This window comes from Camellia sinensis, chromosome 6 (assembly GCF_055761805.1).
Source record: "Camellia sinensis isolate YWXY chromosome 6, ASM5576180v1, whole genome shotgun sequence".
Lineage (NCBI taxonomy): Eukaryota > Viridiplantae > Streptophyta > Magnoliopsida > Ericales > Theaceae > Camellia > Camellia sinensis.
The window spans coordinates 180,140,507-180,211,858 of NC_138966.1; the positions used below are offsets into that span (position 1 = coordinate 180,140,507).

The 71,352-nt window shown below is 37.1% G+C and overlaps 2 protein-coding genes and 1 long non-coding RNA gene across 3 annotated transcripts; all 3 read left to right on the plus strand.

Annotated features, from left to right (window-relative positions):
* Window positions 1-30,362: 30,362 nt before the first annotated feature.
* On the plus strand, window positions 30,363-31,919 carry LOC145792479 (uncharacterized). Its single transcript, XR_014331874.1, has 2 exons — window positions 30,363-30,765; window positions 31,458-31,919. It is a non-coding gene; the product is annotated as an uncharacterized LOC145792479 (long non-coding RNA).
* Window positions 31,920-58,368: 26,449 nt separating this feature from the next.
* Window positions 58,369-58,812, plus strand: LOC145793869 (uncharacterized). The gene has a single exon (XM_082876756.1). It carries the CDS (start codon window positions 58,369-58,371, stop codon window positions 58,810-58,812), a length of 444 nt encoding a protein of 147 aa, XP_082732882.1.
* A 10,848-nt stretch (window positions 58,813-69,660) lies between these two features.
* On the plus strand, window positions 69,661-70,419 carry LOC114259406 (transcriptional regulator SUPERMAN). The gene has a single exon (XM_028199421.2). The coding sequence runs from the start codon at window positions 69,706-69,708 to the stop codon at window positions 70,417-70,419; it is 714 nt and encodes a 237-aa protein (XP_028055222.2). The 5' UTR covers window positions 69,661-69,705.
* Window positions 70,420-71,352: the final 933 nt, after the last annotated feature.

The window sequence follows — 71,352 nt, forward strand, 5'->3', positions numbered from 1 at the left end:
TTAGTCGCTAAAACACTTTAGTCGCAAAAAGTGACATATTCCCGACCAAACATGTTAGTCGCCAATTGTCACATTCCACGACCAAAAAGTTTGGTTGCCAATTATCACATTCCATAACCAAAAAGTTTGGTCGCCAATTGTCACATTCCATGACCAAAAAGTTTAGTCGCCAATTATCACATTCCACGACTAAAAAGTTTGGTCGCCAATTGTGACATTCCACGACCAAAAAATTTGGTCCCCAATTGTGACATTTGACGACCTCTTAGTTTGGTCGCCAATTGTCACATTCCACAACCAAAAACTTTAGTCGCCAAAAGGAATGTTTGCGCCAACATGCAACAAAATAAACTTGTAATTCATAATAATCTATTCAATCCATTCAATACAATCTGTAATTTACAATAATCAGTCAAACCAACAATTCACCCGAATCATGAACATTCAACAAAATATATAAATCATCAAATTCTGTACATGTTTAATTAAAGTCAGTAACTATTATAAGTTTTCATCCACAAGTAATTCCAAACTACATATTCCTTCAATTAAAAATTCTCTTGTAATCTATATAATCATCAAATTCACATCCATCTAGCATTAAAATTTATAACATAACAAGTACTTGTTATTATGTTATAAATTTTTATCTATGCGCATCAATCAAAAAATATAACTAGTAGTCTACCAAATATTTTCTATACACACCCATTTAAAAATATAACTAGTCTATCCAAAAATATAACTACTAGTCTACCAGAATATTTTCCATACACATCTATCTAAAAATATATAATCCTTCCAAAAATGCTTATAGTGCCAATTAGTCCTGTACAATTCAGCTTCGTACACGAGTTCATCTATCTGTACTAAAGAAAAAGAGAAATTATGTTAGATAATTTTTTTATGAAAATATTTGCACATCACATTATTGTAAAATTGGACAAAAAATGAAACATGTCCATGGAAAATAAAGGTAACATGAACAAATTAATTGACTATCATTACCATTTTGTAAATAAAACAACAGCATTCATATGTATATATCCAATAAACATTACAATTCTAATTATTGGTCTACAATTTGCCAATATTGATCTATGCTTCAACAATGGAAACTAAGTTAAAATTTGGAGCTATCTGTTTTCATAATTTAATTGTAGTTTTATATCCTTTATATTACTATATTTTGGTCCAAAGGTTTTTTTTCCCCCCCTTGTTTGCACAGTGCAGCTCTTTTTGCTTTCAATGAGATTTATTGAAGAGTCAATGAAAATGAATTTACTTAGTAGATTCTTTTTCACTACAGGTTTGAAAAGAGAATATTTTGTACTCCTTTCTTGCATATAGAGGGCCTTCATATGCATTGTTGGGTTCTTGGAGCTGTAACAACGAGGCTTTTTAATTTTGGATTCAAAATTCTTTGGTTGAGCTTTTACTTGGAGAAAGGTAAGTTTGAGAGTGGAGTGGAAGATACGAGGTTGGGATTATCACATTTTTTTGTCTAAATATATAACGGTGCGTCCTATCAACTTTCCGCTTTCTCTCACAAGTTTGTTTAATCTAGGCCGAAGTGACCGTTATGATATCGGGACTATTTCGAGGCTATTTCTAATTTTTGGCCCCAAACAGCCCATTTTTGCCTTTTTTCATCACATGTTTTTGTCTAAATATCTAACCGTGCATCCTATCGACGCGCCGCTTCCTCTCACAAATCTCTTTAATCTAGGCCGAGTTGACCGTTATGATCTCAGGGTTGTTTCGACGCTATTTCCAATTTTTTGTGCCAAACGGCCCGTTTTCGCCTATATTTTTGTCCTATCTCCGTTTTCGCCTATATGAGATGTCATGTGCCATACATAAGACATCTCATATACTGCAAAATGTTTAAAATGACCTTATTCTTCTCTCCCATTCTCTCTTTCACCTTCCCTATTTTCTTCTAGCCACGTCAGCAACTATGGGTGCTACCATGGGTAGAAGACAATTAGGAAAAAAGTAAATAAGGTTATTGTAAGCATTTCACAATGTTTGAAATGTCTATCAATTTTTCCTTTTTATTTAAGTAATGAATCTTTAACAAAAGGTTCACAATGATCCAAATTGATAGTTCAATGCAACAAAGTATAATGTTTTTTAGTTGAGGAGGGTAGAGTGAGATACTAAGTAATAGGTCAAGAAGGAAAAATGTAGTTTTTCCTATAATTAACTAGAAGAGACAAATCCACATTTCTCAAATATTCAGTAGGCTTGCAACATTAACAGAAGCATCACTTACATTGTTCTGAATTAGATTGTCAAGCTCTCTCCTTAAGCTTTGGTACATTTCTGTGAGGGCAGGTTTCATGAAGGACTTCAAGTATCCTCCTAACATTTTTAAGTGGCCATCCTGTAAAATCAAGAAAATGATACCACCAAATCATCATAAAAAATAATAAAACCACAACATGCATGAATGGCATGTGCATGTTTATTCTAGCAAGGGAGTGAGGAAAAGGGAGGACTCCAATAAGTAATCACATAAAGAAGAAGAAACTTACAAAGTACAAGAGCACCTGACCATCCTCCATTGTTTTCAATGAGAATGACTTTTCACTGTGTTGCCAATGCATATATGTCAGCACTCATATAGATTACATGAAGTAATAAAAATTATACACAGAAATCTTGCCAAATCATTCCATCAAGTTATGAAGACTATAGTTAAATCCTTATTTATCTTTCATTTACTAAATTAACAAAACAGATGCACACTTTCTTGCATAGTACAAAATGATTCCAGGAGATGAATCAAGTAGATCAGGCATCAGAAGCATTTCCATTTTAAGCCACATGATAGGGATGTCAAAAAAGAAAAATATGATCAGTACAAGAGTCATGGATGTCATGGCTTACCATAACAGAGCAAATTCCAGGATACAAGGCATAGCAAATAACAGCTCGAATGAGATGCTTATCATAACTCCATGCATTGCAGATGGCATTGTTGCTATCAAATGCACAGTTTAACTATCAATCAACCAGTGTGTTACAAAACCCAAGAACAGAATCGCTGCTGCATTTGATTGGCAGGAAATGTGGGTGTGAACAAAAATATAGAAAAAGAATAAAAAGCGATGAAAACTTCAAAATTCGAGCAATATAAGAAAAGGAAAGAACTTGCATTTCTAAGACAGCAGAGCTGCACTATGGTTGAGACCATATTACTTAGACCATAGTTTTACAGTTCAGGATTTTGTGATAAATCTTAGGCAAGTGAGAAGGTGCATTTCAGGAAGAAGTGTATAAGGTGACAGATGATATGGATGGGATGACTGATCTGTGTATTAGCATCAGGTTACTGAGGTTAGAGTCTGATCTGGGTCTGCTCTTCTGGTTGCTGAGGGTAATGACTGATCTGGGTTATGCTGGTAGTGTATGCTATGTGTATTGTTGTGGTATTGCTGATTGAATTGCCTTCCTATCTATGCTAATTCTACTACTGAGGTATTACTGAGGTCTTGCTGGTGGATTGGATCTCTTCTACTATTGCTTGAGCCTGCTTCTGCTTTGTTCCCCCAGGATTCCATTTCTAATCTTAGAGTCATCAGATGTTGTTTGGGTGGATGAAGGCTGTTATGTTGGCCTGAACTGCTGTAGTGTGGAGTGCTAAACTGTTGTGGTGTCTGTCTTGCTATGCTTGGTTTGAGTTGGTATTGGTGTAGATGGGCTACTGATAAAAGGAGTAATTAGTGGAGTATAATCAACAACCAAATGAAGTATAATCAACAACCCAAGAAATACATAGAGAGAGGATAGTAACTAATGCTTCGATTTTTCCATAATACAAACAGACAACAAAACTAAGAATTCAATTAACTAATGCTATCTACTTGTACTACGCTAAGTTGAGTAAAATGTTTTACATTCCCAATTCAAGTAACGTGAAACCTAATAAATTCAAAATTTTCCTTCTCTTTACTAGATTTTCTAGGAAACCAAATGGAGTATAATCAAAAACCCAAAAAGCAGATAGAGTTAAGAATCCAATTAAAAAATCCTGTTTACTTCTAGGTGGCTGCTAAGTTGGGTAGAAACTTTAAAAATCCCAATTCAAGTAATGAGAAACGCAATAAATTCACAATTCTTCATTTGAATTTTGATGTTTCGGCTCAACTAATACATTCAACTTGGCCACTGGTTATAATTGAAAAAGGTATCTGTTTAAAAGCTTAAAGAACTGATAGAAGTGTCTTACATGTAAAATAGTTCCAGACTTACATCCATGTAGAGGTAGTGCAATGGCAAAAGGCTTCAGTGCATCAGTATAATCAGCAGGTTGATGGTAGCTTCACTGAGGATGGCAGACTGTGAAGAACCCTGATGCCAATTCAATTCAAGATATCATAAAGTTAATCACTATAGGATAATGTGCGTAATAAGTGCAGAAAAATACAAGAGGCATCAGTGTATCAAGTACAGATAACTAGCAGTACAGAAAAATATATTTATAAACATAAGAATCAAAGTAAAGAATTAGTGAAGAATAGTAATCAATTTGAACTCTTTACTACTTCCACATTATATGGCATATTGGACAAGTTTGTTTATTCCTATCGGAAGAGTCAAGACAAAAGATGGTCACATTTCTTTCTTCCATTAGAATCCCCTTAGCCTTCTCGCATAACACCCTAACCTACAACAGAGAGAGAAAATGTCAATGGAGATCCCTTTTCCATTACACTAAAACAGAAAGGTATCCATTAAAAGGTGAATACTATAGCATAATAATAACAACAGTTTCATAACATGGATAAGGCAAAGTACAATACATAGATGTCTTGGGTAAGAGTCAAATCTAAGACCTCGGCTTAAATGTGAGCTACATATATAAAGGTTCCTTTTATAATAAATGGTTATTCATTCATCATAACAGAAGAATACTCGAGCTATCATGGTTCTTCATTCCCTATTTTTCAAAACAAAATAAAAATGAGAAAAAGAAAGACAAATAGAGAAAGAAAGACATAATGAACAAAAGATGGTTATGGTTTCATCTTGTCAAAGATTTCATGAGTGAAACTTCTGGAATCTCACTGCAACGTTATCGCAAAAGGCAGCATTTTGAGAAGCAGAGCATGCAATTACAGCCCTAACCTTTTGGTATTGGTAATGGAGTGCTTCCAAGACAAACATGAGTGAGCCACATAAACTAATTCGAAGTCATTTTCCAAACTTCTTAAGAGCTTGTTTCTAGACATCTTGCTCCATGAGATATATGGGATGGAGGTTAATTCCACTGGCTACTTTATGCTCTCAAATGAACATATAGGAGACAATTGCTTGTTCAGAATTGCACCTACACAATAACTAATCAAAATGCTACTAAAGAAAATCAAAAAATGGTGACAAGTAGTGCATTCTACCACAAAAGCCTAATGTGCTTGTGCAATATTTGTATAATTTTATTAGCCATGTTTAGGCAATAATGCCCATGATTATGAATACTTACTTATACCACATGTTCTGTCATGATTGAGTAAATCAAACCATCTCATACTGTCAGTATACTTCTGGTATAATGAATCTAAATCTGCCTCCCTGCTCTGATCATTAATCGATTCTCGTCCTATGATGGCTGAATCAGAGATGCACACTGATGGCAAAGACACATCCATTTCCACATAATCAGTGTATGAATTAGAACCACAATTGGATGATGAATCCTTAGTCATATCCACATCTTGAGTGTCTGAATTGAAACTACAATCAGAACACACATACTCCTCCAATCTTATATCTTCATCAACATGCACATTTGGTTCTCTTACAGTCTCTTCCACTAGAAGTGAATTGTCATGTACAGTTTTAATATTGTTCAATCTAATGAATGAGAATAGAGAGATGATACCAGTTATAAACCTGAAAATGCTCGAAGCTATGAAACAAGTGGTTTGAATAGGAAGAGAGACAATGGGTAGAAGCCATGTTTGTAGCAGTTTGATCCATAAGATGATCTGACAGAGAAAGAGCAAAAGAGGGTGGATGTAGAAGCTCAAATAATACCACTTCATAAATTCATCTAGGATGATGATAGATTCAATGATGAGCCAACAGGATGTGAGCAAATCCATCCTCAAAACTCAAACATCACTTGACTATCTCTTATCTTGGAGTTTTAGCATTCTACTTGCGTGGAATTGGCTTACTTTCTAGCACAACAATGTTATATACTTAGAAGAAAATACCTAAAAGAGTGTTCAAAATTTGAAAATTTGTGAATTAAATACTTTCTAAATATGACTTACATCATATCAAATTTAAATTTATACTATAAATTCAAATCTTGAGCACTTTACTGCTACTTTCCAACTATAATTGTGTTGGTTCATCAACATCAACTTTCTAACATCTCTCCTCTTTTCTCTCTCATACACATATTTTAGATCCAAATGAAAATCAATCAAGATCTAAGAGCCTAAATCAATTAAATTGAAACCATAAACAATAGTGCTAGTGATTTAAACGAACTTGAAATCCAAATTAGAACCCCATACCTGGTAGAAGAACCCTAGATTCAGATCCCAATCGATCAAATCCAAATTAAACATATCCAGATATAAGAGCCCTACATCAAACAGAGAGAAGGGCATATCAAAACTTAATAGTCTTCAAAATCGATTCTTCTTCGAACTCGAGAGCCTGCGACATATCGAAGAGGGACAATTTGAACTGGATGAGAAGAGGGAGAAAGCCGATTCAAGAGAGAGAGACAAAGAGAGGCGATTCCAGAGACCATAGAAAGAGAGAGAGATAGAGAGAGAGAAAGACAGAGACAAAGATCGCAAGAAAAAAGTGAGAAAGCTAAATAAGTATTTATAGGTAGATTGAGAGAGAGAGAAAGAGATTGTGTGTGTGAGAGAGAGAGATTCATACCGCTCTTGTTTCTCAGATCACCATGGCAACGGAGAGAGCTTGAAACAGAGAGAATGATATCAAGAGAGATAACATCGAAAGAACAACGCGTAAGAAAAGGGGCTAGGGCTTGCGTATAAGAAAAGGGCCTAGAGTGCAACGTATAGTGGTGACAGTGGAGAGGCCAGAATGGCGAACGACAATGTTGATGGTGAGGTGAGGTGAGGTGAGGTGGGGTGAGGTTTGGTGGTGAAGGAGAATCTGTATGAGAGAGAGAACAATTTGATTGGTTTAAATAGAGAATAGGTGGGGGAATTTAAAATTTTCACACCTTTGGTGACAAAATTGGTTTTTGGTCGGCAAATGCTATTATCTGCGACCAAAATATTTTAGTCGCTAAAAGTTTATCTTCTCTCTTCGACTTTTGCCGACCAAATTTTTTTTTTGGTCGCCAAATGAAAATTTTTGCGACTAAAATAGTAAATTGGTCGCTAAAAATCACTTTTTGGAAACAAAATATTTTTAGTCGATAATAATGTCAAGTTTTAGCTACGAAATTTTTTTTGGTCGGCAAATGTCAATTTTTTGCGACCAAAATATTTTTAGTAGGCAAAAGTGGTCGGCAATTGTGTATTTTCTTGTACTTAAGATTCCATCAATTCCATCAAAAGAAATACATAATAAGAAACAGAGCAAGATTCAATTTTCAAAGCACAAATCGAGTCAACCGCAGTAACAGTAAGTCCACAAGCAATTACAGATCTCTGACTGTGATAACCCTGGTTTGTGTTATGTTAATCAATCATGATTGTGTTTGTAGTTATGTGCTTAATTTGAATATGGGTGTTAATTGCATGATTATATGTGATTTTGGCTTTGTATCTATTCAGCGTAGGAAAATCTGTTAGAATATGTGCTTTGAACTGAAAATTGAAGGCCTTCTCGGCCACAGCACCCGAAATTGATTATGCCATTGTGATTAGCGTAATTTTTAGAGCCTATGGTGAAATTTAATTGAAAATTGATTCGAATCAAAATAATTAGATTCAGAACGGTTAATTAGAGTGCCATTACTTAAACTTAATCAATGTGATTAAGCAAGCCTATAAATAGGCCAATATACACTTAAGTCCCTCATTTTGTGAACTCAAAATCTGAAATGTGCTCTAGAGAGAGAGAGAGAGAGAGAGAGACGGCTTTAGAGAGAGAGATGGGCTCAAATTATGAATGTTGGCTCAAAGCTTGGGGATTGGAATCTAAACTCAAAGATCTAGCTAGAATTTGTGAAGATTGAAGCTCCTAGTTGAGTATTTGAGCATAAATTCATAAGTTAAAGTTTGTAATTTTGTGAATTCAAAGAGAATATGTAACCAAGAGCAAGAATTAAGTTATAATTGATGAATTTGGAGTCAATGAATGCATGCATGTTTAGAATTGCCATGAATTTGCACAAGTTAGCATGTAACATGTCAATTATGAAAGATTGGGCATTGAATCATACATGTAAGTATGGTTTTGTTGAGTTTCATGGTTATAAGCACCATTTGTACCATTTGTAATAGAAATGGAGTCAAGAATTGACATGCACGCATGATTGATGAAGATATGAAGTTTGAATGCATGAATTTAATGTATTGGAAGTAAGTTTGGTATAATTTGGGTTTGCATGTGATTGATTCATAAGATTTGAGCTTCATAATGTAGTAAATTGGTGTTTGTAGCATGTTAATAGTTGTATATGAGAATTATGGGTTATAGAATGCAAGCTATGTTAATTTGAATGCAAGTTTGAAACTCAAATTGGTTACTGGGAATTCCAGAATTCGACATGTCTGCTCGAGCGGGGAAAGCGCCGCTCTAGCGTGAAATGCTAGTTCCCAGAACTTTTGCAGACATGGGCGTCCGCTCGAGCGGGGAGATTCACACTCGAGTGGGGAGCCATGCAGTTTTACTCTCAGTTCGAGCGTCCGAAGTCACGCTCGAGCGTAAAAATGAAGTAACCAACACTTTTGCAGACCAAAGGGGTCCGCTCGAGCGGGGATCCCTGTTTCAGATATTTTGAAAAATGGTTTTGTGATTTGTTTTCCGTTCTCTTTAATTTCTAAGTACTCTTAAGCATGCATTGAGCATTGTGAATAAGTTAAAATGATAAGAAAGGAGCCTAAGAGGAATGTATGAATTAAGAACGGATTGAATAGTTTGTGACCCATATGTGTTATGTAATGTGTGGGGTCGAACTCAAGGGAAAATCCATCGGTGAAACACTGTGAGTAATATCTTAGTAAAGATATTTTCAAGTATGTTTGTCACGACCCAAACCCGGCCCTATGGGTTTAGCACCGTAACCGGCCAGTAATCCGAGATTACCGAAGGCCTGCAGAACGGTAATACAGTAAAACAGAGTACAGGGCCTGGCGGAAGCCAATACAGTAAATAAATAGTGTCCATTGAGCTGTGACAGTCTGTATGCAAAAAGGCTTTTCATACATTCACACATAATCAGTACAGAACAGTATGTACAATATTCGCATCCATTCAACTAGGGACTCAACCCTACAGAACAGTACAGAAAACATTCCGTCTGTGCAAAACAGTACGGTCTATACAAAACAGTAAAACAGTACAGAAGGGGGAAAAGCAGACAAAACACCCCCAAGCCATAGCATGGCAACTCGGAACCTCACAGTGAGGCACAAAGGCTGCCTTGACAAAACTGGAGTAACCCTGATGCCTCTAGCTGCGGTCTGGTGCCTGTACACCTACATATATATATGAGCAGTGAGCTAAAGCCCAGTGAATAACATAAAGCGTAAAGGGGTTTAGAATGAATGTCCTTACGGTATGAAAACAGTTCATTTCAATCAGTCATTCAGTTGTTCAGTACAGTAAACAGTCATATGTGGTACATCCATTAGCATAACAGTACCAGTAGGTCTTAAAAGACCGAACAGTAATGATGGCCATCAGTCAGTAAACAGTAGTGGTTCCACGAGGGAACCGACAGAGATCTCTGTGACAGTAACAGTAACAGTAAACCGTAGATACTAAGGATGCCACAGTACAGTTCAGAAATAAAGGACATACATTCATTCAGTAAATAATACCAGTTCAGTAAACAGTTCAGTTCAGTATTCAAAAGATATCAGTTGAACATATCTTTACACAGTTGTTACTCACAGAGTTCTGGGCTACAGTATGCTAGAGCGTGTCTCCCCAGTTGCCAACCCTACACAGTTCACAGGTTGAACACACACTAAGCTACACAGTTGGGAAATATCATAACTTAATCCCTAATTTGCCTTGGTGTGTTCTACAACGATATCCTCATCTAAATGCCTTAAACTAGGCCTAAGAATACCTAGGATGGGATGAGGATGCAAAAACGCACATTTAAAAGCATTTTCAGGAAAACAGAGTCCCGCTCGAGCGCAGGTTTCCCCCGCTCGAGCGTACAGGCAAACAAAGGTACTCGCTCGAGCGCAAACTTTCCCGCTCGAGCGTACTGTAAAGGTACTGGATGGGTGAAATCCCCGCTCGACGCCCGCTCGAGCTTGAGACATGACTCCGCTCGAGCGCCCAATCCTCCGCTCGAGCGGACTGTAAAACAGTGCAGAGAGATGCTGGATGCTCGGATTCCACGCTCGAGCGGCATTTCCCCCGCTCGAGCGGAAGTGCGAAATCTGGAAAACCCAGATTGCACCTCCAAGCTCAAACTCAAGTTTAAATGCATCAAAACCCGACCTCTTGGGCTAAATTTCCAGAAAACACATGTAAACTCATAGTTAAACATGATTCAAAACTCACTTTGAGAAATCAAAGCCCAAGGGTGTTTTTATTCAAACCCAATTTCAAACCAATTTCAAGAACAATATGAACATGCAACATGCATGAATTCAAACCAATTTCAAAGCTTCAATTTGATGCTCTAAGGAGCTAATTGTTTCCAAAACATGATGAAATCATGGACCTTTACAAAATTATGGACATGCATGTGAGGAAACATGAACTTACAACCTCAAAACTCAAGAATGGCAACATGCATGCAACAATCAAGCTTCAATTCAACATCTAACCCATGATTGGCTCTAAACTCCATCAATATGACATGAACCATGCAAGAATCCACTCAAAACATGAATAAGAAGACAATGGAGCTACCTTTAGTCTTGTATTTCAAGAAGGGAGCTCAAATATGCAATCACTTCAACAATTCTTCAATTACCAAGCAATTTACCAGCAAAATCAACAAGAACAATTCTCTCTCTCTCTAACTCTCCTCTCTTGGTCGGCAAAAGCAAGAAATGAGCTGGGAAAAATGTTTGATTCAAGCATACCAAGGCTCTAACATGTTATAATAAGGGCCCACTAACAATGGCAAAACGGTAATTAAGTCCAACTCTTCAATTAGCATATTTTAATCTAATTTAATCATACCTAATCAGTTTTCAGGTAAATACACCACAAAATCACATAAATTATGATGATCATTAAACATCAATCAGTTTCTAATTCGGCCGCCGATAAGGCCTTCAATTAGCAGTTTAAACATATAAGTATGAACAGATAATCATACAATCAAACAGATAGAATGCAATTTAACTAACATATACTCAATCAATTCGGTTTCCAGTTTCAGTCAGTCAGTTCAGTACTTTTAATCAGTTCAATTATCAGTCAGTTATCAGTCATTATCAGTCTCGTTTAACAGTAATCGGTGATCAATCGGTCATTAATCAGTAAACAGTATGAGGGTTGTTACAATGTTACTTTCCGAATGCTACTTCTGTATAAGCTTCATGGATTTGTTGATTTGAAATATGAATGAGTATTCTATATGCCTAATTTTGTATAAAGGCCGTTTGATACATTGATATATCTGAATTGGGCCTAAGGCCGTTCGCCGTTTGCCGTTGACATGTTTGATATACCTGAATTGGGCCAAAGGCCATTGGACATGAATGATTGGGCCAAAGGCCGTCGGACATGAATGATTGGGCCTAAGGCCATTTGACATGAATGATTGGGCCAAAAGCTGTTGGATATGAACGATTGGGCCAAAGGCCGTTAGACATGAATGCAAAGATAGGCCAAAGGCCGTTTGAATATGTCATTTGATATGTTGGAATACTGTGACGGCCAAAGGCCGTTTGAATGAAAGGGATCATGATCATGAATATGAAATACACATGGATATGAATATAAAGAGAATGGGCCCGAGGCCGTTTGATGTGTTCGAATTGGACCAAAAGCCGTTTTGAATAGAGAGTTGGTTGGACCAAAGGTCGTTTCGTATAGATGGACCCGAGGTCGTATTGTTTTATATAAGAACTGGACCTGAGGTCGTTTTGCATATGGACATGATGTGTTGGACCTAAGGTCGTTTTGCTTTGTTGAGATTTGTAAATCTGGTTTGAATGAGAATAGTGGTTCAAATATGTACATTATAAGTATGATTCATTTATGAACGAATCTCATTCATTAACCTTTTATTTTGATATTATTCACTGGGCGTTAGCTCACTCTCATTCATATGTATGTAGGTGAGCAAAGGGACGTTCAACCCCAGCCTTAGTGGAATTTAAGAGAGGAACCAGAGTTTTGTGAAGTCAGCCTAGGTGCCTCACGCAAGAGGCTGTGTTTATGATCTTTTGTATTTCTTTTGCTATTTCTATTGGTCGTGATAGACCATTTATGTGCATAAGCTTTTGGCATGGCTGACTATGTGTTTGAATGATCTTGGGTATACAAGATGTTAATTACTGATATGTAGTGTGAGTTATTATTAAGTATATGTGAAATGTTTTGACATGCCACTTAAGCATAGCTCATTGGACAAAATTTTTTAAGTTTGCTTCCGTTTTAGCCCCTTCACTCTGTTGCTATATGTTTGTTTTGGTTTGAGGCCGTAGGTAATTCCCTGATTACTGGTCGGTTATGACCTTAATCTACAGGGGCGAGTTCGGGTCATGACACTGACAAAACAAGAGAAATTGAAAACAAAAAAAACAGATCTAAGAAATGGATCATTAGAGTACTCACCACCAAAACGCAAGGCAACAATTTGCATCAAAGAAAACAAACCAAAATTAATACCATATTAGAGTATAGAAGTGAGAGAGAGAGAGAGAGAGAGAGAGAGAGAGAGAGTACATGGAGTGTCGACCTGAATGGTGCCCATGAGATCGGTATGTCAGAGGTTATGGTAGTTCTGGTGGAGCTGCATCTTGTCCAGATGCTTTTGCGACGCCATTGACATCTTTGAAGAGCTCGAAAACCAGGAAACCTTAGCTGATGATGAAGAGGAAGAAGATGAAGATTTTTGAAAACACTTTTGAAAAACACCCAAAGCACTTGGCCCATTCCTACAACTTTGGGTAATCTAAGCTGGTTCATGTTTTCTAAGCTATTTTTTGGACCAACTAGGCATCTGAGAGATCTGTTTGAAGTAGCAATTGAGTGCGACTTCGACAATGTAAGCGCGCTTGGTCAATTTCACGGTGATTTGGGTCTCGAGAGAGGATGAGAGGACTCTGATCGAGGGTGCAGATTGAGCGGTTAGGTTAGGGTTTGGCTTGTTTCGAGGGGTGTGGTAGAGAGAAGGTTAAGAGAGATCAGGAATCGAGACGAGGACTCAAATCTGATTCAGATCTCGACAATCTTTCGAATCCGGCGGAGACACCAGTGGAGGAGAAGAAGGATGAGCCCAGCTGGTGCGGTGGGTGTTTAGGAGAGAGAGAGAGAGATGCACCAGCAGTGAGGTAGGGGTAAAGGAGAATATGTGTGAGAGAGAGAACAATTTGATTTGTTTAAACAAAGAACAGGCGGGGACAAATATTAAATGGTTTCCCTTTAAAATTTTCACACCTTTGGCCACAAAAGTAGTTTTTGGTCGGCAAATGTTAATAATTGGTGACTAAAATTTTGTTGTAGCCAAAGCTTAATTAACGGAGACTAAAATATTAGTCGGCAAAAAATATTAATTTGGCGACTAACTTTTTTTTGGTCGAAAAAAATAAATATACGACGACTAATTTTTTTTTGGTCGCTAAAGAAAAGTTTTTGGCGACCAAAATTTTGTTGGCCAAAGATAAAAAATGATTTTTTATTTTCCACTCAGCGACTAAATAGTTTTAGTAGCTAAAACTCAATATTCGGCGACTAAAATATTTTTAGTCGCTAAAAATAAGTTTTTGGCGACAAGAATTTTGATCGCCAAAGATAAAAAATAATTTTTTATTTTGTATTCAGCAACTAAATAGTTTTAGTAGCCAAAACTCAATATACGATGACTAAAATATTTTTAGGCCTCGTTTGGGAACCTTCCTTTTTAGCCAAAAAGTTAAAAAGTTACTAAATTAGCCAAAAAGCCAACAACACATACCAAAAAGTCAAAGATTCTCTTTTCTCTCTACTTTTTGCACATCTTTTCATAAAAAGCCAAAAAATTACCCCAAATATACTAGTTTTTTTTAGCTCATATTTTAGCCAAATAGCCAAAAAGTTACTAAATTAGTCTGTTCCTAAACGAGACCTTAGTCGTTAAAAAAAAAGTTTTTTGGTGACCAAAATTTTGGTCGCCAAAAGATAAAAAATAATTTTTTATTTTTCATTCGGCGACCATATTGTTTTAGTAGCCAAAACTCAATATACGGCGACTAAAATATTTTTTGTCGCTAAAAATAAGTTTTTTGCGATCAAACTTTTGGTCGCCAATTCCACAACCAACTTATTTTTTATCTTTCGCGGCCAACTTGTTTTTTGGTTGCCAAAATGGGACATTCTGCGACCAAATTTGTAGTTGGTGGCCAAAATCATATCACTTTCTATAACCAACTCATTTTTTGGTCACCAAAATATGACCTTCTGCGACCAACTTATATATGGTCGCCAAAAATAATAATCATTTACAATTAATTAATATTTAATCGTCAAAAATAACTTTTAATTACTGATTTTTATAGGGAGCTTTTTTGATAAATCCATTTTCTAAGAGTTTTATTCCATCCAACCCATATTCTTTTTGACTATTCCATTAGGTCCAATTTGAGATAAGAAGACCAAAATACCTTTTTCGTCTACTTATGTTCCATTTAGTTCATATTATTTTCTTATGTTTCAATAAGTCATATGGGTGACATAATTACCAAAATACCCTTAATGTGAATGTTCACACCGTCAATATAAATGTTTATATCGTCAATGTGTAGGGGCCCGGCTCATGTCGATCCTCATGGGTGCCCGGAAAAATTCGAGTCGGACCGGGTCGGCCCACAAGCCAAAAAAATAGGCCCGACCCGGCCCGTTGATAATATGAATATTCACATTGACAAGTTAACATTCACATTGATAGGAGTGTAAAATTGGCCTGCGGCCCGTGGGCGGCCCGAAACCAGCCCGTCGCCCGAGGCGGGCTCGGGCCGGCCCGTTTACAATATGAATATTCACATTGACATATTAACATTAACATTAACATTGACAAGAGTGTAAAATTGGCCCATGACCCGTGGGCAGCCCGAAGCCCGGGCCTGGGACCGGGTCAGGGTGGGCCCGGCTCGGCCTGTTGACAATGTGAATATTCACATTGACAAGTTAACATTCACATTGATAGGAGTGTGAAATTAGCCCGCGGCCTGTGGCCAGTCCGAAACACGCCTGCGGCTCGTGGGCTGCCCTGGGCGGGCCCGACCCGTTGATAATGCAAATATTCACATTGACATGTTAACATTCACATTAATAAGAGTATAAAATTAGCCCGCGCCCCGTGGCTGCTTGAAACTAGCCCACGGCCAGTGGGCGGCCCGGGGTAGGCCCGACTCGGCCTGTTGACAATGTGAATATTCACATTGACATATTAACATTCACATTGATAAGAGTGTAAAATTGACTCGCGTCCCATGGGCGGCCCGGGGCGAGCCCGGTTCGGCCCGTTGACAATGTGAATATTCACATTGACCTATTAACATTCACATTGATAGGAGTGTAAAATTGGCCCATGGCCCGTGGGCGGCTCGAAGCCCACCCGCTGCCCAGGGCGGGCCCGGCCCGGCTCGTTGACAATGTGAATATTCACATTGACATATTAACATTAATATTGATAAGAGTGTAAAATTAGCCCGTGACCCGTGGGCAGCCTGAAGCTCGGCCCCGGGCCGACGCGGGCCTGGCCCGTTGACAACGTGAATATTCACATTGACATGTTAACATTCACATTGATAAGAGTGTAACATTAGCTCGTGCCCCGTGGCTGCCCGAAACACGCCCATGGCCCGTGGGCGGCCCGAGGCGGGTCCGGCCCGGCCTGTTGACAATGTGAATATTCACATTGACATGTTAACATTCACATTGATAAGAGTGTAAAATTGACTCGCGTCCCATGGGCTGCCCGAAGCCCGTGGGCAGCCCGGGGTGGCCCGGGTTTGGGTCTGGGCCTACCCCGGGCCGCGGGCGAGCTTCGGGCAACGGACAAGTTTTACACTCCTATCAATGTTAATATTAACATGTTAATATGAATATTCACATTGTCACGGGTCAGGCTGCGATCGGGCTTCGGGCCGTCCACGGGTTGCGGGCCAATTTTACACTCCTATCAATGTGAATGTTAACATGTCAATGTGAATATTCACATTGCCAACGGGCCGGGCCCGCCCTGGCTCGAGGTTGGGCTTCGGGCTGCCCACAGGTCACGGGCCAATTGTACACTCTTATCAATGTGAATGTTAACATATCAATGTGAATATTTACATTGTCAACAGGCCGGGCCGGGCCCGTCTCGAGCCGCCCATGGGCCGTGGACGGGTTTCTGGAAGCCACGGGGCGCGGGCTAATTTTACACTCCTATCAATGTACATGTTAACATATCAATGTGAATATTCACATTGTCACGGGTCGGGCCAAGCCCGCCTCGGGCTGCGGTGGGGCTTCGGGCCACCCACGGGCTGCGGGCCAATTTTACACTCTTATCAATGTGAATGTTAACATGTCAATGTGAATATTCACATTGTCAACGGGCCGGGCCGGGCCCGGGCAGTGGGCGGGCTTTTGGTCGTCCATGGGCCGCGGGCCAATTTTATACTCTTATCAATGTAAATGTTAACATGTCAATGTGAATATTCGCATTGTCAACGGGCCGGACCAAGCCCGCCCCGGGCCGCCCATGGGCTGCGGGCGGGTTTCGCGCCGCCACGGAACGGGGGCCAATTTTACACTCCTATTAATGTGAATGTTAACATGTCAATGTGAATATTCACATTGTCAACGGGTCGGGCCGGGCCGAGTCGCGCCCGCCCTGGTCTGCTGTCTAGTTTTATTCTCTTATCAATGTGAATGTTAACATGTCAATGTGAACATTCACATTGTCAACAGGTCGGGTCGGGCCTGCCCACGGGCCGTTGTCGGGTTTCGGGCAGCTACGAGGCGCAGGCTAATTTTACACTCCTATCAATGTGAATGTTAACATGTCAATGTGAATATTCACATTGTCAACGGGTCGGGCCGGGCCAGCCCCGGGCTGCGGGCGGGCTTTTGGCCGCCCATGGGCCGTGGCCCAATTTTATACTCTTATCAATGTGAATGTTAACATGTCAATGTGAATATTCACATTGTCAACGGGCCGGACCGGGCCCGCCCCGGGCCGTCCATGGGCCGCGGGCGGGTTTCGCGCTGCCACGGGACGGGGGCCAATTTTACACTCCTATTAATGTGAATTTTAACATATCAATGTGAATATTCACATTGTCAACGGGCCGGGCCCGTCCTGGCTCGCGGGCGGGTTTTCGGGCCGCCCATTGGCCAATTTACATTCCTACAAATGTGAATTTTAAAATATGAATGTTCACATCATTAAATTGTTAATCGTTGAAAAAATATTTATAAGGGTATCAAAATTAAATATAAGGGCATAAGTGTCCAAGAAAATAGTGTAAATCAAGAAAATAGATTTTATGGAATAAAACTATATATACATAGGACTAAATGGGTTAAAAATTCTTTCATAGACTTCTTGAATTAAAACACTTCTAAATTGGACTTATCAATAAAAATTTTATTTTTATATTAATCACGAAAAGTAATTGTTAAAAGTGGAGATTATTGTAATAGTGAATTGTCTAGGGGAATTGTTGTAGTACCCAAAGCTCTTTGTATATGTAAAAATGGATGACGTGTGGACTCTGGCGTCCCGAAGTTTTATACTCATCTGATCAGCAACATTTCAGCCTCTGACTTTAACTGAAGGGAACATTTAGATGGCTGGTTCTAAATTTTTTATATTTGCTATATTTCTTTGAAGGGGAAGAGAAGAAAAAATAATCTAAAAGTAAATTAATAGCTCGCTTTTTTTAATAGCTCAATCAATAATTAGTTAGGCAACGTTCGATAACGTTTACGTTTTTTTATTTATGTTTACAAAAATCTTGTAAATTAATTTTTGTTTATTTTTAGAAAAACATAAACTATAAACACGTTTGGTTTGAACAAAATATTTAAAAAAATTAAAAAATATAAACTAAAAAATATATTTGTTCAAGTCTAAAATATTTATATTTATTTTTAATTATTTATGACAATGGGATCATATACATTATAATTGGAAAAAAAATTAATTAAAAAAAATTTAATTGAAAAAAAAATTGTTAGTCAAATATTTAAATTTCTATTTAAAAACTAACGTAAACTCATTTTTTGAGTTTACGTTTTTTTCTCAAATTTATAAATTGAGACAACTATTTATAAAGCAAAAAAATTATCAAACAAGTTTTTATAACATTTTTTAAAATTTTGTGAATATAAACTGAAAATTAAAAATGAAATAATTACCAAACAGACTATTAATAATTTTTGATGGATAGTGAAAAAAATAATGTGGAAAAATAATGTGCTATTTTAACATAATAAATACCACACTAGTGAAACAATTTCTGACAAATCTGTATCAAGTAATTTTTGTTGTACTAAAATTACACAAAATCTGAATTGCAAGTCCCCCCCCCCCCCCCACATAAGTGCAAGTGAAAATTGTACATGGGTTATTTTTGCACAATATTTCTCATTTGCTCTGACTTTCCCTCTATTGATTTGTTGGTATTTTTTTTTTCTTTTCTGTATCACATTTTTCTAATATTTCCATTCAATTAGGGAATTCATTTTTCTACCCAAAAAATAGATAAAGGGAGGGGGTTCATCATTCTTTTTAAAAAAAAAATGGTACCCATGTCACCGGTAGTAAGTGAACATAATTTGAATGACAAAGATGAAAAGGATTGGGGAGGATAGAATAGAGTATGCTATATGTTTTAAGAATTTATTTAGAAATTGACTATTTTAATTATTAATTTTTATTTTTTAATAAAAAATAAAAATATGATAACTTAATTTAAAATTTTAAATAAGTTCATCAAAAAATAACTCTCCAAACAATTCCAAGTATTGTGAATGTCCAAAGAGTCCAGAAGAGTAGGACCATGTTGGGAAAAAAATGGGGTACATGAAGGCTTTGGACTGAGCAAAACACAACATTCTGTTTAAGGAAAATACATCATTCCATTTTGACACCCCAGACATTGTCGGGAACATGCAAACTATCAGATATTGGGAAAAAGCATCCTATGACCTCACCCACCACTCACTCAAATTTATTCACATTTTGCAACCAATCATGCTATTATATTTAGGAAAAATTATTGATTATTTTTGAAACATCATTTGTTTTATTCCTATATTATTCATCATATATCATTTTTTTTCTTCTAATTACTCAATACTATTTTTTCCGTCAATCACATTATTTATAGAGCACTATGTAAACGTATTTCAAAGGTACTCAATAATTTTCTGTTTAGTGAGCATTCAATAATAATTAATTGAGAAAATTACATTTCAATTTCACAATAAAAATATATAAGTTCATTTTTTAGATTCAATTTCTATACCTAGTGGTATGTCAATAAAATAATTGGTTGATAATTAGAACTAATCATCTTCTTGATATATCATTAGATTTGAAAAGTAAATCTAACTTTTGAATCTGAATAACAATCCTCTTTTTATAATGATATAAATCTCTTTTATATATAATGCAATATTTATATAAAAAATTGCTTTACTTATAATAGAATTATTTTAAGTCTGTCTCATTTATTTACATTTTTTCATATTAATTTATCATGTTTGGAAAAATGCATTTCACAGTTCCACAAACAAACACGCCTTCGCAGACATGGAATGGAATGATAGAGATTGCTCACGTACGGGTACATGTCATTTACATAGTTCTACTAGTTTCTTGCGAGAAACAATTTTTGCTTTCAAAAAATAAAAAGATAAATTTTAAATATATTTCTTGAGATTTGTTTAAAATGTAAATAGTTCTTTGTAATTTTAAAAATTACATTTTGCCTATTGAAATTTCTAATTTCATAATAAATTATCAATTTTATTAATAAATCATCAGGTCAATTAACAATTTTTAATAATATCATAAATAAGTGTATTACAATTGTAATGATTTAGATAATTTTATTATTATATAGGAGAAAAGTTCAGGAATTTTATTTTTTCAATTAATTTTCTTAAATAAAAAATTCTAACAAGAGGGTATTTGTAATTTTCTAAACTATATGGGACAATCTATATGTTAAGTAAATTTCAAGGAGTGTATTTATGATTTATCGAAAATAAAAATAAGAAAATATGTTTTCCAATCAGAAGTGGCTCAACCGTAAGATTCCTTAGTTTATTATTTAAAATTTTAATAATATTATTATTAGCGAATTTTTTAAAAGCCTAAGTAAATAAGGTCTTATTTTTATGTTTAATGTCTCAAAAAGAAAATTAGTCATTACAGTAGTCAACTATCAAAAGGCTGTCAAAGGTGGCCTTCGCAAAGTGGTATAGACTTGTGAGTTACATCAAAAATAAATAAATAAATAACAATTCTTCTTAATATATCCATTAAATTTGTCAAAGTCAGACACATCGATTTTATAAATGATTATATATAAAAAATAAAATAAAACGCTTTAGAAAATTGATATTTTGTGTGGTTGAAAATGTGTAAATTGCGAAATGAGAAAGTTTGAGAAGTGCTAAATAAATATATTTTTTTATTTTTTATAAAATATATATATATAAAAAGTAGAGATATTATGTGATAAAAAAGATAATTAAATATATTCTTTTATTATTTATAAAAAGATATATAAAAAAATAAAAATATAATGTGGTAAAAACAAATAAGCTAATATGATACTTCTGAAACAATCTTTTAGTCAAATTTAAATTGTGGTTGTGGGTCAAAACCATCATTTTTTTTCTGCACCAATCACAAACTATAACGTGACTCAGAGTAGACTAGAAACAGTGGTAGCACAATTTATCACTCTCACAAAAAACACATGATTACAAGCTAGCCAATCAGATATGCTTCAATAATTTCCTTCCCAATCTAGAGAGGGAGCAAAAAGTAGATTCTTATTTTGAAAAGTAAATTAAAAATTAATTTTTTAAATTTTTTAAAAAAAAATGTAAAAAAAATAAGGGTAAATTACATTGATACTCCTGAGGTTTATGTTTATTATAATTTTTTCCTTCATTTTTTGAAAATTACATCCATCTCCCTGAGGTTTAAAGTTTCATTATAGATTGTCCCATGAGATTTGAAGTTTCATAACAGTTTCTCTCTCACCGTAATAATCATCATGCATAAAATTAAATAAACAAGGGAGTCAATGTAATTTTTTAAATGTAAGAGGGTGAACTGTAATAAATATAAATTTTCAGAGATGTCAGTGTAATTTACCCAAAAAATAAAAAGATGATGTGATTAAAAAAAATTGACCTTTAAGACGTTGCCAAAATAGGTCAAATTGAAAGCAACCAAATAGGAAAAGGGTTGAATTTGATTCAGAATCAGGAGCTTGAGTAGTTGCCAAATGGCAATTGAAACCATTAGCAAAGTAACAAAGCACACAGATATAATTTATAAGCCCCATGACATGCCTTTCTTCTCTGTCTCTTCTTTGTCATGGATTAACTTAATAAAAACTATTCATTACATTTAAATTTCTCTCAGCTTTCTTTCAACAATATTTGATGGAGGCTCTGTTCGGTTGCAATATAAAAATGAGAGCTATATGATTTTTCACTAAATCTCAGCTACATATGACACCATCTTTTGTTTCTGTTTGGAATCTGTGAAATAAATAACCCCCTGCTTCTCAAATTTTCTCGAGAAAATGGGAAACAAAACAACAAACGCAAAACAACATATGAGTACTATGCTCCCTTCTTCAACTTCTGTGGTAGATGCTCTTTGGTTTTATTACTAGGCCAGGTTTTGGCATATTATAAATAAAATAAAATATCATTTTAATAAAATGGAGAGAAAAAAAAAATGCGCAAAAGAAGAAGGTACAAAACTCATGTGATCCATTCCAATTTGTATGCTTTAAATTTTTTTGCAGCTTTGCATGTCAGTCATGTTTTTAGAGCATCTCCATGGATAGATACTCCAAGGTGAAACTAACAAATTTTCTCTCTTTATTTCATGCCATTGCGGTTAAGCAATTTATTAGAATATCTCCAAATGCGATAACTAATATTATGTGTTACAAAGTGTGTTAATTGATAAAAATAATAAAAATGTGATTTAATTTTACATGTTTACTAATTTAAGGAGTAAATGGATGCTAGCTCGGTTGGGTAATTCAAATGTGTGTTAAATAAATAAACAAAATTTTAGTACTAGTTCAAAAAAAAAAAAAAAAAAAATGGTCACTTTTTTGTATGGCTACAAAAAGTCGAGCCGAACTTAGTTATAGTATATTTAGACTTGTTTATAAAGATTTTAACAAACTCGAGCTCAAGTTCGATCTCGAACTCACTACAAGAAAAAGCATTTTTGCCGACCACTTTTAGCTACCAAAACTAATTTAGTCGCCAAAAGTCACGGAATTGGCTACCAAAAATAATATTAGTCGGCAAAAATCAACTTTTTAGCTACTAATTTTTTTTAGTAGGGGAATGTTGATTATTGGCTACTAAAAAAAATTTAGTAGCTAAAGATATTACAATTGACGACTAAAACAATTTTTAGTAGCTAAACATATGACAATTGGCGACTAAATAAAAATTTAGTAGCCGTAGAGGTACCTTTAGCTACTAAATTGTTTGGTAGCCAAATGAAAATAAAAAAAAATTAATTTTTAATCTTTCCCGACCAAACTTTTGGTCGCCAAATGTCAAGTTTCGGCAACAAAATTCCTTTTAGTCACCAAAGACCTACCTTTAGCTACTAAATTATTTGGTAGCCGAATGAAAATAAAAAAATTAATTTTTAATCTTTTGCCGACCAAAAGTTTGGTCGGCAAATGTTAACTTTCAGCGACAAAATTCCTTTTAGTCGCCAAAGACCTACCTTTAGCTACTATATTAATTGGTAGCCGAATGAAAATAACAAAATTAATTTTTAATCTTTTGCAGACCAAAAGTTTGGTCGGCAAATGTTAACTTTCGGCGACAAAATTCCTTTTAGTCGCCAAAGACCTACCTTTAGCTACTATATTATTTGGTAGCCGAATGAAAATAAAAAAATTAACAAAATAGTTATTTTATTTTATTAATAACAATACCATTAGTCTCCACTTGAAAATTTGACTAAACAAAATAGTTATTTTTATTTTTATTTTTATTTTTATTTTTAGGTTGTACACCCACCATCCAAAATTATTAATATCTTATTTTATTTTTTATTATCTCAAAATATTAATTTAAAAAAAAATTATTAAAATAATATGAATTTCTTATTTTGTCCTTTTTTTAAATCCATTAATAATACAAAAAGTACAATTATGACAATTGATATTTCTACAAAAATATACTATCAAAAGGTAATTTTGAAAAATTAATATTTTTAAAATGTAATAATTGTATTATAAAAAGAAATTTAATTATGAAAATAGACTATTATTTTTAGATGGAAGAAGTTGTCGGCTTTCATTTGATGGGTTGAACACATCTTTTAATAATTGGGCCCTCACGCGAAAGGTATGCTAAAATGGGCAACTTGTTATTGGCTGTTTGTCAATAGTTTTACATTGCAAAAATTTAAAGGCATAGTTACAGGTCAATCTGATGAATTTAATTTTTAATAATAAATTTATTATTTTTAAAAAGTACAATTAAACTATTTATACTTTTTACATCATCATATTTCAATAACACTAATAAATTAAGAATAAATCAAAATTCACAAATAAAAGACAAAATATCCCAATTATTTATCATTTTAATAAATTTTTCAATATTATTACCAGTACTAATGAAATAATCATTTTACAGACACAAAACATATATTTAAAAAGTTTTAAAAAAATTTCATTATCAAAACGAGGGCTAAGTGTGTAAAAAAAATTCACTCATGACTTATGAGTAAATAAATCTGATTTGTAAGACTTATTTTTAAATTTATATTTTCTAAATATTTCCAAATTTTGTAATTTGTTTTTTTCACAAACTGAGTCATAAAACTCTAATAAAGTAAAAAGTATAAACAATAAATAAAATTAAAAAATATTAATTTAACAAGCCTGATCTATTTTTCATTGACTCGAAAAAAATTAGCAGCAAATATTCGCTCTATGTCTCTCTCTTTTTGTCTATCTCTCGCTCATCTTTTGTTTCTCTCTCTTTTTCTATCTCTTCATCTCTCTCTCTCTCTCTTTCTCTCTCTATCTCTTTTTCTGTCTATCTCTCTCTCCCTGTCTCTCTCTCACTCATCACTCTTCTCTATCTCTCTCTGTCTCCTTGTCTATTTGTCTATTTCTCTCTTACTGTATTCGTCTTGCTCACTCTCTTACTCCCATCTTCTCTATTTATCGAGCTCCTTCTCGATTTATCGATCCACTATAAGAAAATACACTTTTAGCAACCACTTTGTCTATCTCTCTCTCTCGCTCATCACTCTATCTCTGTCTCTGTCTCTCTCTCTCTCTCTATCTCTCTTCTTTATCTGTCTCTCACAAAATTAAAATATTTTTAAAATATTTAAATATTTAAAATATTTAAAAAATTGATTTGAATTAAGTTTTGAAAAGAGTTTTGAATTATCTGCCTTCTTTATTTATTGAGCTCCCTTTCGATTTATCGATCCACTACAAAAAATGCACTTTTAGCGACCACTTTGTCTCTTTCTCGCTCATCACTCTGTCTCTTTCTCTATCTCTCTATCTCTTTTCTCTATTCGTCTCTCACTCATCTCTCTCTCTCACCACCCATCTTCTCTACCATATTTACCACTACTGCAAATGCCATTCAACTACCACCACTCATATTTTTCTCTCTTTCACTCATCACTCTTCTTTCTCTGTCTGTTTGTCTATCTGTCTGTGTGTCTTTCGTTCATCTTTCTTCTCTTTATCTCTCTCATTTGTCTTCTCTCTATGTCTCTATTTTTCTGTTCTCTCTCTCGTTCATCTCTTTTCGTTCTCTTTCTATATATCTCTCTCATCGCTTGTTCCTCTCTATTTTTCTATATGTTTCTCTCTATTTCATTCTCTCTCTGTCTCTCTGTCTATCTCTCTCTCTATATCTCTTTCCCTCTTTATCTCTCTCTCACTTATCACTCTTCTCTCTTTCTTTCTCTCTCTGTGTCTGTTTGTCTGTCTTTCACTCTTCTTTCTCTCTCTTTCTTTCTATGTGTCTATCTGTCTGTTTATCTCTCTCTCCTATTGTGTTCACATTGCTCACTCTCTCCCTCATCTCTGTGTCTCTCACTCATCTATCTCTTCTTTCATCTCTTTTCTCTCTTTGTCTCTTTCGCTCATCTCTCTTCTCTTTATCTCTCTCGCTCATCGCTCTTCTCTCTATCTTTGTGTCTCTCTGTCTATCACTCTCTCCCTCATCTCTGTGTCTCTCTGTCTATCACTCTCTCTCACCACCCACCTCTTCTATCACCTTCACCACTACTGCAAACAGCATTCCACCACCACTATTACTTCTACTGTCGCTACTTCACCTCTACGACTACCATTACTACTACTATCGCCACCACTCTACTACTACCACTACTACTACTGCTACTACTACTACCACTACTACTACTGCTACTACTACTACCACCACTATTTTTGTGTATTTATTAATTTTTAAAATATTTATTTGTTTAAATACATCTAAGTAAGATGCATTTTAAAAAGTAAAAAATTACTTAAAATTTTTAAAAAATTTCACTAAAAACAAAAAAATATGAAAAATAAAATATTCAATTTTCAAAAAAAATAAATTCAAAAAACTCAACTCTATGGCCTGACTTATGAGTAAATAATACATATTTGTAAAACTTATTGATATTATTTCAGATTTTAAAATTTTTCTTAATTTTTTAATAATTAATTTTTTCAATTTTTTTAAATATTTAAAACAAATTTGTTTATTTTTTAGATTCACTTAATTTAGATATATTTAAAAAAGAAAATATTTGTGATTTTTTTAAAATACAAAATAAGTACTCACTTAATTTAGATATATATATTTTTTTTAAAATTTGAGGGATTTATAAAAGTAATTGGCGATTTAATACTAATTGAACTAAAGGCATAAGCTGGGGCTGTGCGTATATATTTTTTAGTTGTGCGTTAATGATTTTGACTGCTAAAATATGCTTGAGAAAATGATTTTGACTGCTAGTTATAACTGAATAATAAATTAATTAAATCCACTTAACACATGATTTCTTTATCTGTCTTTATCTATGAGAAAATATACATATTGCATGTTCTAAAATTCTAAAAAATTGATTAGTGCCCAGTTAGTCATGCAGGAGTCCAAAAAAAAAAAAAAAACACGGATTGAGTTGGCTCATAATTTTTTTAAAAAAAAAATTTCCTTCTTTTTTTTTTTAATTTTCTTTCTTTCTTTTCTTTCTTATTATATATATATATATATATATATAAAATATAAGAATATAAGAAAATATAAGAATATAAAATTTTAAAATATATTATTATATTTTTCAGTACATAAAATATTAGGACAAATATTTAAGATAATTTAATTTTTGTCTTTTTTTAATTTATAATTTTATTACTTATATTTTTATTTAAAAATAATTTTAATATATTTGTTACTTTTATGTTAATTTTTTAGATTGTTGTTATTTTACTTTTACCGACTAAATATTAGTCGGCCATTGTAATTACAAAATTTAAAAATGTTGCTTCATATCGGAGGGAAATTTCGGAGGGAACTTTATTACTTCTTTATTTTCGCTCTCTTTCTCACTCTCTCACGCCTCTGCCCTCCTCCAGCTCTCTCTCTCGCCTTTGTCTCCATCGTCGTCGGGTACGGGAGCATCACTGCCATCGCACACGAGCACCACCGTCACTGCGTATGCGATTCCACTTTGATCGACTCAGCCCTTCCCCTTTGATCTCTCTGAAATTATCTCTAGATCGACCAAGGATCTCTGGGCCACCATTATCACAGGTAAGAAAACTTCCATTTCTCTCTCTATTTTTCTGAAATCTGGTTCTTCTCTGATCTGATGAGTTAATTAGTTTTGAATTTAGTTCTGAAATGGTTTGATCTTTATTTGCTGATTTTGGATTGTTTTTTCTCTCATCTGTATAGTTTCTCTGTGTATAGCAAAGATGAATCATGCTATATACTTTTTGTGTCTGCAAGGTGTTCGACAAAATGTCACAATGGCGACTGAAATTTGCATTTTGTTTAGGTGAGTCTTTTGACTGAAAATGGAAACACCAAGGATGATTTGAGGCTCGCCACTGATGATGCTCTGTTCACCCAGGTATATGGCAAGCACTCATCCAGAAGTCACTTTGTTTTTACCTTGCGAATATCTGGAGTAAATGTGGTACACTTCTGAATTTTGTTTGTTTCCATAGAAAATCTCATCTCCCTCTAATATGCACATTCCATATGCTGATTTACTTCACTTGTTAGAACACCGAGCAACAAGTACAGGGCGTGTTGAACCTCATTGATCTGGCTGGCAGTGAAAGACTCAAGGAGTAACTGGGGACCGACTGAAAGAGACTCAGGTCTCTGTCTCTGCCTCGCTCTTGCTCTCTATAATAACTAAAAAAGAGAGTATTTCTTTACAGATTATTTTTATTCTTTTGATTTGGTTAGACGTGTTTATTGTTTTGTTTTGTGTATTTTATTTATTTATTTATTTATTTAAGGAGCAGCAGGATTGGATAATTATGAAATTTGATTCATCTTTTATTTTTTTTCTTTTTTTTCAATCACAAAGTTATTGTAATGATAATGATTGATAAATGACAATGATGATTGATAATGATTTACAAAACACTCATAGGTTGTTAGCATTGCCTTGAATCACACCAATCTTCAGAGATAGATAGGCAGAGAAAGTGATGTCGTTGGGATTTTGTGTTGAAGATCAGGTAAGCGTAGTAGTTCTCTTCTTCTGTTGTTTCCTTGTTTGGTTGGTGAGAAAACTTGGGATAACAATAGGAAAATGGGATTTGTTGTTATTTATTAATTGAATTTTATTTTTTTTTTTTACAATTTTGTTGCATTCTCAAAAGCAAAGGAGGTCGCGCCAACTTTGCGAAATGTTTTTGTTAGTCTCATCAGTAGTTGAGATATATGCACCTTATTAATGGTTGAAAAATGGGTTAGAAACTTGACAGAAGCTACTCTTTCAGCAATAGGGTTCTGCTTTTTCTAACCATATTTGCTAGGGCCTGATTCGATTTTGTAATGGGTTATTGGCATTGTGCAGGGATGCATATTTACTTTGAAAGGATTGGGTATACTTATTTAATTTTGTATTTTGGATTTTCTATTTCTATCTTAGTAAGGTCATATAAATAAAGTCTGAATAGTTAGTTACCTGGGTTATGTCTAATTGTGTTGAAAATTGGCAAATTAACCAGTTCCGGACGGTGGTTATCAAGTTTTAAAAGGGTTGTACTTTCATCATAAAATTGGGGTAGGTAAGATATTTACAACCATTTAGTGATTGTTGACGAGTGCCCTTATACATATTAGAGCAGTTGCAAGATAGAGATATTTATTTTCTCTTTGACAAATAAAAGTCTATTATTAACAAAGAAGAATACAATGAAAAAGAATCAATAGAAAACCCAAACCTAAGCACGAAGAGTATGTAAAAATCCACAAAAGCAAGCAAATCTAGGACACTCTCCCCAAAACCAACTGTACAAAATCACCAAAATCCGATCCTTCATTCGAGCCACCAATTCATTCACCCCCTAAAAAATATGCCAATTACGCTATGACCAAATCATCCACGTGAAACACAGAGGTGCCAAAGCCTACATCTTCCTAAGCCTCTGGCCTCCAGCTGTGAAAAACACCCTCGATATTTGTCTGTAACTCTTGTTGGTGATGCTTTGTGATGATTATGCCTAATTTTGTGAGTTTGTTCTTCTTTTGAATTTGGGAAAATTACTACATGAATCGATTTGGATTTGAAATTTTATTTCTTTATTTCTCAAGTATTTGGGACACTAAACAAGCTTAGTTATAGATTAATTGAGAGAGAGAGAGAGCATGGCTTCAAACTTGGTCTTTTGTTTTACTTAATGTTTTTAGAGTCTGCTTTTAGGTTTCCATATATTCTTGGATTTTTTGCATTTATGATTGTCATTATGTTGCTATGCCTCCATGGTTATTTGCATTATTTTGAAATGTATTTACTTCGCTGAATTGTTATGCTCATGGGTCATGGCATTGGTATAGTTATTTTGAATTGCTTTGTATAATCTCTTTCATGGTTAGTCAATTATTGTTATTATTATTATTTGTAGTTCATTTGCATCTATTAAGGTTTTCCTTAATTTCTTTTCCCCTGTCTTTCATTTGCATCTGTGATTAATGACCTTAATAAATAAAGGTTCCAATTTAATTGCATCTGTTATCAACAGTGTTTGGATGAGGACAACTGAATGTCTTAGTATATTAATGTTGCAACTTGTTTATTTTGTTTTTAGGAGTATGAATTAGATGGAATTGATTGGACAAAAGTAGATTTTGAAGACAACCAAGAGTGTTTGGATCTCTTTGAGAAGGTAGTTCTGTTTTTAACACAAACACACACACGCACACACACTCACATGTTTCATATACATATGATGCCATACCACATAGATCGTCCTAGGTCTCTGACTATTTTTGTTAGCCTTTCATGCATAATTCAAACCATGTTCTTATTGTAATATTGTTTCTTATAAACTGAAGTTGTAAAGAAAATAAAAGATTGAATATATTGCTTCCTAAGCATAATTATACACCAAGTTCTCATCTTTTTGATCATACCATGTTATATGAAACCTAATTATAGGTTTTCATATTTAAATTCACTCCTTCATGTGTGGTAGATTGTGTGTTAATGGCTTCACTGCTATGCATTTTGCAGATTGAAAATCCTTATTCCTAATTTCTAACTACTTATTGAACCATCTCTCTTTTTTCTTTTTAATTTGTTAAATAAGCTCTTTTAATATAGTTTCTAACATCAAGTTGTTCGAGAAACACCATACATTTTTTGACATGCACAGAGTCTGCTTTGTCCCCTGCTATGCTATCTTGAATGCTTGGAAGTTTTGGCCTGTCAAGGTGTTCATGCTTTATAGTATGCATGTATGCAAATGTTTGTGTATTATAGCTGCATTTTCACACTGAATTTTCATGAATTAATGCTTTTACTTTTCCAGTTCTGACGAGTCCTCATGGAAGAGAGCAACTGAATTGCTTGTGGAAGTTGCTAGTCATGGAGAAGCGACTGGCTATGAGGTACCTTGCCTCATTGTTGCACCTAAAGATGATCTGGATCCATTTCCAACTGGGATACATGATTCAACAAGGGTAGAGATCTTCACAACTGGCTATATTTATTTTCATACTTGAGTACACTAGTTTGATCACCTAGGCATGTTACTATGATGATTTTAATATGGAGACAGCTGTACTGGAGACTTGGGATCAAATTTGCCTTCAGTTTGGGTTTGAGGATTTATTGATGGGGGAGGGATACCCCGAGTAGCGGAGCCTCATAAAGTGCCCTCCCAAAAAAATTTAAAAATCTTGACTGTTATAAATAACTTGTACAATTGCCTCCTAAAAAACTAGACTTTTCTCTATAGAGTAATTAAATTAAAACGTGTAGAATCCACTCTCAACTCCAATTCTTAAAATTGCAAGGAACCCAGTCTCTCCATTTATCTGTTGCTTTCATGTAAACTGGTGAACTCTTCCTCACCCATTTAATTTTTTCTACTCTCTCTCCCTTTTATCTGTTGCTTTCTTTTCAGTGACAGATCTCTGCTTTACCTATCTAATTCTTTTAACAATTGGGTTGATTCTTTAATTTCTGATTTGAAACAAATTTGTTGATTTTTATTGCTAAATTTGGTTTTGTGGTTGTTTCTATTTATGTAATAATAGGAGGAATAGGACAGTAGGAAGACCCTGATTATAAGTTAATGTGTTGTTAGATTTGTTATTTTTATTCATTTTTACGGTTCTTGACACATCAACTATATATTTTGCTTCCGCAGGTAAGTCAGGATATGGGAATAGATGCTCCTATACCTCTCAGCACAAAGCTGGGAGACTTTAACAATGTGTTCCGTAGGATTGTGACTGCAGCAGAACGCCCTCATTTGAGCATTCCTGAAACTGAAGCTGGCAGAAGTCGCAAGCAATACCACAAGCTTATTAATCGCTCCCTGATGTTTGTATCAGGTAAATTAACGTTTAAAATTTTGTTATCATTGGGCTGCTAAGTTTTTCCTTTTATTAGAATCACTGGATCCATAAGAGTTTGCTGCATGTTGTTGTTGGTGTTTTATATGCACATATAAAGGTATGCAGGCATCTTATACCCATGGTTTTTAGAATCTTACAATTCAGGATTTGGTTAATATGACTGGATTCGAGTTTCAACCAAAATAATTTGATTCGTGCTTGTTGAATCTTAAATTGAGTGAATTATATGATTCAATTGTGATTCACTACTATTCGTTATGATTCGTGCGATTCAGTTTTGACAGCATCGTTTCCGTAAAATAAAAAGTGTTCAATTAATTATTTTGATATATGTGGTTTTATATGTATATTCATATATATATGATTTAGTTGTGTTGATATTTATTTCAATTTAAATAGTGTGTATATATTTTTATGTATATACATATTTAAAATTATATATTATGCTAAATAAAGTGAACCTTATGATTCACGATTTGATACAATCAACGATTCACTATTTTTCCACTGATATGTAATTTTCCCTTAGTAGTATTAGTTCAAATCCTAATCCTATACAATGTAAGCTAGGGGGCTGAAAAAATGGCCATGTGAGGTGCATATTATCCCTATGAATGGAAGTAGATGGAGAATGACATCTTTATTGATTTAATTTTTCACTAGCTTGACTTCCACTCACTTGTGCTTCACTAGCTTGACTTCGCTCAATTGTACTGTGTGGGTTGAGAAACATGGCTACTGTGAATGCAATGGTCATGTTTTAATGTTTTAATGTTGTGCAAATCTATCTCTTCATGTTTTAATCCTTTTTATTTTCTGATTACACTGAGAAGTTTGAATGGTCATGACCGCTGGACACATTGAAGTATTGCTAAAGTTTTGTTCATTTTTTTACCTTTCAGGTCACTTTGGGTATATAGAATTACCAATTCCAGTATATCATCCTTCCCATGTGAGCGAACTGAAGCGGTTGTTGAGCCTGGTTTGCTTTAAGTGCTTGAAGTTCAGAAGTGGGAAGGTAATGGATATGTTTATAGAAGGCTCCACGTAAAATCTATTTGTCATAAGTAATTAAATCCTTTTGCTTTCTTGATTGAGAGGGTAGCAGATTATTGTGTTGTGTTATGGTAAGAATTTGAAGCTCTCGGTGATTATAGATCATTCTGCCATAATATATCCTATATTTGATTATTTAATAAAGGAAGTTGGTAGACATTTGAGTGTGGTCACATATGTGGTGGCCCTTTTCTAAAAGTGTTGTGTGAATATCATTATTTTTCTATTGTTTCTCTGAGACATTTAATTTTATAAATTGTTTCTCTCCTTATTTTAACTAAAATGTAGAGTTAATTTGTGGAACTGATATCTCAACATAGAAGTGTTATATGTAAGAATATCTATGTCATTAACAGGGAAAGCTTTTAAGCCTTCTTAACATTTTATAGGCACCCAACTAATGAATTTTATTTTTTTTTCAGATGATTTTGGACATACAAATGTGGATATATAATTTTTTGACAATTACGGGAGGGCATTGTTTTTATACCTCTATTTGTATATATAGTGATTCGAACAAATTAATTTGGTTATTCATGTGTTATGTATGGATTTAAATTATTGACGTTGGATTAGACTTGGAGTGTATGAAATTTGTATGGATTATGTATGGATTATTGACCCTAATATATTTTAGTATTGATGGATTATATTGTTTATACAGGGTACAGGTTGTAATTTAAATTATTGACGTTGGTTATTCATGTATTATGTATGGATTTAAATCATGGTTATTCATGTATTATGTTGAATGCTTTAATGGTTGATAATATATTTTAGTGTTGATGGATTATATTGTTTATACAGGGTACATGTAATACAGGTTGTCTATAAATGAATACAGGTTGTTTACAATTTTTTTTTTTTTTTTAAAAAAAAGAACAGAAAATTGTTTGGCCACCAAATGTTTTGGTAGCCAAATAGGTAATCAAAAGTTTTGGCTACTAATAATTTAGTAGCAAAAACATAACCCAAAACGTTTTTGCCACCAAATAATTAGTAGCTAAAAAATTTGAGAATGAGAGAAATAAACTATTGGCTACTAAATTTTTTAGTCACGGAAAAAATGGTATCATTTGGCGACTAAAACTTTTGGTGGCAAAAAGTAAAGAAATGAATCTTAATAGGTTTTTGGCTACGAACAGTTTTAGTCGGCAAAAGTCACCACGCCTAAGGTAGAACTTTTAGTGACTAAATGGTTAGTAGCCAAAAGTTTAATAAAATGAAAAATAATATTTTTGGCGACTAAATTCTTTAGTCCTTAAATGTAGTAATGTTGTCACTAAAACTTATTCCCGACAAAAAATTTTAGTCGCTGAAAATTTAATTTATTTTATTTCAACACTTTTGGCGACTAAATATTTAGTCGCCAAAACATACCCTTTCCCGACTACTCAGAGTTTGGTAGCCGAATGTTCACTTTTGGCGACTAATATTTTAGTCGCCAAAAGATAACTTTTGCCGACTAACCAGAGTTTAGTAGCCAAAACGTTCACTTTCAGCGACCAAAAATAGTTTAGTCGCCAATACTATCGCCGACAGCGTATAGGCGACTAGTTTGGCGACAAAATATTTTAGTCGCTAATTGTTTCGGCGACCAAAAATGTGGCTTTTGGCGACCAATATTTTGGTCGCCAAAAGTGGCATTTCCTGTAGTGACTCAAGCTCAATAAAAATTTAATGAAGTTAGCTTGAGCCGACTTGACTTAGGCTTGACTCGAACTTGAGCCTGTTCACGTGCTTTAACGAGTCAAAGAAATTATAAATTTATAGTTGTGTATAAGACTAAAGTTATAATTGAAATTTTATTATACAATTATATATAAATATATTAAAAAAATCAATATCTTACTAAAATTATAATATCTACCACTACTATTGTATAAATATATTATCTATAGTTAGTTATTATTTACATTTATATTATTTAAATATATAAATAACATATTTATCTTATTTTTTATACATATTTTTACATTATTTAATACATAAATAATACATTTATTCTATTATTTAAAACAAGTCAGCTAGCAAGCTGAATTATTTATTAAGATTTAACGAGTTCGAATACAACAAAAATTTAATGAATTTAGTTTGAACAAGCCTTTACTAAATTAAGTTCAAATCTGTTTACAAACGATTTTATTCATTTGCAGTCCTATTACACACTGCACTTGACATGCCTAGAAAAAATTATTTAGCATTTCAAGACATAACGTGATTGTGTGCCTAATTAATTATGTTTTATTATTGCCTTATATGGTTCCTATTTTTTTATTTTTTATACACATTGTTAGATTTTCTGTATGGCGAGTGTGGGGGAGATTTCAAAATCAGCCGTCCACCTTATTGATGAAGCAAAATCTAACGGCTTAGATGGAGCCACATCGCATGGAGGATGGAGAGTATACGGAACGACATATTTTTCAACAAAACCTGCAGATTATCCTCACAAACGGAAATTAACCGTTTACAATAAAATGGAAACTCTCATGGACCCAAGGACTCCAACACCGGCCTTGTTTGGAGAGTTCTATTTTAACTAGCTATTTAGTTTTTTTTTGATAATTTTAACTTAGATAAAATAGTTATGTTTAGAAAGATAATTAGTTTTTATTGTAGTTGATTTAATGGTTACGAGAGAAAAAAAGAAATGATTATGAATTAAATGTGATATTTTATTTTAATCTATTTTATCTTTGTTGACAAAAAAAAAAAAAAAAAAAAAAAAACTTGCACCCTAACAACCACGTCAAAAGTGTTGACAAACAATGTATTGGCTGGAAAAGAAAAAGAAAATCTACGTGAAGGTACCCAAATTTTCTTTAAGATTCATGAATTTCAAGGTTTTCTTTTAAAACAGAAAATAAAAGGGAAATTCAAGAGAAAATAAAGAACTATAAATCTAAATAATGAAAAAAAGAAGTAGCCACAATCAGTAGCTTAGATTTGACCCAAAATAAGAAAATCTAACAATTTTTTTAGTTATTCGGTACTAAATAAAATGATCCCTATCAACATGCTTGTTAGCAGACAAGTCTTGTAAGAAGTTATTTCTCTACACCAATGGATCGGGCGGGCTGGAACCCAGTGATACGCAGAAGAAGAGTGGGAAATCAACGTGGAGAGTCGACAGAGGGAGTCTTGATCATAATTTTCGTGGATAACATCCCTGAATCAATGGATCCTCAAGGTTTGTTCAATCTTTTTCGAAAGTTTGGTCTAGTCAAAGATGTGTTCATCTCTAGGAAGAGGAGAAAAGCTTCAAATTCCATATTTGGGTTTGTTAGATACGACTGTGACATAGCTGCACGGGTGGCGATACAGAAGGCAGATGGCTTGTGGTGTGGAAACAAGGCTCTGAGGGTTAAGTGTGCTGAGTATCAAAAGCCTCAGTCAGTGGAGCAACAGAAGCCTAGGGAGCTGAGGAGAGGTGATGAAGGTCGAGCAGAGAATTGGTGGGTGCAATCAAAGCAGTGGAAAGGTAAGGGAGTCCAGAAATCCTACGCAGAGGCATTACTAAGTGATGAAGTCAGAGATACAGATAGGGTGGTGTTAACAGCTTTTCAGGAAGGGAATGGGTGGGGGAGTGAAAGTTTAGTAGTTCATTTGAGCAGTTTCTTAGCCTTCGAGGCATTCAGAGAGGAAATGAGATGTAGAGGAATAAAGGATGTAGTTGCAAGAGAGAGGGGAGGCAAATTAGTCTTATTAACTTTTCCCACTGAACAGCAAATGCAGGAAGACAAGAAAGAGTTACAGGATTGGGGTCAGCAGTGGTGCGAATCAATCAATGAATGGGACAAAGGCCAGTTCTTACAGCAAGACAGGTGCGTCTGGCTGCACTGTTTTGGCATTCCCATTAACGTATGGAGCATTACGACAGTTCGCAGCATAGGTAGTAATTCGTGGATGGTTGTTCAATACGAAGAGGACTTCAATAATCCTTTAACTTTTCAACAGACTAGAGTGAGAGTGATTACGAGATATATGGAGTGGATCAATACAATAATTTTTCTACAGCACAAGTGTAGTCACATTCCGGTTAGAGTCTGCGAAGAGTTGCCTAAATGTTTATTTCCAAGTCCTTCTGAGAGTTCGGGTAAAGTTCATGGCTGCTTGCATTCCAACGACAAAGTAGTGGTAGACCAGTTGTCTGGCAATGGAGGAACATGCAAGAGTGTAAAGGTAGCGTCTGTGGGAAGGGAGGGGATGGTAAGTGTAGGATTGGAAGTGGCTACTAGGGTAATGGAGACAGTGATGGGCAGTTCAGAGGTGCAGGGTAGGGATAATGATGAGAACCTTGCAAATGCAGTGGTTGAAATAGGGTGGAGCGTGGGGAATGACCATGAAGGTGTATGTTCCAAGGTGAGAGGGACGGGACAAGATGTTAACTCCCGCCGGGTCATCATGAGTGGAGTTCAAATTAGAGATGAGGCTTTGCGTAGCACGGGTCTCTTTAGGGAGCTAAGTGGGCTAGCAGAGGCAAGGCCCAGCATTAATTTGGAAGTTCTAATTGAGGAAGTGCAGAAGGGGGCTGAGCCCAGTGGACTACTTCAAGATTTGGGGTCGGAACTAAGTGAAAACTTGGCCCAGATTTCAGGTAGGCCAGATGAAGCCCAAACAAATCAAATAATTAGGGTCCAACAGACTGCAGCTGGGAGCATTGCAAGAGTAGGAGCAGTACAGAGAAAGGGCAAGTCATGTAAAAAAGGCATAGACCGAAGGAGAGGGGTGTTAGGCAGACTGGGCTTCCAACGGGGAGTTATCTTCAGAGCTTCTGCCGATGCAGCAGCTTCCCAAAAGACTTCTTCTTCTCAGAGCCTAGCAATGAATAGAAGGAGGCTGTTGGTTGAGGAGGCTTTGGCAACTGTGAGAGTAGGCACAGAGCTGGGTTTGGACTACCAAGGCAAAGAAGAAGAGGTAGTGAGCAGAATTGTAGAGTTGGAAGAGAAGGATCTCAACAGAATTGGAGGAGGAGAGAGGGCAACCAGAGCTTAGATGGCTATCCGAAGGGGATTGGGTGTTTATAGTGTGTTTAAATAAAGATTTTATCTTGGAATGTTAGAGGGCTGGGAAGGCCAAACAAGAGGAGTAAGATAAAGAGATTGGTGAAGGAGAGAGATGTAGATGTGCTCTTTCTTCAGAAGGCAAAAAGAAGTTATATGGAGGATCATTTTGTAAAGTCAATTTGGCCTTATGAAGAAATGGAATTTATGGTGGTGGATTCAGTGGGTAATGTTGGAGGTCTTTTGTGTATATGGAGACCTTTAATCTTCGAGCTTAAGAGCAACTGCAGTGGTAAAAACTTCATCATTTTATCAGACATCTCTTCTTGTTCTTTTCAGTGTACTCTGGTGAATATCTATGCTCCTAATGAGGTTCTTGGGAGGAGACAGTTATGAGAATCTCTAGTGAGCATCCTGTAGACACCCCATTTTTGACCGCCCTTAAGACTGGGACGCGACTGATGGTTTACATGGTGGAGAAAAGTGTGTAGGGGAAAGGTTCAGTTTCTTCGGCAATGAGAGAGTTAAATCTCAACTTCATACCCCTTTTTGGATCAAAACAATCTTGATCAAAAGATTTTAGACCTTAAAACCCTCTCTTTCAAAACGTTTTTGAAATAAAATTTTTACGATGTTCCGAGGCTCGCATTTTGTCAAATGTTGCACTTTTTGGTAAACCGAGCAAGGATAAAATGGAAATGAACGAAAGAGAGATGAAATCTTTGAAAAATCTTTCAAAACACCTTGTCTAGGGGTTTGGAGTTGAAGAAAAGAGGAGAAGAGAAAGCAAAACTAGTTTGGGAGAAGTTCAGTATGAATCCGGATAGGACCAAATCTGCGCGGATTCACCGAAACGGGCATAACTCTTTGCACAGGAGGAATTTTAATGCAAGGTTGGCGCCATTAGAAAACTAACTTTTGGGGCTTCAATATGGCCACATGTAAAACCAGAAAATCAGATGGCCGACCAGCGTTTTTGGTCAAAAGTGGTTCAATATGAATCCGGGAAGGAAAGAAAACATCTGCGCGGCTTCACCGAAACGGGCATAACTCTTTCACAGGAGGAATTAAGATATGAGGCCACCACCGTTGGAAAGCTTACTTCCGGGGCTTCATTTTTCACTCAAGAATCTCCTAAGGACAAGTCCGGGTGGGGGAGATATGGTTGGTTGAAGTCCGTTTGGACCGAATCTGCGCGGCTTCACCAAAACTAGCATAACTTTTTGCACAGGAGGAATTTTAATGCAAGGTTTGTGGCATTGGAAAGATACCTTCAAGGGCTTCATGGATGACCAGCTTTGGGGCTTGAACCTTTTGACCCCTGGTCGATCGACCAGGGGGAGTGGCCAGCCGGCCACTTGAACTGGCCGGCCTGCTTCTTGCTTTTTGCCCTCTTTGAATACTTTACAACTGTGCCAGTTGGGGGGCATTTGGTGCACCCTCCATACACGTGTATGGAGGATCTTTAAAGCTTCCAAGAGAAGCTTTGACCTCTCTTCTCTATAAGAGAGGCCCTCCTCTTCATATCTAATGGTTGAACAAAATTGCTTAAGGCTTATCACCTCCCTCCTCCATTATCATTACTCAAAGCTCCAAAACCCTAACTTTCTTGGTCCATTTGCACTACAACCCTTAGCACCACACCCCCATCATCCATTCCAGCACCTTGGAAGTCATTTGCAGAGGTTGAAAGCTCACCAACTTGGTCCAAAAGCTGCTGGAGGTCGGCTCTTCAAGGGTAAGTGTCCATTTCCCTTAAACTTGCATTTTTTTGCATGATTGGTTAGCCTTATTTACAAGCATTTCTGAGCTTCGACCCAAACTGTAAAGTGTCTTATTTTGACCCTCTCTTCAACTTTGTTTAAGGGCACTTTGCCATTTCAGGTCATTTACTTCCCCTAATCCTCTATCTCTCTTTTAGGGCTATTTTTGCATCCTATTTTAGACTTACTTGTGAGCATTTTTGAGATTTTCTATAAACTGGAAAAAGTCTTGTTTTGACATCCTATTCAAGTTTTGTTAAGGTCCCATTTCTGTTTGGGGTCATCTTCCCCCTATGCATGCTTCATCCCTTCATGATTAAGACTATGCATTAGAGCACTTGCATTGGCCATGGTTTGGCCTCTTAGCTACTAAAATCCAGTGGATTTTCAGTAGCTTAGATGCATTTTTGAGGGCCAAAATTAGAGGGGAGTGACCCCCTCTCTCCTTGTCTTGTTTGGGGGTCTTTTGGGCTTTCCAAAGGGACCTTATTTTTCATGCATCGAGGTCTTGTTTCAGGCCTCATTCTGTGAGTTTTGGGGTCTGCATTGGCTCTGTCCAAGGCCCTTTTGGCCATATTTTATACCTACAATGCATGTGTAGAACAATTCCATTCAAGGCCTTTTGAGGGGGCCTTTCTTTGCATGTTTCCTAGACTGATTTCAGGGCCTATTTTGTGAGTTTTAGGGTTGTCATAACTTATTTCAAGAGTCGGTTTGGTCATGCTAAGTGTCTATCTTATATGTGCTTAACAACCCCTTGAATGGCCTTCCAAAGAAGCCCCTCATTTTTGCATGCATTGGCTGCATTTCAGTGATTATTTAGGCATATTTTGGCATGTTTTATTCACTGTTTTTGGCTAGTTTAATGAGTTCTCATTTGCTTCATATACATGCCATGTAACCCATACTTACTAGCCAATGTTGCATGCTATTTTAGTCCATCATGTTAGCATCTTTTGGCCATGCTTTAAACTAGAAATGTGCATGTTTTGGGACTGCCTTGGCTCTTTCTTTACACTTTATGATCAAATAATGCTTGCTTGGTATACTTGTGGTTCAATGCATTGGACTAGTTTTAAGTTTCGGGGCTTATTCCATGCATCGAGTGCCATATTTCCATGTTTCGGGATCATTTAGCATCATATTTTAGTGTTGAAAATTACATGTTCATAGGCCATCTTTCATCCCTTGCCATGCTTTGGTAGAGTGGCATTTGATGCCTTAGGTTCGGTCCTCGGTATGCGTGCATGTGTGCACACATTTCGGTTGTCTCATTTTCATCTAATGGCCACTGATGTGAGTGTGGCTGAGGTCCACTCATTTTGGTGTAAGTCCATTATGCATTGTGTATGCCTTTTCAATTCATAGCATTGCGTGTACTAGGTTGCGTGTTAGAGTTTTATGTATGCCATGTCACATCGAGCATTGTATATGCCATTTCATAGCATTGTGTATGCTAGGTTGTATGTTAGTCGTATTGTGTATGCCATTTCATTTGCATTGTGTTTGGGATAGGAGTTAGCCTAAGCACGGGAAACGAGGGACGTTTCGTACCCCAAGTGACGGAACGTGTCCCAATTTCCTGTCGCCGACACTCCGGATTACCCATGATGGAGTTTAGGTCTTGTTGTGTTTTCATGTGCATTCATTTCATATTGAGTCGTGCAATCCGACTCCTCGGCCATCATGCATCGATATGCGTGATTGGTGACACGAGGTCGAGGACTACACTTCCTGAAGAGTAGTCATGCATACATATGTGAAATACTTTGCCATGCCCCTTTGTTGCTCGCTGTTGCAGTAAATCAGAAATCAGCGGCCTTCTGGAACGTTGCGCAATATTCTGAAAACAATTACAAACAGAGGCAAACCGGGGCATCGCAATGGATTTCCGCGCCAGGCAACTCGAGCATGCATCATTCGTCATTTGGAACAGAGTTGAGGCGGTCCATGGATTTGCGTGCCAATTTACCTACTTTCCTAGATTAATTTGTTAATTAATTAGGGTTTTCTATTTATTCGGACTATATTATTCATTCGGACTGTATTATTCTTTCGGACCCTCCGAGTGAGGGCACAATTGTAATAAGTGTGCGTGCGTGTGATGTATGTCTTCTAACCCCACGTCTTTCTCCCTTTTATTTACCAGCTTATGATGGTTAGATTAGGGCATGCTTCAATTAGCATACATTATGATAGCATGTCTGCATTCATTCATCTGTCTTGCATGCATCGGGCTCGGCGCATCATACTAACTGCATTTGTATTTCAAATTCCAAATCGAATATGTGCTAGCTGTAGCATCATCATATGCCATGTTTAGAATAGCCGAGCCTGTCTTAGTTGCATTTTGCATGTGTTGCATTAGGCATTTCTGTATAGTTAGGATCATGCATTAACATCTAACTAGTTTCTGTTTTGGCTTGGAGTACTCGGTAAGTTTTATGCTTTAGCATCCTTTCATATGTGTGAGTTACTGCCATGATAGCATGCTTACCATGAGGCTATGTGCTTATATGATATACCTGCCTGAATGCCTGTGGGTGAAGGTTGGGTTATCCGAATTGGAATAATTCATTAAATGCAAGTTTTAAGCCTACTAGATAGTGGCAAATCATCTTGATTTCTAAGCCCACCTGAGGGTGGCAAATCCACATTTTAGCCTACTTGCAAGTAGTAAACCGTTTTTTAAAAAAAAAACATGAGATGGATTGTTCCAATTCAGGCGACCCAATCTATACTTGTATGCTATGTGCATCACATAGTAAATCTAGGCTAATAACCGGAATAAGAACACATAATGTTTTCAAAACTAGATATCATGGTTAGTAGAGGCCGATCTTTGATCAGGCGAGCGGAGGTGCTCACGAAGTGACCTTCCCCAATCGTACCCAAGTTCCCGAGCCGAGGCAACTTTGGTGATGACGGACACGTGACCTTAGGCAATGAGTCTGGGTTTCCTAAATTTCCCAAAATAAAATATTTAGGTGGCGACTCTATATCTGGCAAAGCAGTCCATATTTGGTACTTCTTTCAAAAAATCAGTTTTTAAAAACGATTTGCCGGATTTGAACTCTTTGATGATTCATCAGTCTTGCATTGCACTCTGCGAGATTAGATACAGGACCGTGACTTCGAGTCCTCAACTGTAGTGAGCCTAAATGAACAAAACGGGAGGGATTTCCTCCCGGGACGTTTGGGGACGTCTACAGTTTCTGGCGACTCTGCTGGGGAGTTAGAGAACTTGACTCGAACTCATAATATCTGGTTTTGACTACACTAATGTGTTTCTTTGCATTGCATTTGCATTGGTGCACCTAGGACACCGTGTTTGCCGTATGCTATTCCTGAACGGTTTGTCGGAGGCTCGCTTCGAGAAACGTGCCATAAGGCTGACCAATTGCGGGCTCTGCCACGACGGGAACACAAACCCCGATTTTACCGGGGCACCCTTTTTGACCATTCGACCTAGTGCATATCAGAATCCATAGTGACCATTCTAAATTAGGACAGGTTGCTTATCCGATCATAGGTTGTTTGAAACCGCTGCGTGCGTAGTGAAACCCTAGCTCCTGACAAAATAGGACAGGGAAACTCTACCCCAAAATAGGGGTGTTTTGGCTCTCACTTGCTTGCTATGTGCTTTTAGGGTGTGTCCCTACAGGAATGCATGTAACAGTTTGCAAGTCTGGGTTTTAGGCCTGCGGGCATCAGTATTTGGGAATCAGTTTTACCTGAGGGTATCAGTTTACAGGCAGACTTTTGGGCAAAATTTGGTAGAGAGCACGGTCATTCAGCTGCACTCATATCTGTTTTGGCAAAAATGGGCTGAGATGCTGCCTGTTTTCTCTTTTGCTAGGTAGTTCTGGAATTATAGCTTCAGAAGGTTCCAATATCCCCCTGGTACATTGGACTAGTGCTGATATACTTTGTCCAGTCAGAGACTCAGTTCAGAGCAGCCAGTGTTTTCCTTCGTTGAGGCAAGGTAGAGAAAGGCCAGTCAAGGCTCACCGGTTCATCTGATCCGTCAGTCACCAGTCACATCATCAGCAGACCGTGATGGCACAGGGTTCGGAAGAATTTGTGGCTGTGATAGCAGCGTTAAATCAGGGAACTGCCATGCAGGCCGAGACCAGTATTGAAACGCAGCACCCATGTGGGGCATCTGCCTCACATCCAGCTTTGGGACCCCAGCCAAACTTTGACCCACTTCCGCTAGCTGAAGATTTGCAGGGTCCAGATCCTCAAGAAGGGTTGGCTCAAGCCCGAGTTTTCAGACCCCTGGTGCAGCCTAGTGAGAGGCTTTATCCCCTTGATGTTAATGAGCTTGATCTGACCGCAGTGAAAATTACAAACCTTGAGAAGCAATTCAAAAAGGTACATGGCCTTAACTCCATTCCCGACATTGAAGATGGGTACACCGAGGTTGCCGTACGGCTCCCAGACAGATTCAAAATGCCACATATTGACCGTTTCGACGGGTCTAGAGATCCTATGGTACATATCCGGCTTTTCTTGAATATCCTGAAACTGATGGGTCTGACTAAACCACAAAAACTCTCTCTGTATGAAAGAACCCTGTCGGGTGTAGCAGCCACTTGGTATGCCAAATTGGAGGATACAGTGAAGCAAAACTGGGAAGAACTGGCTGAGGCCTTTGTCAATCAGTATTCCTACAATACCCAAGTTGAAATGACCATCCAAGAGCTTAAAGCAACTCGCCAGAACCCAACAGAGCCTTTTGTGGAATTCGTTGCGAGGTGGAGAGCAAAGGCAGCACAAATGACAGATCGTCACCCTTCTGAGAGGGATCAAGTGTAGATGATGGTGCGAAACCTCAAGCATGATATGTTGCAAAAGTTGATAGTCGCTCCGCTATTCACTTTCAAAAGTTTGCATGAACTGGGGGTTTAGATCGAGAATGCGTTCAACAGTGGGATCATTCCCAGAACAAGTGAAGCGACAAGGAGGGTGATTTCAGGGAGTGCCAATGCTGGTAGTAGCGCTATTCCCAAACCTGCAGAAATCAATACAGTCGCCACAGCCAACCTTTTTGCCAATCCAAGCCTACAAACCGCCGGCCCAGCCCGAGCTCAGGGCAGAACTTTCACCCCTCTTTATATGAGCCTGACTAGCGCACTAAAAGTCTTGATGGAAAGAGGGTATCTTAAACCCCTCGATCCTCAACCTCTGCCTGACCCACTCCCAACCAGACATAACCCCTCCAAGTACTGTGTATACCATCAGCAGCGCGGTCATGGCACCGACCGTTGCTACTGCCTTCGTCACGAGGTCCAAAATCTCATTGACAACCGGACAATAGCTCCACCTTTAGACCTCAATGACCAAGTACCTCATCCACATCTCAATCTAATCCATACACTGGCCGTCCCTTACGACCTCAGCATATACATCACCCCAGTCCATCTACCCAAGCCTGAGGTGTTTATCCCAGAAAGCATGGACTTATGCATGATGGGTGCATCTGAACCCCAATCATCTCAAACCTATGAGCCCATCACTTCTGAGTTGATGAGAATGATCGAAGATCTTCAGAGAACTGTGGCAGACTTAGCCTTTGGAATTTTGGCTCCATCATCGACTGCATCACAAGCTAGAAGTTTTAATTCAAAAGGCTCCTTAATCTTGGAGCAAGCTGCAACTGAAAAGGGCTAACCTGAAGCCATCTCAGATCTGGGTGTTGGTGTGTCGACAACAACTGGGCTCCGTTCGGATATAGCGACCCAATCCTTTGATAAAATGGGGGCCAGTGGTAAAAACAAGGTAGGGATAGACATTGATCCCCATGAACACCTCATGTGGGCTGTTGAGGCTTTGAAAGCCGAAGGACTGAACAAACAGCAAGTGATTGCAGTTGTTGCAAAGGCTGTGGATGACACTTTCGCTACTCAAGTTGGGGGCAGTCTGAATCAAAGGGAAAACTGAGAGAAGGGCCGTTATACCAGAGACGATCCTGTTAACTCTAATCTTCCACTCGGAAGAGATTAGCAAGCCAGGCCAGCACCTGCCAATCTCTTTTCTGGTGCGCCTAGCAAAAATCCACAAACCTTGAAGTACCAACCCCGAGGTCGGAGGGTCTTGCATGCCCTCTATATGTCTTTGTCCAAAGCTCTCCAAATCCTTGTTGGACAAGGCCATCTCAAACCCCTCGAGCTTCGGCCTCTCCCGAACCCTCTTCCGGCTACGCATGATGTTACCCAGTACTGTTCGTACCATCAGCAAACTGGCCATATTACCGACAACTGCTTCCGTCTTCGCCACGAAGTACAGGATCTATTTGACAACGGGGTCATCCTTCCGCCGAGCTCAGCAAAGTCTATCGGCACTGGATCGGTGAACTTGGGGGGATAATGTGATGTGATTGGAGGATGAACCACCTGCGGGCAGCGCTCGATTTACTCCAGCTGTGGTGGATGGCATGCACTGTTTTGAGCAATGTACAAGTGCTGTTAATTTTGCATTCTGACTTGGATATTGGGTCAGTCTTGTTGTTTTGTTTTGAGTCAGTCCTTTTGTTTTGGGTTGTTTTGTTGTATCGAGTCAGTCCTGTTGTACAGGAGTCGGGTGGTTCCGGGGGTGTTACTTCGGACATCACTATCTTGTTTTGTGTTTGTCTTTTCGTTTTGTTTTGAGTCTGTTTCTGCCACGGAGCCAGTTGTGCCAACAGATCTGATTGAAACAGCAGTAATTTTTGCACTTTTGTGTTTGCTTCTGTCGTGTGCTAGTTGTGCCAGGATTTGAATGAAACGGCAGTGCATTCCACCTGCTCTCTTGTGCCTTGAAATTATTGCATTGACCTAAGTTTTTTAAAAACTTTTTTGAACACTGCGGTGAAAACGAAGAGGAAGGAATTCCTCGGGTTTTGCAAAAATTTGATCAAAGGCATGCTAAGCCCTTAATAAGTGAAATCATGCTTGTTAGTGTGAGTACTGGGAAGGATCCTGGCTTGATCCAATTGGTTCTACACTGTCTTCAGCGCGAGGGACTAGTCGCTTTCTTAAAAGATTTCAAAAAAATGTTTTGCGCAGTCCTGCAAAGACCTGTGTGGAATCTCTCTTGAGATTGTGCAGCCTAGGATCGCTCTCGGCCTCGAGACTCCACCCCTCTTGATTTCAAAACTTGAACTTGGATTCAGAATGTTCAACGGTCAACTACAATGTAAGGTCTGTGTGGCCGGCTCAAAAGCAGCCCGTGAAGTAGCGGCGACAAAGTCAGATCAAGAAGCTTACGAAGCTAGATCAGGAGCACCCCTCGAACTAAGGGCAAAAGAATTTCAAATGTGCTTGAAGAGTCAAAGATGAAGATCAGCGAGAATGCCAAATCCCAGAAGGGAGAAAAGAAGAAAATATTGGTGAAGGACAACCAAGTTCCTATCCACAACACTAGGGACAAATTCAGCCCCCCATTGGATGGACTCCTACATCATCAGCGAACAACAGCCATTCTCCTGGATTCAGATGGCTTTGAGATCTCAAACCATTCCATATAGACAAAAGCTACACTTTTACCCTTGAGAGGCTCGCTGGGCCGAAAACCCGGAAGGGCAACCCAGGCAAAAATTAGAGCAAGAAAAGAAGGAAAAGAACAAAAAAAAGAAAAAATCCAAAAAAACAAAAAAAAAAATGAAGAAAATGCAAAAAATGAAGAAAAAATTGAATTGAAAAAAAAAGAAAAGAAAAGAAATAAAAAAATTGAAAAGAAAAGAAAAACAGAGCTCGTAAGGTTGAAAACCCGGAAGGGCGGCCTTGGCAAAAGTTAGAGCACAAAAGGAGAGGTTTAATACCCAAGTGTACCTTAAGCCCGAACTACGTAAGGCTTGATTCCCATATTTGGAATACGTAGGCAACTTCATTCTGAAGTCCAGCCGCAAAACACTTCAAATTCGACTATGTCCATGTGATGGTTCTGATCATCTTCTGTATCCGAGAGTCTGGTTGTGTTCGTCGCTCTGAGGACTGACTACAATGCGCTGCGGTGCCGTTCAAACAAGGGGTAACTTTCTGTTGCCATACAATATGCTGTGATGCTATTCAAACAAGGGGCAACTTTCCGTTGCCATGCAGTGTCCTTCAGATGAGGAGCAATTTGCCATTGTTATGGATTTGAGGTTGTGCATCTCAAGAGTAGGTTCCGTGTTTGTTGAGTAGTGACCATTTGCAAAAACAGTTTTTCAAAATTTTTACTGAGGTTGACTAATTTTCTCGAAAATTATTCCATCTTTTTCTAAAACTGGACCTTTTTCTTGGATCCAAAAAAGAAAAATTTTCAGTGCTCATAACCTGACTTGCATGATTTCAAATCAAAAATCGAACAAGCATGTTAATCTAACCCTCATTTTGGTTAAAATTGTTTTAGCAGAAGCCAAAAAAAAATGGTCAAAATGATGAACTAGGGGCATAGTTGAGTCAGGTGTTCTGTCTTTTCCTCCATTGTCAACATACTTGCCAGAAAGGGCACTCTACTTGCCGGAAAGGGCACTGTATTTGCCAGAAAGGGCACAGCGGAAGCTGACCGCAAAAGGGCAGAAAGCTCTCCCATCCTCCAAGCAACGAGGTATCAAGCCAAGTGTGAAGCACGAACTGGAATGGGGCAAGATATTCCACTCCCTCATCTGGACAGATCTGATCACGCCCAAATCCCCAGCAGAGCATCGTCAACCGATGTCAGCTGCAGATTTGCTACATACCCAGTTGTAGCACAATTCCTCTGTGGGAGGAAGTCACTAGCTATGCGCAGAAGAAAGAGAATCTAGCAGAATGCTAGAGGCAAGAGCCCGCAGCTTCTTGTTTATCCATCAACCACCCACGGGAGGGATGAAAAAAAATGAGAGATTAAAGAATAGAGAGATGTGCGCTGAAAGAAGAAGTGAGGAAAAGGATTTTGTGAGAAAAGCCGAGCCTGAGGACCGAGTGATGTGAGAATCACAAATAAGAAAGGGTAGGAAACAATACCCGGAGAAACTGGCTCCTTGTGCACCGAGAGGTCTCTTGCCTTTGTAACACAGCTGAGTGTTGTGTTTTTGCGTTTGTGTTTGTCTCAATTCTTGTTTTGAGTCGTTTGAGTGTCAACAGATGTGTTTTGGTCATTTTACCTTATTTTTCCTTTGTTGAGTTGTGTTTAGGTTGTTCTACCTTTGTTTTCCATTGTTGAGTCGTTTTGGCTGTGGTCAGTTGTAGGCTCAATACCTGGTTGAGAACCCTTTTCTCATTTCAATTTCAAAAATCGTTTTGTGCTCAGAGTGCCGTGTCGTTCTCCACATTTGTGCAAAACAGGATTGGTTCTTTCATAAAACCGCAGAGTTCAACCCAGGTCAGGTGTGAATAGTAAAGCAAGGACCTATCTGAAGCTATTTAGGTTCCGGACTGCAAAGCAAAAGAAAAGAGGGAAAATTTGGAGCATCTTAGCATGTTTCAACTTTAGCAAAATCCGAGACTGCATTCCAGGTGCACTTTCTCAGGCCTCGCCGTTTCTCTGGAGTATGAGTGTATCTCGACCCTAAGTGTAAGCCTGCTTCAAGTCAGAATGACAGTCCAAGCAACACTCGAGGGTTTCGCATGCAGATGTTATCTCTCGCCAATATGAACAGGGTGTGCCCTTTTTGAGCTAAGTGTGTTGCTAAGTCCTCTAAGAGGCAAATCAGAGGCACCAGAGTACATATTTGATGCTCCTCTATTGCATAGAATGTGAACTTTCATATACACTGTTGTTGCATGCGTGCCACGCATCGTTATGATTCATGCATAGAATATGCTTGCTTTCGATTCCGCATAGAATATGCTTTGCTTGTCTCATACATAGAATATGCTTTCAATATTGCATAGAATGTGCTTCCATACTTGTATAGAAAATGCTCATATCTGTTGCGTAGAAAATGCCCCCATACTTGCATAGAAGATGCATTTTATCGCACTTTCTTGTGCATTTTATCTCACTCACACTGTCTTGTGCACTTACACTTTGTATCCTACTAGCACTGTCTTGTGCATCTTGTGGTTGTATCTCACTCGCACTATTTTGTGCATTGCATATCAATCGCGCTGTTTAGCGTATCGCACTGTTTTGTGCATTTCAAATCAATCGCGCTGTTTAGCGTATCACACTGTTTTGCGCATTTCAAATCAATCGCGCTGTTTAGCGTATCGCACTGTTTTGTGCATTTCAAATCAATCGCGTTGTTTAGCGTATCGCACTATTTAGTGCATTTCAAATCATTCGCGCTGTTTTGTGCAGGTTCAAGTTCGCGCTATTTTGCGCATCGCACTGTTTTGTGCATTTCTGCATTTGTAATCACTCGCGCTTTCTTGCGCATCGCACTGTTTTGTGCAGTTTACACTCACGCTATTTAGCGTATCGCACTGTTTTGTGCAATTTACTTTCGCGCTTTCTTGCGCATCGCACTGTTTTGTGCATTACATTGTATCATTCGCGCTATCTTGCGCATCCCACCTGCACTTGTTAGTGCATTACATTTCATTCGTGCTATTTTACGCATCGTACTATTTTGTGCACCTTACTTGCATTGTGCATATATTTTATCACGCTATCTTGCGTACCTTACTTGCACTTGTTAGTGCATTGCATCGTGCTATCTTGCGCACCTTATCTGTATCACACTGTTTTGTGCATTCACCATGCTAGTACTGTTTTGTACACCTTTAGCATCGCATTATTTTGTGCATCTTCTTAGCACTGTTTTGTACATTCACTCTGCATCGCACTGTCTTGTGCACCCTTTGGTCTAGGAGACCTTAAATCCTCTAAAGGTGCAATTCCTTTGGCGTTTGTCGTGCCCGAACGACTTCCAGTGGTCTGGTATAGCCACCTGCCTGTGTTAGCGGTGAGTTCCTAGGAGACCAACTAAGACGGTGGAAACTAGAGTTCGAATGGCTCTTGCCTAGAACGCAAAGATTCGGGATTTTCGAGACTAAAGTCTGGTTTAAATACCCAGGGGTATATCATCAGCTTGAAATCTGTGTGGCAGCCCCATAGATTGAGATAGCATATGTATGCGCCTCAATTCTGGATACCGAATCAACCTAGTCTGTCACCCTGTTGGAGAATAGGGAAAGCTGCGACCATAGTCAAGGAGAAAAGTAGTACCTGTAGTTCAACTGAGAAGAAGAGGAAGATTCTCACATCAGCATGAGGTAGGACATTGCCGAGGTAAGTCATTGCCAATTGCCCCTGTAAGGTACTTCCCTTTTCCTAGCTATCACATTGCATTTTAGTCACTACAGTGCATCGCATAAATCCTGAATTTTCAAACCGGCTTTGCGTAGCATATAAGTCCAATTATCAGACCAGCTTCGCGTAGCGTATAAGTCCAATTATCAAACCGGCTTCGCGTAGCGTATAAGTCCAATTATCAAAATCTTTCTGCGTATCATTTTGCATCCTGCCCCTGAACTACGCTGGTTTGATTCCTTGCAGAGGAATACGTAGGCAGCCTGCGGGCACAATCATTTATTTGTCTGTACTTTGTTTGTTTGTCCAAGTCTTCGGCCTTGTCAAAAATGGGTCGTCTCTGGGCTTTAACATTCACTCCCGTCACTTCTTGACTTCCGAGTTCTGTCAAAGAGGGGCAACTGTAGACACCCCATTTTTGACCGCCCTTAAGACTTGGACGCGACTGATGGTTTACATGGTGGAGAAAGGTGTGCAGGGGAAAGGTTTAGTTTCTTCGGCAATGAGAGAGTCAAATCTCAACTTCATACCCCTTTTTGGACCAAAACAATCTTGATCAAAAGATTTTAGACCTTAAAACCCTCTCTTTCAAAACGTTTTTGAAATAAAGTTTTTACGATGTTCCGAGGCTCGCATTTTGTCAAATGTTACGCTTTTTGGTAAACCGAGCAAGGACAAAGTGGAAATGAACGAAAGAGAGATGAAATCTTTGAAAAATCTTTCAAAACACCTTGTCTAGGGGTTTGGAGTTGAAGAAAAGAGGAGAAGAGAAAGCAAAACTAGTTTGGGAGAAGTTCGGCATGAATCCGGATAGGACCAAATCTATGCGGCTTCACCGAAACGGGCATAACTCTTTGCACAGGAGGAATTTTAATGTGAGGTTGGCACCATTGGAAAGCTAACTTCTGGGCCTTCAATGTCGCCACATGGAAAATTAGAAAATCAGATGGCTGACCAGCTTTTTTGGTCAAAAGTGGTTCAGCATGAATCTGGGAATGAGAGAAAACATCTGCGCGGCTTCACCGAAACGGACATAACTCTTTGCACAAGAGGAATTAACATATGAGGCCACCACCGTTGGAAAGATTACTTCCGGGCTTCATTTTTCACTCAAGAATCTCCTAAGGACAAGTCCGGGTGGGGGAGATATGGTTGGTTGAAGTCCGTTTGGACTGAATCTGCGTGGCTTCACCAAAATTGGCATAACTTTTTGCACAGGAGGAATTTTATTGCAAGGTTTGCGGCATTGGAAAGATAACTTCAAGGGCTTAATGGATGACCAGCTTTGGGACTTGAACCTTTTGACCCCTGGTCAGCCCACCAGGGGGAGTGGCCGGTCGGCCACTTGAACTGGCCGGCCTGCTTCTTGCTTTTTGCCCTCTCTGAATACTTTACAGCTGTGCCAGCTGGGGGGCATTTGGTGTATCCTCCATACACGTGTATGGAGGATCTTTGAAGCTTCCAAGAGAAGCTTTGACCTCTCTTCTCTATAAGAGAGGCCCTCCTCTTCATATCTAATGGTTGAACAAAATTGCTTAAGGCTTATCACCTCCCTCCTCCATTATCACTACTCAAAGCTCCAAAACCCTAACTTTCTTGGTCCATTTGCACTACAACCCTTAGCACCACACCCCCATCATCCATTCCAGCACCTTGGAAGTCATTTGCAGAGGTTGAAAGCTCACCAACTTGGTCCAAAAGCTGCTGGAGGTCGGCTCTTCAAGGGTAAGTGTCCATTTTCCTTAAACTTGCATTTTTTTACATGATTGGTTAGCCTTATTTACAAGCATTTCTGAGCTTCGACCCAAACTGTAAAGTGTCTTATTTTGACCCTCTCTTCAACTTTGTTTAAGGGCACTTTGCCGTTTGAGGTCATTTACTTCCCCTTATCCTCTATCTCTCTTTTAGGGCTATTTTTGCATCCTATTTTAGACTTACTTGTGAGCATTTTTGAGATTTTCTATAAACTGGAAAAAGTCTTGTTTTGACATCCTATTCAATTTTTGTTAAGGTCCCATTTCTATTTGGGGTCATCTTCCCCCTCTGCATGCTTCATCCCTTCATGATTAAGGCTATGCATTAGAGCACTTGCATTGGCCATGGTTTGGCCTCTTAATGCATTTTTGAGGGCCAAAATTAGAGGGGAGTGACCCCCTCTCTCCTTGTCTTGTTTGGGGGTCTTTTGGGCCTTCCAAAGGGACCCTATTTTTCATACATCGAGGTCTTGTTTCAGGCCTCATTCTGTGAGTTTTGGGGTCTACATTGGCTCTGTCCAAGGCCCTTTTAGCCATATTTTATACCTACAATGCATGTGTAGAACAATTCCATTCAAGGCCTTTTGAGAGGGCCTTTCTTCGCATGTTTCCTAGACTGATTTCAGGGCCTATTTTGTGAGTTTTAGGGCTGTCATAACTCATTTTAAGAGTCGGTTTGGTCATGCTAAGTGTCTATCTTATATGTGCTTAACAACCCCTTGAATGGCCTTCCAAAGAAGCCCCTAATTTTTGTATGCATTGGCTGTATTTCAGTGATTATTTAGGCATATTTTGGCATGTTTTATTCACTGTTTTTGGCTGGTTTGATGAGTTCTCATTTACTTCATATACATGCCATGTAACCCATACTTACTAGCTAATGTTGCATGCTATTTTAGTCCATCATGTTAGCATCTTTTGGCCATGATTTAAACTAAAAATGTGCATGTTTTGGGACTACCTTGGCTCTGTCTTTACACTTTATGATCAAATAATGCTTGCTTGGTATACTTGTGGTTCAATGCATTGGACTAGTTTTGAGTTTCGGGGCTTATTCCATGCATCGGGTGCCATATTTCCATGTTTCGGGATCATTTAGCATCATATTTTAGTGCTGGAAATTACATGTTCATAGGCCATCTTTCATCCTTTGCCATGCTTTGGTAGAGTGGCATTTGATGCCTTAGGTTCGGTTCTCGGTATGCGTGCATGTGTGCACGCATTTCGGTTGTCTCATTTTCATCTAATGGCCACTGATGTGAGCGTGGCTGAGGTCCACTCATTTTGGTGTAAGTCCATTATGCATTGTGTATACCTTTTCAATTCATAGCATTGCGTATACTAGGTTGCGTGTTAGAGCTTTATGTATGCCATGTTACATCGAGCATTGTGTATGCCATTTCATAGCATTGCGTATGCTAGGTTGTATGTTAGTCGCATTGTGTATGCCATCTCATTTGCATTGTGTTTGGGATAGGAGTTAGCCCAAGCACGGGAAACGAGGGACGTTTCGCACTCCGAGTGACGGAACGTGTCCCAATTCCCTGTCACCAACACTCCGGATTACCCATGATGGAGTTTAGGTCTTGTTGTGTTTTCATGTGCATTCATTTCATATTGAGTCGTGCAATCCGACTCCTCGGCCATCATGTATCGATATGCGTGATTGGTGGCACGAGGATCGAGGACTACACTCCCTGAAGAGTAGTCATGTATACATATGTGAAATACTTTGTCATGCCCCTTTGTTGCTCTCTGTTGCAGTAAATCAGAAATCAGCGGCCTTCTGGAACGTTGCACAATATTCCGAAAATAATTGCAAACAGAGGCAAACCGGGGCATCACAATGGATTTCCGCGCCAAGCAACTCGAGCATGCATCATTCGTCATTTGGAACAGAGCTGAGGCGGTCCATGGATTTGCGTGCCAATTTACCTGCTTTCCTAGATTAATTTTTTAATTAATTAGGATTTTCTATTTATTTGGACTGTATTATTCTTTCGGACCCTCCGAGTGAGGGCACAATTGTAATAAGTGTGCGTGCGTGTGATGTATGTCTTTTAACCTCACGTCTTTCTCCCTTTTATTTACCAACTTATGATGGTTAGATTAAGGCATGTTTCAATTAGCATATATTATGATAGCATGTCTGCATTCATTCATTTGTCTTGCATGCATCGGGCTCGGCGCATCATACTAACTGCATTTGTATTTCAAATTCCAAATCGAATATGTGCTAGCTGTAGCATCATCATATGCCATGTTTAGAATAGTCGAGCCTATCTTAGTTGCATTTTGCATGTGTTGCATTAGGCATTTCTGTATAGTTAGGATCATGCATTAACTTCTAACTAGTTTCTGTTTTGGCTCGGAGTACTCGGTAAGTTTTATGCTTTAGCATCCTTGCATATGTGTGAGTTACTGCCATGATAGCATGCTTACCATGAGGCTATGTGCTTCTTTGATATACCTGCCTGAATGCCTATGGGTGAAAGTTGGGTTATCCGAATTGGAATAATTCATTAAATGTGAGTTTTAAACCTACTAGATAATAGCAAATCATCTTGATTTCTAAGCCCACCTGAGGGTGGCAAATCCACATTTTAGCCTATTTGCGAGTAGCAAACCATTTTTTAAAGCAAACATGAGTTGTGTTGTTCCAATTCCGGCGACCCGGTCTATACCTGTATGTGCGCATCACATAGTAAATCTAGGCTAATAACCGGAATAAGAACGCATAATGTTTTCAAAACTAGATATCATGGTTAGTAGAGGCCGATCTTTGTTCGGGCGAGCAGGGGTGCTCACGAAGTGACCTTCCCCAATCGTACCCAAGTTCCCGAGCCGAGGCAACTTTGGTGATGACGGACACGTGGCCTTAGGCAACGAGTCAGGGTTTCCTAAATTTTCCAAAATAAAATATTTAGGTGGCGACTCTGTATTTGGTAAAGCAGTCCATGTTTGGTACTTCTTTCAAAAAATCAGTTTTCAAAAATGATTTGTCGCATTTGGACTCTTTGATGATTCATCGGTCTTGCATTGCACTCTGCAAGATTAGATACAGGACCGTGACTTCGAATCCTGAACTGTAGTGAGCCCAAATGAACAAAACGGGGGGGATTTCCTCCCAGGATGTTCGGAGACGTCTACACATCCATCAACATTTTCCTAATCCGTGGTGTGTGGGAGGGGATTTCAATGAGATTAGGTATATGGGTGAGAGGAAGGGATGCTTATCTAGAGATAGGGAGATGAAGGATTTCAATGAATTTGTAAAAAAATTAGAATTAACTAATATGCCACCGCTAGGCAGGCAGTATTCTTGGTGTAATGCTATGAATGGGAACAGGTGGAGTAGGATTGATAGATTTTTGTTACATGTTAAGTGGATGGAAAATTTTCCTTTAAGCAGTGGGATCTCCCAAGGTCAATCTGATATCATTGCCCCATTCTGATAAAGGAAGATGACAAGGATTGGGGACCAAAGCCTTTTAAATTTATCAATGCCTGGTTATCTCATCCATCCTTCATGTCAGAAGTGAAGAAGAGGTGGGAGGAAGCTCAAGTTCAAGGGTGGGTAGGGTTTAAAGTCATGAGAAAACTGAACTTGCTTAGGAGCCACTTAAGGGTGTGGAACAAGGATATGTTTGGAAATATTGATACTCAATTAAAGAAGGCAGATGAGGAGCTTCATGAATGGGATTTGAAGGCAGAGTCTAGATCCCTACAAGAATTGCAACTGAAGAGAAGAAGAGAGGTGAGGAGCCAGGTGTGGCAGCTTAGTAGAAGCAAGGAAAGGCTATGGCATCAAAAATCTAGGCAGATGTGGGCTCACTCCGGTGATAGAAATACTAGGTACTTTCACATTATAGCTAGCAAAAGGCAAAGGAAGAATCTAATTGACTCTGTTGTGGTGGAGGAAATGTGTGTGGAGAATCTAGATCAGGTGAAGCAAGAAGTGGTTAGGCATTTTAGTCAGTTGTTCTCAGAGAATTGGAAAATTAGGCCAAAAATTCTTGGCCCTTTTGCTGTTATTAACTTTGTAGATGCTGGTACTCTGGAAGCTGTTTTCTCTGAAGAGGAGGTATGGGAAGCAGTGCAAGACTATGATGGGAACAAAGCCCCAGGCCAAGATGGTTTTAACCTTAACTGTATCCAGAGGTGTTGGTCTATATTGAAAGGGGAGATCTTTAGTATAGTGAATGAATTTCACCAAAATGACAAGCTATCTAGAGGGGTAAACAGCTCTTTCATAGTTCTTATTCCTAAAAAGGAGAATCCCTTAGGCTTGGGGGATTATAGACCTATTAGCTTGGTGAACTCTGTCTATAAAATTTTAGCTAAAATGCTTTCAATGAGGCTTAGGCGAGTGTTGCCATCTGTGATTAATGAGGTTCAATCTGCTTTTGTAAGTGGTAGGCAAATTTTAGATGGTGTGCTGATAGCAAATGAAGTTGTAGATGGATGGAAAAGATCAAAAAAGAGAGGCATAATTCTAAAATTGGATTTTGAAAAAACTTATGACTCACTCAACTGGGAATTTTTGTGGTCAATGATGAAAAATTTGGGCTTTGGTGAGAAATGGTTAGTTTGGATGAGGAATTGCATTTCTTCAGCCAGGGTTTCTGTGTTGGTTAATGTCTCGCCTATAGAGGAATTCCAGCCACAGAAGGGGCTAAGGCAGGGCGATCCCCTTTCACCTTTTTTGTTTATAATTGCAGTGGAAGCTCTCAACCTTTTATTAGCAAGGGCAATGGAGAAGGGATTATTCAGAGGAGCCTCAGTTGGAGGTAATGATTTGCGCATTTCTCATCTCCAGTTTGCAGATGATACTATAGTGTTTTGTGAATGAGATCAGGAGGAGGTGCTCAACATTAAAAGGGTGTTGAGGTGCTTTGAAGTGATATCTGGATTAAAGATAAATTACCATAAGAGTGTTGTATGTGGAGTGGGCTTCCAGGAAGATGTAATTGTGGGTTTAGCTCAAAGATTGAATTGTCTATCGATGAAATTACCTTTTAACTTTTTAGGACTGCCTCCAGGGGCCAATCCTAAGAGAAAGAGCACTTGGAACCCAATACTAGATAAGGTGAGTAAGAGGTTGTCTTCTTGGAAGAGAAAGCTTCTGTCTTTTGCTGGGCATTTGACATTAATTAAATCAGTCCTATCTAATTTGCCTATTTACTTTCTATCTATTTTCAAGATGCCTAAAGGGGTTGTTAAGGCTCTAGTTAAAATCTAATCCAATTTCTTGTAGGGTGGATCTAAGGCCGGGAGGACTGTTCACTTGGTTAATTGGGCTGAGGTTACTAGGAATAAAAACCAAGGGGGTTTGGGTGTGAGAGATGTGGGTGAGATGAATGATTGTATGTTGTTAAAATGGTGGTAGAGATTTGGTGCAAAGGATAAAGCCTTGTGGAAATTAGTAGTATGCTCAAGGTATGGTCGTTTCGGTGGGGGTTGGGTACCAACTTTGTTCAACACAGATGGGGCGTCTACTGTGTGGAAGGATATAGTGCAGCTAATTTCGCTTAACCAGCCTTTAGGTGAGTTTTATAACCAGAATTTAAAGCTATCTGTGGGAAATGGAAGGAGGATTCAGTTTTGGACAGATGCTTGGATCAATGATAGAGGTTTGAATGAGGAGTTTCCCAGATTATTCAGTCTATCCACTGAGAAGGAAGATACCTTATAGCAAATTTGTGCCAAGAAGAGCCTTGGGGTGTGGCAGCTCCAATTCAGAAGAAGTCTATTGGCATGGGAGGAAGAAGAGCTGCAGAGGTTGTATGTCTTTCTGGAATCATCCCCTGTTCTTAGAATGGAAGCTGAAGATTCTAGTTCTTAGCTTGCATCAAAGTCTGGTAAGTTCATTATATCATTAGTGTGGAGTTGGTGGGTTGCAAATAAAGGCCCTGGATGCCAGCTAGGGTGTGGGCAAGCCTGGCACCTCCAAAGATGCAGTTTCTCTGTTGGCTTGCTTGGAAAGGCCAGATTAAAACATCTTCCTTTCTCCAAAGGATTGAGGTTCTTCCTCCCAATGCACAGATCCAGTGCGTGTTTTGTCAATCTGTGGAGGACTCTGTGGAGTATCTGTTGCTGTTTTGCCCTCTGATTTGGAAGTGCTGGGCTGCCATGGCTAGCTGGTGGGATCAGAATTTGGTCATTCCTGGTTCTGTCGAGGGTCTGCTCCAATGGTGGTCTGGGGGTAATGCGAAGTCTTGGGTAGATAGAGCTTGGCAGGCAGTTCCTGCACTAGTGTTGTGGTCAGTTTGGAAGTTAAGAAATGAATGCCTATTTAAAGGGGTTGCTCCAGATTTTGCAGGTTTATGTGAGTGGATGAAACTGCAGATTGCACTGTGAGTGAAGTGGTCCTTCAAGGTGGATTATTCTGTCCATGATCTTGTCTCAAACCTATACCAGATTAGGCTCCTCGCTCGAAGTCTCCTCAGCAACCGGCTCAGGCAGTACAGAGGTCTGCCTTAGTGCAGATGTGCAGGCTGTTTCGTTTTGTGCTAGGCTCAATTTTGTGCTGGGCTCAGGCAGGTTAGAGGAACTGTGTTTTGTTCCCAGGTGATGTCTGTTGATCGGCTTCTGCTGGGTGTTGTTCTGTTTCTTGGCTGGATGTAGCTTTGTTTTGTTCTTTTTGTCTCTACGTTGGTTTCTCACCAACTAAGAGGTTAGAGTTTCGTTTAGCTCCAAACTCCTCTTTATTGATGTATTCCGTTGTGTTAATCAATAAAATTTCTCTTTGCCGATCAAAAAGTAAATAAATAAAACAATCCCTAAAAAGATATTTAGTAATAAAAATATAAAAAATTGAAAAAATTTAATAATATGTATGATTTTGAAAATAGATCTTTTTGAAGAAGAATGCAATTTAATCATATGTCTATAGTTGACAAATGAATCTAATTTTTGCATAAATAATCTATTCAGAAAACCTTAAAAGAAAAATTATTCAAATTATCGAAATGAAACCCATGGAGAGCTCACTAAGTCCTAACAACACAGTCTAATTTGCAAAGACAACTTAAAAGAATTTGAATCTTCTAATGTTTGTTTGAATGTATAAGCAAGGGCGGGAATTGTGTTGTTTTAATCGTGTTATGTTATGTCGTCTTGAGTTCATGTCAAAATGTTCACAATGCTATCATTTAATTTTTTGGTATTACCGCATCATGTCAATAAAATTATACCCTTAAGTTAAAAAATAATAAATAAATTAAAAAATGCTCATCATTTTTACATTTTTTTTTTTGGTACACCAATAATTTTTTAAAATTTAAAAAATCTTTTTTTGGTTGTTATTTTCATATTATATAATTGACTTATTAGTTATGCCATGATTTTGGAGAATTAGAACTCTGCCCCAACTCAAGAGGCGACAAGTGACCCATTTGTATGGCCATTTGGGAACATGGGTTAAAAATCAAAAGTCAACTTTTAATTCATTTTTGCTCAAATCACTTTTCACATAAAAAATTTTAAAAAATCAAAAAGTCAGTTTTTAACTATCTTTCCAAAACACCCCGGGTCAAACTCTTATTTAGGACTGCAAATGAATAAAGTTGTTTATGAACAAATTCGGCTCGGCTCGACTCGTTAAGGGCTCAGCTCGGCTTGGTTCATTTAGTAAATGAGCCGAGCTTGAGCTCGACTATTAGGCTCGTTTAGTAAATAAGCCAAGCTTGAACTCGCATAAACTCAGCTCGTTTACCTTTATTTAAATTATATAATAAATACATTATTTATATATTAAATAATATAAATAATATTTTTTATTTAAATAATATAAATAATATTTTAAAAAAAATTATCGAGCCGAGCTCGAGCTCAATAAACGAGCTCGATAAGTAAACGAGCCGAGCTCAAGCTCAGCAAAATTCGGCTCGACTCGGCTCGACTCGATTCGTTTGCAGCCTTACTCTTATGCACTGTTTTGCCATTTTTTTATTCATATGCTACATGCACCTTGGAGGAACTTGGGTTGTATTAGATACCTCAAAAAAATTATTTGATAAGTCTGACTTATCACGTAATTGTGTTCACCTTATATCAAAAGGACACATAATCATGTTATTTTGCACTTCCTCCTATCTGTTGTTGTAATCCATATGGTTGTACATTTTTTTCATCAATGGAGTTTATTTTCGTTGGTCAAAAAAAAAAAAAAAAAAAAAAAAACATAATTTTGTTATTTTAAAACATTGAAAAACAAGTAGGAATAATCAATTATATAGGCCTATTTTGGCAATACAGTTAAAAGTTAGTTTTTTTACTTTTCAGTTTTTTTGAGTCAAATCATTTCTCTATTTTGTGCACATTTAAAAAAAATTAAAAATTAAAAATCAACTTTTAACATACTTTCCAAAATAGGTAACAATCTTACACAATTGTTATATGATTAAAAGAACATATCCCATGAGATATAGACTGTTGGAAATGGTTATAAAATTCTGGATAAAACCAGAATTTTTTCCTCAAGTTTGGTCTATTTTTTAGGTGGGCCCCGAGTGTCGATTTACTCGGGTCAAGGTGGTAACGCGTTCTATGCCGCGTTGTGATTCACGTGGTATATTTGGTTGCTCAAAACCATTACCGAGTGAATGGGAAATTGAAGCCAAAGTGTGCTCCATGGAAATGGAGTTTTTGTGGAAATTCCTTAAGGTTGTAAATTGGCTTGTCCCACATTGATTTGGTGGGAAGTTTTGAAAGGGTTTATAAGGCTTAGGGTGAGATACTTGGGGTGTGCCCCAATGGGTACCCAAGTGTTTTAGAGGGAGAGGTTATGGGCAAAATGGGCTAGACCCATTGGACCCAAAAATCACCACACGCGCGCGCGTTGCTGCCGCCGTCCGGTCGGGCGGGCGGGCGGGCGGGCTGGGCTTGGCCGCGGGTGCGTGGTGTGTGGTTGGGTTGGGCTTCTAATCTTTTTGGGCCAAAAACATTTGAATTTAATTTTATTTTTTATTAAAATAAAATCCAAAATTCAAATTAAATTGGTTTGGATTTTTTGTTCATCCAAACAGGGCCCTTCCCGTTTTCAAACAGAAATAAACTGTTTTGGAATTAGTGCACACCCAAACAGGGCCCTTCCCGTAATTGCTATCTATTTGAATTCAAAACCCAACAGGTATCATACCTGTTCAATTCAAAATCAAGAGCCACATACCTGTTCAATTCAAATCCAAGAGCCACCTTCACATCTATAAATAGGACCACCCTCATTTGATGTTTTCAATTCAGAAATTTTGTATTTCACTTCTGCTATTTATATTCTTCATCTTGCTGCATTTTATTTCCGAAAGAAAGAGTGTAAACACTTAGTGTGTTCGTAAGGCAAACAATTTGTAGTGCTGCTATTGTTTGTGGTAGATCATTTCATCCTGGGAGATAGACGTCCAAATTCTGAAAGTACCGTGGAGAGGACGAATCTGTCTTAAGGACACAGTGTCAAACACTAGACTTGATCAGAAAATAATTCAAAGAAATTAAATCAAGTAAGTTATTTAATTTATTTTCAGTGTTGTTTTTATTTATTTAAATCAGATTTTAATTTTGTTTTTGTAATAAAATAAAATCTGTTTTTATTTATTTATTTTTATTTCGAGTTTGATTTTTGTAATCAAACAAATTCTCTCATTTTCTTTATTTCTTTAAATTCTATTTGTTGTTGTGTACACAATAGAATTAAATCTTTTAAATACAATGAAGATTGTCCAACAATCTTAAGACAGATTCCTTTTTGGGTATCTTCATTGTATTTAATTTTCTGTGTTTTCAAATTAATATTCTGGTTGGAAAAACAAATAGTGATTTATGCTATTTGACAGATAGTAGTAATATACTGTCTCTTTTCTTTGACAACAACTAGTAGTACGATACTGGTGTCATTAACAATTCAGAATATTATTTGGTATTACAGAAAATTCTTGTGATATTTTATTTTTCTAGTTTTAGTAACAAGGAAAATAAAATTATTTTGTTGTTATAATTTATTTTCTGGTTTTAGTAACTAGAAAATTAATTTGTGTTTTAATTTGTTCTGATTTTTGTAATCAGATAGTTTTGTGGTATTTTATTTTCTAGTTTCAGTAACAAGGAAAATAAAATTGCAGTATTTTCTAGTTTTAGTAACAAGAAAAATAAAATGATTTTGTGTTATAATTTATTTTCTGGTTTAAGTAACTAGAAAATTAAGTTGTGGTTTGGTTTTCTGATTTTTGTAATCAAATATTATTTCGGTATTTTATTTTACTAGTTTTAGTAACAAGAAAAATAAAATTATTTTGTATTGTAATTTATTTTCTGGTTTTAGTAACTAGAAAATTAATTTTGTTAATCAATCATGTAACTCTGTGACTCGGTCACAATCTGTTATTTTTGTAAGTAACTTATGGTTTCGTTTGGTAGACCACTTATTTTTGAACCCTTTGTGAAAATGTGTTAATTATTTTAACTTTATCATAGTTCATCGTGAGTATACATGGAAGAATTTGTTTCTAGAATAAAATATTAGTTTTACAAACTAATTTTAGTTTATTACAATGTGGATTTATAGTCTTGAATTGTTTCTGCACTTGAGTCGGAAAATATATATATATATATATATATATTCAGAAGAGCATTTTAATGCATATTTAATTTGTTTATTTATGTACAAATCAAACTGATTAAATGAAGGTATGTTTTGTGATTTTAAAGTTTAAAGTTTAAATGCGTTGGATTTTATTTATGAGTTGAGAATCCTTTTATTTCATGATGCAAGTGATGGGATCGTGCATGATTAATTTATTTTGTTGATTCATTATTTGTAGTTGATACGTTTGATATGCATGTATGATATCAACTCAAGTTATTTCTTAACAATAATTTCAAATGATTTGGAATGATAAATTGTTATGTCGACTTAGGACATAAGCAGGTTAATTTGAATATTTCTAATCAATTTTGAATGGGTGTTTAAACACCAAAGAAATTTAAACATGAAGATGTATGTAATTATATCGGTCTGTTTAATTGGGAAGTAATTTAAGAAATTTTTATGTTGATTATTGAATTATGTGACATGAGATGTCATTAATAATTATTTTACTTGCGTAGTAGAATTTGTTAAACCATGAACCATTTTATTAATATGGGGGTGTATCTCTTGCATTAGTTGAGATAATTTAATTTTCTTCTGTCACAAATATTTTTATGACAGTGACATTTATTGGTTATTGAGTTGAAAGAATGTATACAATCAAATGGGTTTTTGAATTGTTTGATTCTTAGGCAAAATTTTTTATGAGGATATGATTTTGTCAAAACATTAATTCTGACTTAAGTAGTCATAATTATTTTGGTTTTTTCTTGAATTTGTTTTAAAAATTCATTGATTTATATTAGAAGTGATATGGGTGGTGAATATGATGCACCATTAAATGAATTTTGTGCACAACATGGCATTATTCACCAAACTACAGCCCCTTATTCTCCACAGCAAAATGGAATTGCTGAAAGGAAGAATAGAACCCTAAAAGAAATGATGAATGCCATGTTACTAAGTTCAGGTTTACCACAGAACTTGTGGGGGGAAGCAATATTGTCTGCTTATTATGTTCTTAATAGAATACCCCACAAGAAAACCAAAAGCATTCCTTATGAATTGTGGAAAGGTCGACCACCTTCCTACAAATACTTAAAAATGTGGGGGTGTTTGGCAAAAGTTGAAGTACCTGTTCCTAAAAAGACTAAGATTGGACCAAAAACAATAGACTGTGTGTTTATTGGTTATGCTCAGAATAGTAGTGCATATCGGTTTCTGACTTATAACTCAGATATACCTGATATAAATGTGAACACTATTATAGAGTCAAGGAATGCTGTGTTTTTTGAACATGTCTTTCCTTACAAGAAAGGACAGGAGTTAAGTTCACAGAAAAGAACTTATGATTGTACACAAAGTTAAGAGACTAATGACAATCAAACACAAGAGACTAGTAATAGTCTCGACCAACAGGATTTAACTAATGATGAACCAAGACGAAGTAAGAGAGCAAAAACATCAAAATCCTTTGGTCCAGATTTTCTGACATACTTGTTAGAAAATGAACCTCAAAGCTTTAAGGCAGCAATGACAGGTCCTGAAGCACCTTTGTGGAAAGAGGCTGTTAATAATGAAATTGAATCCATTATGCAAAATCATACTTGGGAATTGTTGGATCTTCCACCAGGTTCTAAACCTCTTGGATACAAATGGATATTCAAGAGAAAAATGAAAGAAGATGGTTCAATTGACAAGTATAAAGCAAGACTTGTTGTTAAAGGTTACAGACAAAAGGAAGGTCTGGACTATTTTGACACATATTCCCCTGTGACAAGAATAACATCCATTCGCATGCTTATTTCTATAGCAGCGTTGTTTAAATTAGAAATATATCAAATGGATGTTAAGACAGCTTTCTTAAACGGTGATCTAAATGAAGAGATCTATATGGAACAACCCGAAGGGTTTGTAGTAGCAGGGCAAGAAAAGAAAGTTTGTCGACTTGTAAAATCCCTTTATAGATTAAAACAAGCACCTAAGCAATGGCATGAAAAATTTGATCATGCAATGCTTACTAATGGGTTTAAGATAAACGAATGTGACAAATGTGTCTATGTTAAAAACACTGACCAAGGATATGTCATAGTTTGTCTTTATGTGGATGACATGCTTATCATTGGAAGCAGTCAAAACATGATCAAATCAACTAAGCAGATGCTTAACAAAAGATTTGATATGAAAGATATGGGGGTCGCAGATGTTGTATTAGGAATGAAAATTACTAAAACATCTGACGGATATGCATTATCTCAATCTCATTATATTGAGAAAATTCTTGATAAATTTATCAAGGATGATTTGAATTTAGCTAGAACACCTGTAGACATCAGTCTTTATTTATCAAAAAATAAAGGTGATGCAGTGTCTCAGTTAAAATACTCCCAAATCATTGGAAGCCTAATGTACCTAATGAATTGTACTCGTCCTGATATAGCTTATGCTATAAGTAAATTGAGTAGGTACACTGGAAACCCTGGAGAAGACCATTGGAAAGCGATCATTCGAGTTCTTAGATATCTAAGATTTACTCGTGATCATGGTTTGAACTTTACTCGATATCCAGCAGTACTCGAAGGTTATTGTGATGCCAATTGGATATCGGATACTAAAGATTCAAAATCCACTAGTGGATATGTCTTTACTCTAGGCGGCGCTGCTGTTTCTTGGAAGTCCACGAAACAAACTTGCATCGCACGATCCACAATGGAATCCGAGTTCACTAAAGCAGGTAAAGAAGCAGAATGGCTTCGTCACTTCTTAGAAGACATTCCAATGTGGCCAAAACCTGTGCCAGCTATTTGCATTCATTGTGATAGTCAATCTGCAATAGGCAGGGCACAGAATCATATGTATAATGGTAAGTCACGACATATTCGTCGTCGACATAATACCGTAAGGCAATTGTTGTCAAACGGAATAATCTCAATAAAGAGAATATTGCGGATCCGTTAACAAAAGGTTTGACAAAAGAGCTAGTGTATAGTTCATCGAAGGGGATGGGATTAAAGCCTATTACTTAAGAGTCGTCATAATGGTAACCCTACTTATATGACTGGAGATCCCAAGAACTAAGTTCAAAGGGACAACTAAGTTATGTATGGCTCGCCAGAAATCACCAAGGGATTAAAATTCCTACCCATTCCTATGGTGAGAGTGATATCTGCAACATATGTTGTCTGCAGGGGTATAAGGATAAGCTTTGCTTTTAATGATTACTTATATCTTGATTAAGGCATAAAATCAAGACGAGTATAAAGAGATACTCACAATAAGAATCACCTATATGAGTGTTGAACTGGGGCCGGTTCTACGAGAATGAAAAGGCTAAATTCTCTAGAAACACTTATGAAAACCAGGCGCGTTCAAGGCCAAAATGAACACAACAGTGAGAACCACGATGTGTTAGAAGATATTTTGTGTGAAATCTATTGTCTTGGCTTACACAAACGGCTGAACAATTCAAGGCATCGCGTCCATTGGTTAGCTAGTAAGTCCGATAGGTTATCACTAGGGAAGGTTCAAAGCCGAAAACTACCTATCCTGATGCAAGATATTTTCGACTTATACTCTTTCGTTAAAGTCTGCATATTGTTGCATTTCCGTTGTCATCAAATTCCATTCATGTGGGGGATTGTTGGAAATGGTTATAAAATTCTGGATAAAACCAGAATTTTTTCCTCAAGTTTGGTCTATTTTTTAGGTGGGCCCCGAGTGTCGATTTACTCGGGTCAAGGTGGTAACGCGTTCTATGCCGCGTTGTGATTCACGTGGTATATTTGGTTGCTCAAAACCATTACCGAGTGAATGGGAAATTGAAGCCAAAGTGTGCTCCATGGAAATGGAGTTTTTGTGGAAATTCCTTAAGGTTGTAAATTGGCTTGTCCCACATTGATTTGGTGGGAAGTTTTGAAAGGGTTTATAAGGCTTAGGGTGAGATACTTGGGGTGTGCCCCAATGGGTACCCAAGTGTTTTAGAGTGAGAGGTTATGGGCAAAATGGGCTAGACCCATTGGACCCAAAAATCACCACACACGCGCGCGCGCTGCTGCCGCCGTCCGTCCGGTCGGGCGGGCTGGGCCTGGGCTTGGGGTTGGGCTTCTAATCTTTTTGGGCCAAAAACATTTGAATTTAATTTTATTTTTTATTAAAATAAAATCCAAAATTCAAATTGGTTTGAATTTTTTGTTCATCCAAACAGGGCCCTTCCCGTTTTCAAACAGAAATAAACTGTTTTGGAATTAGTGCACACCCAAACAGGGCCCTTCCCGTAATTGCTATCTATTTGAATTCAAAACCCAACAGGTATCATACCTGTTCAATTCAAAACCAAGAGCCACATACCTGTTCAATTCAAATCCAAGAGCCACCTTCACATCTATAAATAGGACCACCCTCATTTGATGTTTTCAATTCAGAAATTTTGTATTTCACTTCTGCTATTTATATTCTTCATCTTGCTGCATTTTATTTCCGAAAGAAAGAGTGTAAACACTTAGTGTGTTCGTAAGGCAAACAATTTGTAGTGCTGCTATTGTTTGTGGTAGATCATTTCATCCTGGGAGATAGACGTCCAAATTCTGAAAGTACCGTGGAGAGGACGAATCTGTCTTAAGGACACAGTGTCAAACACTGGACTTGATCAGAAAATAATTCAAAGAAATTAAATCAAGTAAGTTATTTAATTTATTTTCAGTGTTGTTTTTATTTATTTAAATCAGATTTTAATTTTGTTTTTGTAACAAAATAAAATCTGTTTTTATTTATTTATTTTTATTTTGAGTTTGATTTTTGTAATCAAACAAATTCTCTCCTTTTCTTTATTTCTTTAAATTCTATTTGTTGTTGTGTACACAATAGAATTAAATCTTTTAAATACAGTGAAGATTATCCAACATAGACTAGACCTACTTAAATAATTTCTAGATACGATGGGATTGGAGGGATGTTTTTTTAACACTGATACCCCTAATTCGGCTAAACAAACATGGTCGAAAAATTACACCAAAGCACATTTACCACAATCAGAAGATGAAGGTAGAATATTAAGCCATTGTTTGGCAACAACTTTCTTATATTTTCAGTTGAAACTTATTTATTTATTTTTACAATTTTTAGATAACATAAAAAAGAAAAAATTATGGAATTTTAGCCGCAAATGAAATATTTTAAAAAGTTTACAAGATTGTTGTTTCTGATGCCTTCATTGAGATTTATATACGTATGACATATAAAAAAGTATATAGAAAAGAAAAGAAAAAGAAGCTATATATAAATATGGTGAGAATTTTTGAAAAAATAGATGAGAAGTGATGCAATGATACCATCTCCAGCTAACGTTGGAAAGCCAAAGAGAGAGAGAGAGAGCACTGAGCTGAGAACACCCTATTAAACAATTACACAAGAATAAGCCCACACTGTTCTATATAAAGTAAGTGCAAAATCAGTACATACATGAATATACTCTTATGTTAGCCACTTTTAATAATTCCAGCCCCTCAATCATCATTCACGGATGCTAGTTTTTATTCAGAATTCTTGACTCAAAATTCAATTCATGTGAATGTTTGTCAAAGATTTTTGAACCACTTCATCTGCTCATTTTTGCAGTTTTCTGATATGGTTGTTGAATTCAGTAAATAGCAGTCTGATATCTGGGTAATCAATGATCTCAACATCTTATCTTAGATTTTATGATTGGTCAAAAAAAAAAAAAAAGAAAGAGTTCAAACCATTTGGGACACTAGGAGTGTTGTGTACCATGAATCCAAATAAATTTAAGTGGACAGATCTAGATAAGTGGTAAATTCCACCATTGATTGGTAACGAGTAAAATTAGATACAAAAAAAACTCAGTCAACTTAGGACAACGAAATGGCTTTTGTTATCTAATTATCATTGGAATTGGATAACTAATCAATCTTATTAATCCTACTACACAATGTAAACTAAAAATTAGAATCTAATTGCCATTGGAACTAATCCTAGTTATTATATTATTGAAAGTGATTCTACTTGTCAAAATTTTTGGTATAACGTCATTAGACCAAATCATCTCAAGTGGTTCAGGCAGAACAAAACAAATTATTTTGTACATGTAAATTTTTTTTTTTTTTTTTTTTTATATATACAATAGATCTTGTATATACCCATTATGAACATACATAAAAAGTAAAAATAATCTTAGTTAAATTATCATTCTTTATTTTTTACCTTAAAATAAAATTTAAAAAAAAAAAATTCATTCAGAAAAGTGGTATATGTATATTTGGCAAAAAGGTATAATAACCTAGCAGGACGAGGTTCCACATATAGTAAGTAGTGACGAAACATAGAGGACATTTGCAGGTTAAAACCCTCCTCCGACGAGACTTTCAGCTTCTGGCTTAGATTTTGATGGCCTCTCCTGCAACCCTCTTCATTACTACTCTCTCTCCTCCCTCTCAATACTCTGTCTCATCACTTCAAATCCAACTCTTCATCATCTCCACACATCTCTGGTAAATGGGTAAGTGCTCTCTCTCTCTCTCTCTCAACTTTTAAAAGATGGATTTGTTTCCTTTCTCCTTCTTATTGACATGATATTACCTAGACTGTTTCTTTGTCTTTTTATTTGATCTTTTGCTAGGTCTGACTCTGACTTTATCAAAAGCTATATAGAATATATGGAGAGGAACAGTTTGAGCAATAACTTGAAACAACACAGCATTGGTGGAAGATCCATGAAAGGCAACAAAAGTGATAAAGATTCATGGGAATATTATAATAGCAGCAGTGACAGTCATGGTGGAGGAGATTTGCCGAGTGGGTTTTCATGGCCTCCAAGATCTTACACTTGTTCCTTCTGCAAAAGGGAATTCAGATCTGCTCAAGCCCTTGGTGGTCACATGAATGTCCACAGGAGAGATAGAGCCAGGCTGAGACTATCACCTCCAAGGGATGGTCAGCAGTACCCTTTCCTTAACCTTGACCTTAACCCTAACCCTCCTAACCCTAACGCTGAACCTAACCCTAGTCAAAACCCTAATGACCCAGCTCCTTCATCACAATTGTCACCACCTCCTTCAACAAGGTTCCCTCCAATCACTTCCACATCTCTTCCCTCTTTGTCTTCACCATCTTCTGCTTCTCCAAGTGAAATTAGGAAATGGGTGATGAACAATACTCCAAGCCATCTGTTCAGCAATAGGGTTGGAGATTTGGCGATGATCAAGTCTTCGAAAACCCTTTTCGGGGTAACAGAATTTGAAAGCACAAGACAAGAAAAGGAATGCGAGGTTGTGAAGGAGGCAGAGATTGTTAGGTTGGACTTGGAGATCGGTTTTGTTAGTGACTCAAAGGAGGATTTGGATTTGGAACTTCGCCTCGGACGCCCTTAGATGAGCTTTTTGAAGCTGCATTGGCTAGTGTTTCTAAGGTTGGTGGCCCTAGATTGACTTGTTGCACCACCTTGTGATATTAATTAATTAACTATGCGACGAAATTATGAATGTGCATAGAGATTTCAAGTGCTCACGGCAATGTTAAGACTATTAACTTCATATTTCTATTAAATCATCATGTTATTTTCTACCTTTATTAATTAGCTGATGGATATATACATATCTTCCCCGTAACCATGAGATTTGTTAATGTGTTTTTTAAAACAACAAAATTAGTTTTTCCAAACACTTGCAAGTACTGCTTTGTTCTCCTTTCTGTCATGATGAGATGCTTTTAAAGCTTTGACTGATGTCTGTGATTGTAGAGATATAGGGAGTGATCTCTTTTTTTTTTCTTTTTTATTTTTTATATCACGGCACATACTTTCTCAAATAGTTCATCCCATTTCTATGCATTTAATTGTTAATCTATTCCACTTCATTGAAGTTTTTCTTGCTAATCTTTTCCACTTCATTGAAGTGTTATATATATTTATGATATGTTTTACCTAGTTTACTCTAGTTACTATGGTCGTTGCATGGTTGCTTGTTTTCTTGTTAGGTTAACTGTAAGAAGGCTTTTTGGAAATAAAAAAAGATGGCCTCTGTTGTGATTATTCTAATCAGAAGATAACCAACTAGCTAACTCTTGTATGTTAGTCTTGGCCGGAGGATGTGCCAACATAGAAAAAGAAGAAGAAAAAGGTTATTTATTAATTAGCAAAATTACATTAATAGCCTCTATACTTCATCGCTGTGTCATTTTGGTCTATGTCGCTCTAATTCTCTCGATTTACATATTAATTTTTTTTATTAATTTGGTCCAATTGATAACCCTCATTAGGGTTTTTGACAAACTCCATCGTTCTTCTTGAAACCCCATGATTTTCA

Excerpts from the sequence above, each read along its gene's own strand:
- LOC145793869 (XM_082876756.1), top strand. The coding sequence starts at position 58,369 with ATGCCAGCTAGGGTGTGGGCAAGCCTGGCACCTCCAAAGATGCAGTTT.
- LOC114259406 (XM_028199421.2), top strand. The coding sequence starts at position 69,706 with ATGGAGAGGAACAGTTTGAGCAATAACTTGAAACAACACAGCATTGGT.